Raw genomic sequence first — 68799 nt, forward strand, 5'->3', positions numbered from 1 at the left:
CCTAAGTGTGTGTGCGTGTCTACTTACCTACAGCCCTGCAAGTTTGGGATCTGCAACCAAGCTAACCTATTCTGATTTACTAAAAAATATATACAATACAGAGCAAATGTTTTGAGTCCCCCTTTATTTCTTGCTCTGTTATTTGGTGCTTTTGGTTTATTTAAGTAGTCTGGGCTTCTTGAAGGGCATTCAAAGCTCTTCTTTGGATGTTGGCTTACTTTTGTTGATCCCACACTGCTTCAATAATGTTAAAGTCTGAGCTGTTTCTGAGTGTTCGCTATCATTGGTATGATGAAAATTGAAATTTTTGACAATCAGATTGTATTACACAGGGGCTCAAACTCTGATGGCACTTTTATGCGTTCATATTTCCATCAATTTTAACAAGATCAACTAAACTACTGGCTGGAATGCAACCAGAAACCCACGATAAAGCCTCCACCGCATTCTGCAGAGGGTTGTTGACACTCACCGTATCTCTCTCCTGACCTTTAATTTATGGATGATGATTTGAGGCTTTGGTAAACAGTAGATGGATCAGCTAAAGGCCCAGGCCTTTAAGGGCATGACTTTTGGATGTCGATCATCAGTGTCCTTAAGATTTTTTAAGGACTACTGCACAGCAGATATGCCAAATCTTAAGTTAATAGGATTTGGGGAATCATCTTGTTGTTACACTTCAAGAATTATATATCTAGCTCTTTGAAAGCAAGAATATAACAAAATTAAGATTGGCTCCAGACTTTTTTTTTTTACACAACACCGTGTGATGTTGTGTAAAAAATTAATGTATAAAAGAAGAGACCATTCATTACATTTTTCATTTGCTATTGTGGCAAATATTTTAAAAAGGTAGCAGGCCTGCATTGCAGACAGGCCACATTTGCACCTAGACTCTTTTGCTATGGAAGAATTCTGATGAGTGTGCAGATTATAGTTTGGCATTCTCTGCACATGATTCTTCAAAAACATTCATATATAAAAATTTCATCTCTTGCCCACTGATGCCTTCTTGTTCCAGTAGCCCACTTCTCATCAGGGCATCCTGATTCCTCAACATCTGGACCTTGTTAATCCGGGTGACATCCAAGCTGACATGACTTCATATTTATTTTAAAACACACACACACACACACACACACACACACACACACACACACACACACACACACACACACACACACACACACACACACACACACACACACACACACACATATTTAATGTGGGTGTAGGTTCAGCTCTTAACAAGCTGGAAATTCTCTTGCCTCCTCAAACCACAGGCTTGGTGTACATTACTTGGATTGGTTGGACCAAGAGACAGTTCTTCACTTTGACTGAGACTATCTTTAATGAGCTCGGGCTCAATGAAAGTTGTGGCATTTTTGTATATTTTTTTTTTATTGCATGAGCTGCATTTGCTGAACTGATGATGAATGTTCACTGTCAGTGGTTTTTAGTGTTGTGATGTGCATTTTCTTTTTCTGGTGTTGCCCCTTGCAGTTAAAGGCTGCTTTAGATTCTCTGGATTATTTAATGATATGTGTTATTTACAGTATGAAGATACATCACCTACTATGCAGTATGAATAGAAAATAACCCCCAAATTCTTTGCATTTATATGTTGAAAAGCATCATTTTTAAATTGTTCAAGTATTTGCTCACATAGCCTGTCACTGAGTGGTAAACTCTTTCTGTAATTATGAGTGAAAGACAGGTTTTCCAGTGTTTTCCATATCGCAGCTTTATCAAAGCGGCATAGGGAGTGTTGTTAATATAAAATTCAAAGTAACATATTACAGATGATACATTTGCAAGTTTGATCAGTAGATGTTTAATTGATTTAGTCTTGTTTTGGCTTCCTTTTAGGGGTCATCTCGCCTCTGTCAGTGCGCCCCAGGGCAGCTGTGGCTACAATGTAGCTTTCCATCACCAGTGTGTGAATGTGTGTGTGAATGGGTGGATGACTGAATGTAGTGTAAAGCGCTTTGGGGTCCTTAGGGACTAAGTAAAGCGCTATACAAATACAGGCCATTTAACATTTACCATTTTCATCTAAAGTTTCACTGTCCTCCTTCTGTCCTCTTCTCTCCCTTTTCTTTTCATTCTTTAGCTCCTTAAATGACTCCATCCACCTTCTCATCACACTCTCTTCACACATTAGTACATTTGCGTCTCTGTCCTTAATTGCCCTAACTTGCTGCACATCCTTTCCAGCACACACTCTCTGCCTAGCCAATTGATGCAAGTCCTATAGGGCTTTGCCACCTCTCTCTTTAATATACAACTAGACTTTAAGTACTCCTTTACTACTTCTTCCCCTTTTTCTTTGCCAGCCTCTTCCTTCAAATACTTGCCTGTACTCCCTCTTTCCACCACCATGTGTCATTGCCTTCTTTCTTCCGTCCAGAGGATACACCAAATACCTTCTTTGTAGTTTTACTTAGTTCTTCACTCCTTTTTGAACTCAACAACATTTTTCCTCCCTCACCTTCCATTGCTTGGAAGTCTAATTCACTACTAAGTCAAAAATGATTTGCACATCTTTACACTCTTTTTTCACTAATAGATTTTATGCAATGTTCCAAGTCCAACACCTGCACAACGAACAACAAGCAGGGAAGATCTGAGCACTTATTTCTTCATAGCCTATGTAGGATTTGATTTTTTTTCTTCAGTGCCCCCCTGTGGAGGTTTTTTAAACAGTAAGTGAATGGCCTTGCATGCACAAATTAATTTGCTTTAAAACCTGGTTAAAAGGCAAGTTTCAAATGAAACAGTCCATGTGTGAGATTTCAGCCAAGGCAGAAAGGACGATCTGAAAAAAAGGTGCACATGATGTATAACTGCGTTCACTTATTTGCACAGCAGAATCTAACGTCAGCTAGAAATTCTAAGGAAAGGCTTGTTGGGCTTTGTTTATTCCAGACATCGGGTATCTCATGATCTCATGGGAGTCATTCCAGCTACCAGTAACTTATGTATACAGAGGTTGTTTTTTTTTTTTTGGGGGGGGGGGGGGGGGGGGGGGGGGGGGTTGGAGGAGGAGGAGGAGGAGGGGGGGGTCAACTTGCTTAGAAAATAACCTGCCTGCTTTCAGACTGTCACAGACTGTTACCAGGGCCTCTCATTTAACTCAAAGATAAACGCACTCTAACAAAAGCCTTGGATTACTTTTAAAGGTGAGATATGATTTTGCAAATGGGACTTTTCTATAATGAAGGTCTTGCCAATTAAACAGCATAGGGGATTGTGGGTGTAGGTTCAATTGCTTTGTAAAACGGACAGACTTCTGTTCATCTGGTATCAGTCTGTGAAATTACCAGTGGAAGGCCATGTGTCAGATCCCCCCTCGGAGTACGATAAGGAAATAAGTAAGCTGGCTCATAGTCCTCATTCTCCTTCTACTTTTCTGTGGACTGCATAGCACGGGCTGGCTGGCACCACCACAGAGACCCAGTGGCACCGTGCGGGAACCAACGTCAACTTGTGATGAAAGACGACGGCCGATTGTTTCCTGTTATTGAAAAAGGACGCATGGGTGGGGGTGGAGAGTTGGGGGCTGGCTCCAATAAAAAAGGAATGCCATTGAAGCAGAGGGCTACTGTCCTTTAGCTTCAGAGGGACTTAAATACCTGAAGCAAATGCAAAGTGTGATATACGCCTCAGTACGAGAGCACTGCAGTTGTTTGAGCATCAATGGACACAAGTAGCACGCAGTCGTCTCTGTTTCGTGTCACATCCCATGTGCACTTCTTTGTTCATTCCGCCTGAAGGAATGTGGTCATTTTACAGAGTCCATACACAAAATACTAACCAGACTTAGAGACATGTGCTGCCTTCATTAAACGTGTCCACTAAACTGTGTACACGGAGGTAAGTTCAGAGTGACTTAGGCAGTTAAGTATTTCTTTTACATTCCTATATTGCACATGTAAATCATTAGGGAGAGAGAAAATGAAAGAAAGCCACAAAACACTTGTGCAAGTGTTTGCTACTGGACTTTTGTGATTACTGTGAACGCTTTTGTTGCATTGTTGATTTGATACGATGATGACTCCTCCGAGTCTGTTCAGTGCAAAAAGGATGTTGTGTCTACTCTTCAGAACTCTCACTCTTTCTTTGTGAGGCTGATGTAGCCAAATATAAACACAGTTCAAAGAAAAATCAAACTTTTTTCCCCCCAGTTTTGGTTTTTAAAGTAAGCAGCTCGTAAAAATGTCACACTATTTTGTTTTTATTAAAAAAAAATTACAAGGTGTTCCTACACATAATTGCAAATAACAAAATATTTTTGAAATGTTAAATAAGTAATTAATTTATGTATGTACAATTAAAAAAAATGAACATTTTTTAAATGTTTCCTTGAGTTTTTGAGCCGTATTTTTTAGTCTCAATTCTGCATTGCTCAATCTTCGTATTTGCAGGTTATGAATGTAAGAATAACTTTAATGATGTCTCATATCCACTTTGCTGGCATTGAAAAGCCAGCCATGAAAAAAAATTGCATATTAGTTAATGTAAAATGTGACAAAATGTGGTGTGGGAACAAATTTAGTGAATAAATCATGATTTAAATGAGATTATAAGTATCACTTAAGTCTCTGCTTTGCTGAAGGGAGCAGAGGGAAGCTGGTGTGGCCCAGTGATGAACTTCAAATTAATACATAAATACCATTTTTCTGTTAAATTGTGAATATGGTTTCTCTCCTTTTTAAAATGTTTTGGTCTTTTACTTCTGTCTCCTTGTGCCATCCTCCCCTGTAGCACTTCACTTGTGAATTTGCTCCTAACTGTTAGATATAAAAGGCACTCAACTGACAACAGATTGCATTTTCCCCCTCATTGGTGAAAATGTATTCTGTATACTGAAACTTGACAACTGTCTTGTTGTAACTGCTTGCAGGTGACACTGACCTTGCTTACTATATAGCTGTCAAACTTAGTGTCTGACTTCTTGGATCCTAGTCCAAAACAATCCCATCTTAATACACTTTAAATAATCTATAGTGTCCATGTGCTACTTTACACCATCACCACCACAAACGGGAGTCATAAAATGCATGACCTTTGTGCGATATGGTAATTATTGGCATTTACTGCATTGTGGGGATATTAGTAGAAAATGGTGTACATAGGAAAAGCACCTTTAGTGACACCTGGTAAATAATTTTAACTAAAATGGACCTGCTAATATCTTTAAATTATGCATCGGTTTCCTAAGTATAGACCATTAAACACAGCACTGACCTTTACCTGATAATAGGTGTGTAATTTCCATAATAGCACTGTAATGACACCGATTATGCTTCCCCGAGGCATACAAAAACTTACTTCCATATTACACAATTCTGTGTCGGTCTGGGGACAACACTGTACATGAATAGGCGTGTGACTGGAAATAGAAATGAACGTGCATAACTCAAAATGAGCAACAATTTAGTGTGCCGTCAGCTCTGGGCAGCTTGGACTTTGTATATATGTGCATAAGATGAGCGGACATCTGGACCTTCTTGTCTCACTGAAAGATGAGAAACCAAATGTGACAGTAATTGTTGAAACACCTTCTTGTTGATATATATTTGGTAACACCTGTGCTCTGTTGTGTGGCATATGTGCCATTTGGTCTTCTCCAAACACATCACATTTCCTTCGGGATTAATAAAGTATTCTGATTCTGATTTGGACAAGTGTGGAACAGAAAGACATCTAGCCGTATCTCTGGGAATACTGCTTTAATCTGTTTCACCACTGACTGCAGGCACTAGTATTCTGCTTAAGTCACAGCTCAGTAAATTTGCTCGCAGCAGCAGTTTTGTAATTACGGTAAATGCTTTTGTTGCACTGGTTTTCATGACACCGCTGAGCCTGATCAATCTTGCTTTTCATCACAACAAACCTAATATATTAAGAAAAGGTCTAACAACGCACTGGTGACCAGAATCAGTGGATGCTTCTAATATACACTCACCAGACACTCCATTAGGTACAGTTTGCTAATATTGGGCTGGGCCCACTTTTACATTAAGAACTGTCTTAATTCTCCGTGCTAATGATTCTGCAAAGTGTTGGAATGATTACTCTGAGATTTTGCTCTATATTTACATGACAACATCACAGAGTTGCTGCAGATTTAATGGCTGCACATCCATAATGTGAATCTCCCACAGTAATCCAAAAATGCTGTATTAGATTTTGTTTTTCATCGGACCAGGCAATGACTTTCTTCTACACAGTTCTGTTTTGTTGGGCCCATATGAGCCTTGGAATCATGTTCTTCTCTTGCTGTTGCCCATCCGCTTCAAGGTTTAACGTACTGTGTTGACTAAGAGACAATCTTCTACACACTTTAGTTGTAGTGAGTGCTTATTTAAGGTGTTATTGCCTTCCTATCAGCTCGACGAAGGCTAGCTTCTCTCCTCTGACCTCTGGCAAAAACAAGGGATTTTTGTCCAGGCAACTAGATATTTTCTCTTCATCAGACATTTTTCTGTAAAGCTGAGATGGTTGTACATCTAAAGTTCTCAGACAGGTATTGCCATATTCACAGTCTCTTAAATCCTCTTTCTTCCCCAGTCTGACACTCACTTGGAACTCCAGCGGGTTAACTTGACCACACTGGGCACACTTAACTGGGCTGGGTTGTTGCCATGTGTTTGTTAGACTAGATGTTTGCTTTAACTGGCAGGTGAGTGTAGATGATCGTTGTTTGTGCCAGATAAAACAGCTAAGGCTTGTGGAGCTGATTCCAGAAGGTTCATATCCTTTGCTATAAAACTTGGCCTATGTTATTCATCCTTCTCCTGAAAGTCCAAGCCCATTTTTGGAAAGTACAGCTACTATGTGTCATAGGAGTTTTTCTTTTCTTTCAACAATATGATCATCATTCATCAACACATGTATAAGGCATGTTTTCCTTTCTTATCTAAGCATGCCCAGCACTAGATACGTTTTAAATACAATAATTTCGCCCCGTGCGTTGTCACAGTTGGTTTCAATAGTAAAGTCTTATTACTCAAAAACTCCACGGAATGACAATAGTATGACGGTGGGAGTGCTTATTAGACTGGGAGGGCTGCTGAAGTAAATTCGCTCCGCCCAGACAGCACAAAAAAGTTTGGAAAGTCCAGGCATCGTTACATTGCTCAAAGCACCACATCCCCACCCGTGGATTATAAACCTACTTTGTTCGAGATAGACACCTACATAAAAAGTAAGTTTTGCTGTTTATAACTTTCTCTACTTCATCTTTGTAACTCTCTGTGATCTGTGATTCATTTCCTGAAAGTTTGTTGGGAAATGTCTGTGTCTAGATTCTAAAGAAATCCGGCTTCATGTCCGTTTAAAAACAATTTAATGCGCATGTTTTGGTCAAATAACGCTGTGAAGATGCCAAATGTTAGAATTGCGAAAACACGGAATTATGGGAGGCAGAAATGGGAGGCGTGCGTGTGTTAAAGTCAAACTACTTTCTGTATTAACGCAGTGCCTGATAAAATCCGCGCTTATTACTTTACTAATATGCACATCTGTGGATTTCAAAAAGCACGTTAGTCCATGGGTAAGTCGTTTTCTCTCTTACGGCAAGATGTTGCGGGAAATAACGAATTAACGAGACATTTTGTTTTCCATTTGGAACTCCATAAACAGTTTACACAGGCTCTTCCTTTTACTCTATATGAATCATATAACAGGAGCAGTCTCCTTCTTATCTGATGCTGGCATTGTGGTATTATTTAAAGAAAACGGTGCCGTGGTGCTTCCTGAAACCGTCGGCCAGAAGCATAGTGACCACCAGATAACCTCTAGGTTCAGACCCTCATTGTGTGCCAGGAAGACGGGCAGAAACATGATGCGATGAGGAAGAAATGTAAGCAGCTGTCTCCACCAATAATAGCATTACAATAATCATGTTAATAATAAATAATAATCACCATAATCGTGGTTGCTCAAGAGCAGAGACCAAACTCGTGGCATAAGCTGTCCATTACACACATGTGGAGACTTGGTTTGACATCGCACGCTGACTCTCAGAGGGACATGCTGGAAATTGGCAGTTAGTCAGAGCCTTATCAGCCATCACGTCTCCTCCTCTCCTCACCATTTCCCCAGCTTCTTACTTTCTGACCTTTCCACCTTTTTAAGACTGGAATTGTTCTGCTCTTCCTCTGTCACAGTCTTTTGCTGCTCTGCCACCAGACAAGCACGCTTCAACCTCCGCCCGAGTGTCTTCACACCCCAGAGACTGAGATTCAGCTTTCTCCCAACACCTTAAACTTCAGCAGCAGAGATGGAGGATTGCGTGACACGGTTTGCCCTTTTTCTGTGCATCATCGCTACTACAGCCTTTGGTAAGTCTGCCTGCTGTTATTGAGCATTTTAGCAGTTCAGATCTGAAGTTAGTTTCCGTTCTTTCTTTTTTTCTTTCTTTCTGCAGCTTGATTTTATTAAATTGGGAAAAAGGAAAACATTATCATCCTAGTCAGCAGACACTAGCTTTAGAAAAAACCTCCAGGGACTGTTTCTGGCCTAAAGTTCAAGATCGTCTCCTGTCTCGTGCTCTGACAATAATGTATTTTTTTTTAGATGGAAATCAGTCTGAAGATGAAAAAATTACATGCAAAAAAGAACAAAACTCTTGAATTATGGTTGAATTTTACAAATCAAATGAAGAATTATACTGGTAACAAGGGAGCAAGTGTTGTTCCAAGTCAGCCAAAGCATTTGTTTGTCTAGTTTTTCATTTTTTTTTTTTAGTGCTAAAAAATATTTTCTTTAAAGATTGTCCAGATTCAGGTAACAAGACGGCATGCGGATGCTACATAGATTTTATGTGGTCTTCCTCTGTTGTCCGCTCTGCCATTCCCTGCCTTGGCTGCATGTGGCTGCTCATATCGAATTCAAACCTGTAATCCCTGCGAGGTAGCAAAAGGATCAGAAACCCCCCCTATCTCCATAGGCCTTAATCCAGCTTCGCTCTCTTACCTCCAGTGATGCTTCAGGGTGTTTGCGTCACACTTCCCCACAGAAGCATGGCATTTGAGGTGGCCACAGTTTAGGTGTTTTTTTAATAAGGTAAAAAAAATGTTATATATTTCATGTTAAAACATTAGCAGGTAAAAATGAATTAAAGTGCACATTTTTTTGTTACAGTCATCTTTCCCCCCCCTCCAAATAAGAGATATGCTAATCTGAATATGAAAATGTTTCACTTTTAAAAACAAGAAATTATCAGTCTTTTATTATTAGCTTTAGGGAAACCTTTTATCCCAGTCTGGTTGTTCTGAATTGTCAAGTGTTAAAAGCTACAAGCCTCAATTTAATAGCTGACTGTAAATGTAAAACACACATTTCCTCACTCGAAATGTCATAAAAGAACGCATAACACGCCCTGGTGTTATTTAATAAAGCTTTAAAATTAACTGTCAGTTAAATGGTGCTTGCATTTTTCAGTGCCATATACTTACATATGCAAAAAACAAAAAAACAAAAACGAAAACCTAACAAAACACTTAAGTGCCAAATAACCTTTTCCACACTCCAGCCCCATAAACATACAGTAGAAAAAATAAAGTGACATTTTCAGCTTGCTCTTTAAATAAAGCAAAGTAGCCGAGGCAAGCATACATCACTGTTAAAGTTATGCGCCAGAAAAACAAGCCTATTCACTGAATTTGGCTTCAGTGCTGACCTGCTGTATGACAAATCACAATATTGCCACAAGTGCTAAACACCCTCTCAGCAGGGGTGCTGGTGGCAGAAATACAGAGGTATTTTTTGGCCAACTGGCAGACCTATGGAGAGCTGACCTTATGTAGCATCCACCGCAGGGGATCAGTCTCGCTGTCTGCTGGTGTAGTCTGTGAGGAGCTGTTTTGCTCAGTCCTAATTGCCTCTGTGACACATAGTTCTGTATTTGCTATTATTTTTTTCTTTCTTGAATGAGGCTCTGCAAATTTTCCTTTTTTCCCTCCTTTTCTTTGCATCTGCTGCAGCAGCTTTAGAAGAAGACCTAGAGGGAGCTGTGCCACTATTTTCAGGCGACAAAGCACTCTGATTCTCTGTACATCGTTTCTGCTTTAAGTTTATTTCTTTATTATGTAGCCCAGTACTGTCATATTATTTAACCATTTTCTCTTATATAGTCTTCTGGGATTAATAATGCGTTCTTAAGTAAATCAAGCACAATCCTCAGGTGTGACATGCTGTACCCAGCGCCGTAAAATCATATTTCCAGACAGGTGATAGATACATAAATAGATATATGAGTATATATTCCGTACACATTTGGAAACATCCACTGTGATTCGATGTCTGCGTGTTTAATCGAATCCAAGTAAACTTCAAGTCACTGTTGGAGAAGACACGATGTGAAGGCAACTGAGAAGAAGAGGTAAACAGAAAAAAGTAAATCAAAAATAGCCCGCAGCCTGCCACAAATCCCATGAAGCCCTTACCCAACTGCAAGAAATGGCATATTGTGTTTTGCTTCAGGTCAGTCTTGCTTTAGCTTTATTTAAGCTTTCCATATGTTTGACCCCCTGTCAGCTCCTTGAAATCAGACTCATGAAATCCTCGTGTGACGTTTAAAGCAGGGTTTGAATTTCAAACAGTTGTTAAGCTCAAAGTTAAAGCAAGCCTTATACTTCATGTATAGATCTTATTGGTATATTACGCACTCTGAGCTACTACAGATGCACAATCTTGCAAAATGACCCAGTAAAACCCAGAGGATTATGTTTGTACCCTTAATTCTAAGAGTCATATACTTAACGTGTGCACCTAATTTCCTGAAATTGGAAACTTAATTGCTCCTTGGAGCTTCCCTTGGTCTTCTGTCATGTGTTCATTTACCTTTGGACAGATTATTAGCGTTAAAGCGTTAGCAGTAAAAAAAACTTGGAGGCTAGGGCTTTTTCCTTAATGTTCCTGCACGCTTATCAATTCACTGTTGGGTTGTCTGAGACCAAAGGACTTAAATATTCTTCCTATTACAATAGTACAGACAGTGTCTTTCATTAAAATGACACTATCTAACTAATCCGGCCAAATTTAGAGACTCTATAGATGATAATAAGGTGGATGCCTCGCAGCAGTCCCTGGGTAAATCAGTAAAACTGCAGTCATCTTGTTAAGCCCACCAGACTCCAGTTCCTTAGCTCTTACGCTGACTTGCTGGCTTCCTTTCTTAAAAACCCAGACATGACTTTTGTACTTACCCTGCAATTTGACAAACACGGATAAATTTGGTTCGGAGGCCGTGTTTTCTTTAGCTCTGGATTATCTGTAAAGTCACCCTCTGCCTATGTCTTCCAGTGAAACGATCATCCGTTCTTTCATGTTACTGCATGATTATTAAAATTCTCTCTGTGTTGGGATCAGTCAGGCCTCTCTCTTTCTTGTTTGCAGCTCATCCATATTCTCTGGACGAGCTTCTGTCAGGCTCCAGTGAAACAGACAACATCACGCTGGTCTTAGTTTCACTACACTGTCTCCCTGTGAGGTCAATTGTGTTCAAAATGTTGCTGTTTGTTTTGAAGGTCTTACATGGTCCAAGCTACAGGTTTATCTCTGAGCGCCTCTGAAGCCGCGATGTGTCTGAATCCGTTTTAACTGTGGCATTTGCTTGTGTCAAGCTCATATAGACACTGTGATACGTCTAATAAACATGCAGTTTCCCCTCAGTTGTCTAACTCTCTTTAGGTTTTCCTTTTGACTCTTTTTTTGTGTAGTTTTTGACTCTTTCGAGTGTGAAGTGCAGCTACTGTGTCAGGTTTTCTTGCAATTGCATTGTTTTGAGGCATTATGTGAAGGTAACGCGCCACCTTCTCCGTGTGGATGTGTAAGTAGGATGACTTTTACTGATGTAAGCCAGTGCTTATGTTGTGTCACGTTAAATTTGCACTGGCTCACTGTTCAAAAATAGTGTGACGGAGAGTTGAAACACTGAAGACCGAAGACGCCTTTGTTTCCCTGGCACCACAACTGGTGCCTCCCTGTCTTGTTAAGAAGTCTACTTTCGTAAACGCCCCCACTTTCTCTTATAACTCTCTCATTAATCTTAACTTTCTAAGCACAAACTGCGATAACCCTCATGATGTCATCGGGGTTAATTTGCCTGACTTGAAAAAAGCCCCTCCAGGATACAGAGGACATTATGCAACTAGCTTTCAGGCTGTTACAAATGAACGGATCTTTGTGTATACAATCAGCGGAGTGCCCCTGCTGGCCTTTTAGATCTAGACATTTTAGCATGTATGTAGTTTTGCTATCCAAGCGTCGCTGCAGATTGCGTCTGGCTAGCCGCTTATTATATGGGAGGTAGCTGCATGCCACCTCCTTTGAAGACAATTTTCAGATTATTATTATTATTACAATAAGCGTTACCACTTAAGCCGACCGTGGCAGTTGGACGCATAAACAGTTATCTTTGCGTCTGACTGAAGTCTTTGTATTTAGTGATTTTTATCCACTGTGAGTCCGGCATTTCCTGGCAGGAAAATCGTGTTGAATATGCCCCCTGCTGCAACAGCTTTCCCAGTGGGAGACAGACATCGTGATGTTAACTGCCAGACCTCCTGCTGCACTTTTGCTTACCCCCGAGCCTCCCGCCACGGGCTAAAGGAAAAGTACAAAAGTGATTAGCGAACCACTGGAGAAGGACGACTGTCTGAAAATTAATCTTAAAGAGGGAAAGAGAGAGACAGGCGGACAGACAGAAACACAAACAGAGATAACAGAATTCATAAAGGCTGATTCATGGAGACAGTGAGGGAGTGGGGATCAAATTTATGTGACTGTCAAAGAGAAGATAAGTGGTTCAGAAGAAAGATTTTGGGGGGAGAAGTAAATAGTGGATTAAAAAAAAGAAAGATAAGAAAAATGCAAAACGGATAAACATTAAGAGATATAGAGGAGGGGAATTTCAAGTAGTGATAAGTGAAAATGCAAAACTATTAATTACACAAAATAATGACATCAAAGAGAAAGACGAGGGAAGAAAACTTCTGAAACCAAAAGAGGAATGTGTTCGTTTACAGAAAGGGGATGTCAGGGACTTAAAAAGATTATAAGAAATTGAAAGAGATGACTGAGACTTCTCAGAAAGCATGCTGAAGTAGAAAAAAAAGAAAAAAGAAAAAAAACACGTCATGTTAAAAATGGCTTTGAGAGTCAAAACAGTCAACTTCCCCTGTTTTACTGCAGTGAGCCAGCTCTGCCTGCAGTCAGACTGGGTGGCAGGGAGACGCGACCGCTTGTCGCTGCCTGAGACTGATTTCAATCTCCTTCAGTGTTATGCCCCTCCCAAATAACAATCCATTTCTGACTGCCTCGCTTTTCCTCTGTTTGAATACAGAAAGCATTGTGGGGAAGCCTCACTAACACCATGTCCCGGCACTTGACTGGACGGCTTTGGCGTGCAGTGTGGCGTACACGCGATGGTATCTGTGCGATCTCAACAAGGGAGTCCACAGTTTTTTGTGTTATCTCCCCATTCTTACTTTGTCTTTGAGAAAACTAGTGTTAATTTCATCAAAGAAAAAGCAGGATGAAAAATATTGACAAGTAATTTTTTTCATGATCAAAGCGAAAAGGCTGCGTGTGAGGAAGCTGGATAAACTCAGTATGTCGAGATTAAAACTATAAAGATATGTTTTAGAGGTTTTTTTTTTCTTAAAAAAAAAAAACGATTTAACAAATAAAAACGTAATTAAAGTATTCACGATGAACCGAAGAACACTTTACGGTTTGGAGTCTTTGGAATTAAATAGTGCAACTTTTCATTAGCAAACATATCCACTGACCCCCCCCCCCCCCCCCCCCCCCAAAAAAAAATCTCTTTTATTAGTGTTTCTGTCGATAAAAGATAAAAGCTATATGAGGTCTCGGTTTAAATTCTGCTCAGTGTTTCCCAGTGTATGGTTGAATATGGGTATTTAGAAGGCAGGATACAAACACGGACACATTTCCAGGTGGGATCGGATTTATAAAAGGAACATGCGATCCAGGTGTGTGTTCACGTGTTTTATAAATCTCACTTTTTTTGTGTGCGGCCATTATTGGCTTTCGTGCTGATGTACTTGTAGTATTGATCTTTAGCGCTCTTTTATAGATGAGACCTCTAATATGGACTGAACACAGCTGTGATTGGCTAAAGCTTTTTTACTTCCATCTCAGACCACCTGAATTACAATATGTTGCCCCCAAGGTTATTATGGATTTTTTTTTTCATCAAATGATGCCCAAAACATGTTTCCTGTCCCAGGTTTAATCTGACACAGTTTATGAAACACAGGTGATGCAGTGTTAATGTTAATTTCAGAGAGGTTTTGTCTGTGCTTTCAAAAGATTTGGCTCTCTTTACCAGGCAAAGCCAGAAAGAGCTTTTTTTTTAAAGTAAAGAAGTGAATCAATGATCTTCTGAATAGCAGCAGCTCATCATTAAAGAGAACAAGTAGCTGCGGCAATAATGCTACAGCAGGATGAGCAGGATGGACAGAGAAGAGCGGCTCTGCTTAAACAGAATTTGTAAATGATAATGTTTACTGAGAAAAGTATTTTTGGAACACTGCAGAGGAGATGGACATGGAATCTCAGCCTCCTGCATTAACCTCGCCACAGATGAGAATGACTCTTGTAGCCATGGTAACCTTACACAAAGATCCTTAGGAGATATAAAAATGAAAAATTGAGAAATTAGATAAAAAAGAAATCAATAAGGTCTTCAATTTTTATTGACAGAAATTATACAAAAACCTAATGAAAATCCATCCGCCTTTTTCTGTTGATCCAATTTATGGTTGCAGCAGGGGCGGGGCCTGGAGCCTAAATGTATCACTGGACAAGAAAAAACTGCACACTGTTTCAAAACACAAACAAACCAAAAATGTGAAACACGGTTCATGCTGCAGCTGTGCTGTATCTCGCCCTTATATTATATAAATGAAACCATCTTCTTCTTAATGGCTCTGCAAGTTTCCTTCACTACTGAAACCTGAGTGCAGCATCATCATATAAATTTAAGATACCGGCACTTAGCCGTGTCCTGAACATCATTATTATGTGACTGCAAGGTCTCATGCCCTCTGGTCCAATGTTTTTCATTATGGAGCTGTATGAGCACTGAATGCCTCATTAGTGCTGGGCGAGATAAATGCCCAGTCAGCATGGCGACCACTTGTACCCATGTCAACATGCCTGCTGTCTGTGAAGATAAGGCATGGTGTTATGTATTCTTATCTTGTGGTCTGTCTGCCACAGTCACCCTTGGTCTGCACAAATGCGGGAAATGCACCTGCATAGTATTACTTGATTTAGTGGATGAACTACTGGCGGGTCATCTGACTCACCCTATGACTTCAAGCCAGAGGTGCCAACTCACAGTAGGGTTATGTGGTCTGTCCTTGCTTAGCAAAATCTTAGACGGGTATCTTTAATTAATGCTTTTGCAGGTCAGAGTTCAAAATTTCTTGACAGAACAGCTTGACAAAAATATGCTCAGTTGAAAAGCTTTCAAATATTTTGTGTCACGTTACAGCGCAAGTATAGAGCTGTTGCTCGGAAACCTTTTGGTTTGAATTAACTTTCAGCAAACATAAACTGTGGAATCTTTAGCTCACATGTATTTTAGATGTTAGCGTACAATTTACTTGTACACGGTGCTTTCCTAAACAGGAAATATGGGCTTTCTCAGTACACGATATACTGATTTCTAATGGTGCACAATGTGCAGTCGAGTGCTTTAAAATGGCAGGGCCTCTTGATTCAAGCACTGGGTGGGTAGTTTTCCTGTTGATTCAGGTGCCAAACCAGTCAATCTGTATTTAAAGAGCTGAAATTTCTCTGTGATGTCTGGCTGTGCGTGTGTTTTTTCCTAGCGTGTGTGTGTTTGATGTGATGAGAGAGCCCTCGCTGGATTTGGACGCTCGATATTTCATTTGCTTGTATTTCTGTGATATGTCAGAAAGCAGAATATGTGACTCGAAGAGAAAGCTTTGAGACATCTGACAGATTATTTTAATCTGCTCATACAGTGTTACTACAACAAATCCAACAGTCAAACTTGGGGTACTTAATAATCTTTTTCCTGCTGCAGGGAATAAAGTTACACTTGTCAAATAACAAGTGCCGGAGTCCAGACACTTCCATTAGTTAAACAGTGAAATGAAATCACAAAACTTGAAGCTGTCTCATAGATCTCTTTTTGAGATGATTCAAAACCCTTTGAGGCCCACTGAAGTCGTTTGTGTGACCACATATATTTAAATATCTCTTCATGGAAATAAAAAGACACTATTCATTTTGTGTTTGCAGAATATCACTTCCAGTTTGAGAGCCTCTCCGGTCCCGTATAGTGCACTATGGTGGCTCTCAATCCATAGATCATGAATCGTACCCTTGACCCTCCCTCACTTAGAATATCTTAAGAAAATATCAGAGCCTTCATTAATATGCAGTCTTCATGTTGGAAAGTATTAATATTTACTGGCAAAACTCAGTCAAGAAAAACAGGCTAATCTCTATTGGTTCTACACGAAGCATATGTTGTGCAAAGCTACATCAATCTTGAATGATTAGGAGCAGCTACTGTGCAATGAATCTCTCAACGCTTCAGCCTGTTTTGGTTGCACGCAGTTAGCATGAAACTTGCTAAATTAGTCTGTCTATCCACCAATTAACACTTAGATGATTAATTGTGTTTTGCCAGTGCTCTTTTGGTGTAGAGGAGAGAAATCTAACGAAACAAGTGGATAGAAAAGAAACACTTTACCCGTTAACCATCTGCAGTATAATACATTACCGAGAGAAAATGCGAGCATCGACATAAAAATTATGCTTTTTACGTGTGTCACTGAGCTAATCAGCAGTAGTGGCTAAATATTAGCAACAGACAGGGTATAAGGTTGCGTGTGTGTGTGTGGTGAACATCGCCACTGGTTTACGACAATGATGAGACGATGGACGAATGGCTCCCAGAGGTGTAAACAGAGCTAGTGTGAAGACAGGCTGTCTCCAGACCCGCTATCACATCCGTAATTCCTGCCCCAGCAAATAGTGGAAGCAGGACTTCGAGGACTTGCTATCCAGCTAACAAGACTAATCAGCATTTTTTTTTCTTTTTTGGATAAAATATCAGACTTAGAAGAGGGAGGTGAGATGGTCAGGAAGCTTGTGTGTTGCACGGAGTGTGTACTGTGTAGTATGCAGGGGTGAGAGGCCAGGGGACAGTGCAGGCCCCTGCAGAGCACTGATAAGAGCTTGTTTACCTTCCTGTGGATGGTCAGGCCTCAATCTGCAGTCGCGGAAGCGCCAGGACAATAGGTGTGTGTGTGTGTGTGTGTGTGTGTGTGTGTGTGTGTGTGTGTGTGTGTGTGTGTGTGTGTGTGTGTGTGTGGAATCAAGAGAGAAACTTGAGCTAGCCTTGAAGCTCCCCTTTCCCTCTCTGACTAACTAGGGTAGGACTGCTGACCCTCCCTCCACATTCCCCGTCACGACTCTGTCGCCCGACCCTGGACACAAACAGTTTACTTGACCCCAAGGGACCATGGGAGACAGCTGGTCTTGATGTTGTTTGCTGTCAGGGTTTCCCCCTCCTGTTTTTTTTCTCCCTTTCCTCTCTCCTTCCTCTCTTTCTCTTTCTTTCTCGCTTTTAAACCATCCTACTGCAAGTTTTGCAAGCCTTCGTTTTGCATACACTCCAGGCAAGTAGCTCCATTTTTCCACAGAGACTCACAATGAGGGTGTGCGTGAAAGATCGGGCATGAAATCAAGCCTGCCTGCTTGCTTTCCTGAGGTGAATGAAAAGGCAGCAAGTTATTGAACAGCAAGTACTCAGTGCTTTGAATCAAAATCAGCATTTAGTTAGGGTGTGATGGAACTTTTTAAATTCAAGGACTCGCTGGTGGCTGTCAGCATTCTGCACGGTGGGGTTGCTTCAAGTTAACGAAACGCACAAACAGTCCTGGGCTTTTGAGATCTTTAAGAACGCCTTAAAACATCACGTAAAACTACCCAAATCGCGCATGTTTGTGGCGAATAATGCAACTAAATAATTATTTGTGTGTGCTGACTATGTGCAACATCAGTCTCTGCAAAACCAAAACTGTTTGAATATACCAAGCACGATTTCTCTGGGGTTCATTACATCAAGGGTGCTTTCCCATAAAAGAGATGTTGTATTTGCTGTTCACAGGCTTCTAGTCTTCTTTAATGTTATTGCTCCCATTACCGGAGTCAGCTTTAGTCCTTTTTATTTTTGCTGACCAATGACATGCTGACACCCTAGAATATATTCAAAATGAGAAGCTGACTGAAAAGTGAACTTTACTTTTTGCATATATGTGCTTCTCCTGGCAGTTATAGACAGTCTGGAGCCATAGTGAATAATTTCTAGGATTTGTGATGTGAGCAAGAGAGTTATACTGAAATGCACTGTGTGCACATAAGTAATGATTACCTAACATATTCTTATAAAAAAAAGGTCAAATACATTATAGAGAGGTGTTACGTTATAGTACTGGTAGTACCGAAAGCACAGAATTCCACATATCCCCATTCAGCCTATCAAATGCTAGCGCCAGTGCACAGGTGCCCGTATTATACTATTTCCTAGCATTTGTAATAACTTGATAACCTTGGGAACACTCAGCTTGTTCTTTTGTGGATTCACAAACACTTACTTGACGCTGGTAGCATATTGTGTGTTGACTAGATAGTATATGTTTTAAATTTTTGTAGAGAAGATTTGCTTCCCATGAACGTGTTACAACAAATTTTACACAAATGTAAAAGGAACAGATTTGAGTTTGAACACAGATCAAGTTAGGATATCAGCAATGTGTAGGGTACCTTTGATCTTAATAATGATAAATCACCTCCAAGTCTCCAAGCACAGCCTCTGGCCTCAGTTCAGCTACACTGCACTCTTCATAATTATGTGGCTCCCTCCTGGACAGTGATACTTCATTTGAGAGGTTCAGGTTGGCATCTCGTATTAATTACATTTTTCCAAAGTGTTTTAATTTAAATCTGGAAACAATGTGGAAGAACACTTTGGTGCACACGTGGATAATGTGTTTAGTGGGGTGTTGCTGGTCAGTCAAGCTGCAGTCTAAAAATATTAAAATTAGCATAATGTAATTAATACATAAAAAAATAAGATGTCACACATTTCTCATCCTGAGGTCTAGACCAGACAAATCTGTGCTCTGTTTTGCGAGGCTTACTTTCTGACTCAGTCAGGTGATACTTTCGTAAAATGCTAGCATTAGCATGATAACATTTTTACATAAAGAACCCGACCTGACCTCACTGCTAACTGAAACTAAGTGTAAAACAAGCGTGACAAAATAAAATGTAGCTTGCTGAGCTAAGCATAATAAAGTATGGCCATTTATTGAATGAGCACTTGAGTACCAGTGTTGTTCACATTAATCAGATATTTTTATCCCTGTATTATCTCGTCTTGATATCTATGCAGTGTTTTACACTGCAGGGGTAGCCTGGGGATGGAATAGGGAACTATTTGTATATGTGTTTTATGGTGTGTATGTGTTTGTGGTGAGATGAGAAGGTGGGTTTTGTCAAAACATGTGCATTTGATATTGTTACCTGCTTAGGGATTAGCTAGTAGCTACAGCGCTGTGCAAAGGTCTTGAGCCACACTTCATTACTTTATATTTTTACAGGAACATGGGAAATAGGTGCAGCAATGTATTGAAACTTGTGCAGACTTAAATGGGAATACAGTATATAAGGCAAAAACATAGTTAGTACAATCCTAATAAGCTTGGAAATCTATATTTTCTAAGACAGCTTTTATTTTTCAAGAAAATCTGAACTGAATAAAGTCAAGCTTTATTGCCATTTCTTCTGTCTTCAGGGGTACTTCTGCAGGCTTCTTGAAGGACACTCAGAGGTCTTCTTTGAATGTTGGCTGCCTTTTATTCTGTTCTCCGTCAAGATGATCCCACACTGCTTAAATAATGTTGAGGTCAGGGCTCTGGGGAGATCAGTGCACGACTGATACTGTTCCATTGTGTGCTGTTCTATTCAGGTATCATTTTGCTGCATTGCTAGTGTGTTTTTCAGGCCATGATGAAAAATGCATACATTGTCAGTCGTGTGGTTTCCAGCTGGCATTGCATGGTCAATCTAGCGTCATTTTTCTGTGTTTGTAATTCAGTCAGTTTTAACAAGATGCCCAACACCACTGGCAGAATGAAGCGCCAAACAATGACAGCACCTTCACTGTGTTTCAGAGACACTCACTGTTGTACCTCTTTCCTGACCTCCTCCATACATATGGATGATGATTTGAACCAGAATTTTAAAATATCAATTCATCACTCTATAAGAACTGTTGCCACTGATTTTCAGTCCAGTTCTTGTGTAATTTGGCATTCATCAGCCTTTTCTGACCATTTCACTTCTTTAAGAATGGCTGCTTGACAGTCAGCCTTCCACTGACACCATTTCTGATGAGGCTCCAGTGAACAGTAAATGGATCAACTAAGGGCCCAGATGCAGGTCCTGTGTAAAGTTGTGTTGTCTCTGTCAATTTTTGTAACTAAAGAAGTGTTTTTGCAACACGCTGATACTAACAAAGGGCCTAAAAATACAATTTAAAGTTGGTTCTTTGATAAGTTGTCTGTTATGTGTGACCACAACGCTGGTTCATCCCTCAAGATTGTCCCTTTTTGAAGTTTGAACAATTCATAGATGGGTGTTAAGTAAATGAGGGGTGGGTCAGGACTTTCACACAGTACTTCAAATCTGATAGACTGCACTCTACTCATTGAGTTCAATATTTGTATGCATAATTGCTAACAAATAAATAAATAAAGTAGAGCTATGAAGCAGAACATAGTTGATGTCAAGCTGATCCTCAGATTTCCTAAAATGGGCACAGTGTTGATGCTGGATTAATGGTCCCATGCACAATTGAACATGTGGAAAACGGATGTCTGTCATTTTCTGAGTCCGTCTCCCATCCTCTGGTAGAATGCCCTGAAGGTTAAGAAAGCAAGAGCAGATAGAACCTGGACACGCAAAGGGACCAGATGGACCCCCCCCTCAGACAAGTGTGTCATGCAGTATGGTTTTCATCAGTCACAGATATCGGCTTAATCCGCAAATATGAACCTTGTCCAAAGTCTCTTTTACAAACAGCAAATTGACAATTATTGATTTTGACTACAGACTTGGTTTTATTTTATAAGCTTTCGATCGGTTTGCTACGATTGGGTTTCATCGGTCTCCCGTTGAATAAAACTGTCTTCACGTCTGTTTTCATAAGAGATGGATTTCTAAGTAGCCTGTTTAGGTCTATAAAATAACAGACATGACATATACAACTACTGAAAAGGAAAGGAATAAAGATTAAAGAAGGCTTTAAGATCAAATCTTATTTCATGAATCGGGGGTATTTTCTGTCTTCAATTATGTTTTCTATTTATATCTACCCCTGATACCTAACATCTAAATAGAAAATCAGCAGCATCCATAAACACGTCTTCTCATGGAATGGAAAATGGAGGCGACTGATATAAGTAGATAAAGAGGACAGCGAATGAAATAGTTCTTCTATACCTCATTTACCAGCAGACCGCTTAGCGAGGCCATTGGCATTTCCGGGGGCAAGAGGGCAAAATGAATGTTCTTCATATCCGATGGTGACTCGTAAAAAAAGGAGGCTGGTGACACAAGCATGCACAAGCACGCAAACATACACGCACATTCTTGTGTGGTCAGTGTGATTTATACCCAGAGCTCTTGGGCAACAGTCATGGGCCGTTGACTCTATGACAGCAGAACAAGAGAGAAATAACTTTAGGGTTGTGGTTATTGAGCAACAAACATTAACACAGAAGAGCAGAATAACAGGAAGCCAGCCTTGACCTCTGGGGTGAGAGGCAGAGGGGAAAAAAAGAGAACGCAAAGTATGGATGGTTCCCCATCTGGATTTTCAGGAAAACTTTTAGTTTGATGCTGAGCAGACTGAGGAACAGCGAAGATGACGATTTACAAATGATACAGGCCTTCCAAGTCCCTCAATTTGTGCCAAATATGTTCCTAACTTCATGGAATAATAAGACGACTTGTTCCACAATCTAAGAGGGAAAAAAACACCACGTGGAACATAAAAAGATGCATCACTTCCACAGTGCACAAAAGTGATGCGATAACAATGATGTAACTGAGTTTAAATTAAAAGCAGCCTATTTTCATCAGGGATATCTTAGGTCACAGGTAATGTGAGGAGAAAAAAAACATGTGAATTTACCAATTGAATACCCCCCCCCAAAAAAAAAGAAAAAACACAAAAAACCAGCCCATTAAAGGAGACAAAGAGCTGATTATGTAACATGCTCTTGCTCCCACTATCTTGCCGTTGTTTGTTGCATTCATCCATTTCTGTCCCATTTTTATCACAATCTCTGGCCACTCTCGCCCACCAGCAGTGATGACATTGCCTCAAACAAGGCCGCTGATTAGTGCCACTTCTAAATAAGGCACATCGGGTTAGCTTTCCAATCCTCGTAATGTATCCATTAACCCCTTCCACCCTATTCTCCTGTCTCTGTCTCGCTTGCCTCACTCCAGATCTCCTCTGTGATGAATTGTGGCCTGCTAGGTAAACAGACCAAATGCATCATAAAAGCCAGTGGAGCGCAGTGTTATGCAGCATTTGCTTAGTAAATTCGTCGCTTCTGTCATGATACCACGCTCGCTTACTTATGTGCTTCGGTGCCAGCTGCTTTGAGGGTGATTGAGGCATGAATAGTGGATGTTTCGGCATATGTTGCGTATATTCATCACACAATGGATATGCTTATCTTATTTTTGAGTGTAGATCAGTTCTGACTGATTTAATGAAAGCTCATTCCATGTGCAGGTGGGCTAAGGAAGACTCTGTAAGGAGTAAATCCAAACTAGTGACTGTGTCAGCCATGATGTGGCTGTGACTAGTGCCAGAAAACTTCTAGAATAACCCACTTAAACTCTGTCATCTATAGTCAGCGAACGGTGAGCGATGGGCAAGGAAAGCGATCTCTAATTGAGCTGGAAAAAGCCTCTGACCTTTTTTCTTGAGGAAAGAGGAAGTTTGTTGGAGAATATTTTGTCCCTGGCAACTTTATACAGGTTAGAATAAGCATGCGTGCACACATATTCATTCTAGTCTAGCACAATAGATCTCTGGCACACAGACACGCATACACAGTCCAGGTCAAATACCAGGCATTTATACCCACCCTCACCAGTGATCATACACCCTTGGCTGGATTAATTCAGCCTCCCAAGACTTGGATCCTCAGGTTAAACAGCAGTCTTCTAGCAGGGAGCAAAGTGAGCACGGTGATGAATGACTGCAGCCCCGTGTCCTGACACGTCTGATAAACGTGAACCAGCGGATCTGTTTTTAAACAATGTAGTCCTACCCACACATTTAACATCCATTCTCTGCGACCAGGGGAAAGCTTTCAAAATGATTAATAACAAATTTAGCCCTGTTCTGACAAGAAATCTGTAACATTGCTGGGTTTATCTTTCTTTTAAATAATAGCGTTTTGGCTTTCACACATGAAGGTTTTCTTTTGGTTTTTCTCCTGTTATGTCAAAATATGACAGGATTGTTACAGATGGATTCAAATTCTTGCAATAAGATATGAGACTAGAGAATACAGGGAGTTTCATATTAAGGTTGTGAGCAGTGTTGGTCAAGTTACTTGAAAAAAGTAATCAGTAACTAATTACTGATTACTTCCCCCAAAAAGTAATCCCGTTACTTTACTGATTACTTATTTTCAAAAGTAATTAATTACTTAGTTACTTAGTTACTTTTTAAAAACACGATTTACAACCTGAATAGGTGATAAAGCGATAGATCTTTCAGCCCAATTCTACTTTTTCTACATAATCCATCATACAAAATGTAATCAAATGGAAAAATCTCTTTTTAAAACTGGTTTTATTAGTTTTAATCTTTTAACTTCATGCATCAAGCAAAATTTTTTTGTGTTTACACTCACTCTTTCAAATAGATGCAAGTAAAACACAGCAGAAAATAAATAAAATCAAAGACTAGCGGTCCTTTTGCTCTATTTTGACCTGTAAAGCAGGAGTGGGGTAGGCGGAGGTTTACCCTGGTGCAGGTGTGCCGCGGTCAGTTGAAGAATCCGCGAGTTTCTCTGTGAATTTCCCGTTATGTCGTAGCGCACTCGGTGCTTGCTTGGAAGTTTAGGGGGGTTTCGCTGTAACAAGAAGTTTTCTTCCCACGCACAATGGACGCTAATGTTTTTGTCACTTTTTATGGAATCAAACTTAAAGTAACCCATATGGAAAAGAAATAGTAAAAACTTATATGTGATTACTCATGAAAGTGGCCACTTTCATGAGTAAATCATATAAGGCTTACATGATTTACTCATGAAAGTGGCCACTTTCTCATTACTTTCATACATTGTTTTAGTAAGTATCCAAAACATACAAGTTTCATTATATAATTTTTCAAGGGATCTTATATCTGTTTTCACTCTTATATGCTTTTCATACAAGTTTCACACAAGACAGATACAAACTTTATAAGATTTATATATATCTTTTCCATATGGGAAGGTCAGTACTTCCACGCTTTAAACGCTGCACACTCATACTCTCTCCCCTCGATATATGATCCATTGTTGATCTGCACACAGCTGTTGTCACAAACGTCGCACTTGCTTATGTCACTGTCATGAGACATTCTCGCAAAAAATCACGGTTTTAGTAACGCAGCGGTCCTACGGGAAGTAACGGTAATCTAATTACCGTTTTTGCAATAGTTACAAGTAACGCGTTGCTGCCCATCTCTGGTTGTAAGCAATAAATTATTTACTGCAACTTAAAAACATGCTGCTGTTCATATTTAACTATTCTTACTTCATTTCTTTCAGCCACAAGTCAGACATGCACCCCGGTGACTTCAAAAGGTGAGAAAGGCAGTCCGTGGATCGTGAATGAGATTGGCTGTTGGACCAGTTTTGTCGGAGAGGACAAGGCAGAGGTCCACATCTTTAAACTGAACTTTAATAACCCGGTAAGCATGTCAAAGTTATTTGAGTCTATCTAAGTTAGATATAATAATCTGTAAAAATTGTCATCAAGTTAAAAAAAATCCAGTTTGACTGAGAGTGTTGTACACCGAGCTCGTCTGAACTTTATTATTTTTATGGAAAGAAGTAATAACCTGAAAAGTAGTGGTAAAATTCAAATAAAACTTTAGGTAAACATCACAATGTAGAAAGTTCAAATGTTTCACAATTAAACTGCTGCCATCTGTCAAGCACGGTTTAGTTGTCATTTAATCCCAAATTCCCCTGTGCGACAGGGATACGTTATCGTCTGCTCATTCATCATACTTCTTAGCTGATGGAACAGTATGTCAGGTGCTGTCATGCTGAAAAGGAGAAAGCTCTGCACCTATGTTCACCTCACAGTTCACAGCATTCCTAAAATGAAATGTTTCATTCCACTGAACTATCATTACACTGAGTTTAATGATGCTCATTTACTTATTTATAGAGTTATCAGATGTTATGCAATGTGGGACAGTATTAAAGCTGAGTCAGTTTTAAAAACTGACCATACCCAGTAAAAAGAAGCATGCACTGTGATTATGCACATTTAACTTTAAATATATCATTTTTTTTTTTTGCATGATATTTTCTATGACGTATGATTTCAGCTGTATTAGAGCTAACAGCTAAATTCAATCGTAGATAGAAACAAAACACCACAAGAACTTTTGCAATCAACAGTCCAAAATTCAAAATAAATACTTCAACTAAAACTTGCACAAAATCAAAACCCCTTTTATACAGTATGTGAGTAATCACCAGTTCAACCAATCTCCACAATATGCAGAACTACACTCATCAAAAGCACCAGCAAACACCCTCCTTTCCCTTTCTTGCGCCATCTCTAAACCTTGGTGTAACTGGCAAAATATCAGACAGCTTGTTGCAATTTTTGGCCTTGAAGTAAATGGAAGATTGTGTAACGGCAGAGCTTGTTTTAGGGACGAAGCCCTCATTGTTAGCAGTTGACCTTTAGTTTCTAATCAATAGGCTTCAGCAAGATTTACAAAGCTTATAATGATGGCAGTGCAGTTATTTCTCAGTACCTTGACAAAAATTAATTCTCAGAGTTCAGCACTTTACTGATTATGTCACAGTAATTATGCAGTTTTTACTTCTTGTCTATAACTTTTTGGGCTTTTCGATGTTGTGACGGGGGCTTTCAGAGACCAGCGCGAACGATGAATGTTCCTTATTCATTTCTAAAAATATCAATGCTACATTTGAGCATGTTCTTCTAACCAAGTGAAGCATCCAAAAAAACACCTCAGTGTTCGAACACATCGTTTGACACCGTCCCACACAGAGTGAGGTCATTAATTTCGCAAGAAATAAAACTGGCATAGGATGGAGCATATAATTTACACACTTGATATAGTTTGACAGATATGATTTTATTCAGTTTAATGTGTTCAAATTAATGAATAACAGTGTTAAAAGCACTGCATAGACTATTAAACACTCCTCTTCTTTATGTAAATTAATGACCTGTGAATAAAAAGAAAATACATAATGACTTAATTATGAAGGAAATATGTTAAAGTATTCCTTTTTAAAAAAAATGTAAAACAGTGTGTGCTTTACTGTATCAGACATTATGCTGTGGTGAGGTAAATAAGTGCAGCTTCAAAAGAGTTTTATTCCTTTTAAAGGCACATTTTCAGCTGGATGGGAAAGGATATATTTTAGTATTCAAATTAGAAAAAGAACAGGTGTAATTGTATGAATTAATGATGGCTGAGCTCCTTTAGAACTTGGGTAATGTGCATATGTGTTCACAGTGCCTTGCCTTAAAATGGATGGATGTTATTGTTTAGTTGTCAAACCTGCGGCTTTCCTTCTGTGACAACTCATAATGTCGTTGTAACGCAGAGATGTAAAGACCTTGTATTACCGCGGAAGCACTAGCTGGTAGTCGGGCCGTATGCGTGTCTTAGTGCAGTTGAACATAATCCACAAAGTCCGCTTGTAGTCGAAAAACAAACAGGCAAACGTTTATTTCCACAGTTTGAAATACAGTGATCCATTTCTGAGTAAACTAAGAGATGATTAGACCTTTATCCTATACACCTTGAGTTAGCAAAGATGCACTGCTACCTGTCTTATGTAAAGTCTTGATAAGGAACAGCTTTTGTAGGTTGGAAAATCTGTCATGTGATCTGGGATCTTACTGCTGATGTGTGTCAGGCATGAAAACAAAACTGTAGGCTAAAAAGGTCCTATGGGGGATCAATGTGTGGAACCTGGCATTTTATGAGAGACACTTAAGGCTAAAGATAATAGTGTATCTGGTATGTTTTTAAAAAAATGCACATTTTACCGTATTTGGTCATCATTGTGCGCAGACTTTCCCTGACTCTGAATAAATAAGCTTTTAAACATCTTCCCAGATTACAAAACATAAACACACTCCTTTCCCAACTTTATCAGCCTGATAACTAGCTAACCATTAACAGATGCCAGATGTGACAGAAACGCAGCTTTTTTCAACCCCTTTTAAAAGCCACTGTAGTGTTTTCAACGAGGATGTTGGTGACACCGAGTTAAACCACAAATGAAGACCCTGGAGTTTAGTTGCAGCTTGTTTAATTGTCTCCATGAACATGTGGTGAAAACTGAAATGACAGAAAATAAACTCCATCTCAACAGGCAGAAGCATGTTTACATCAATAAAGTGCATTACTCTCACTAAAACATTCATGTTAGCAAATACACATTAATATCCAAAGTTATCTGTACAAACTGTCATATAAAGTAACTTACGGCGTTCCGGCCTGATAATTCGGAGTAGATGGCATTAGATTACATCTCCATACTGCCTTTAGCATGAGCCTGTTTCTCAGCAAAACCGAGCGCTTGACCCAAACCGGAAGTGCTCGACCGGAACCGGAAGTGCCCCGCCAGAACGGGAAATACATTTTAGCGATATTTTCCTTTTAACTAAAACGTATGTAAAGCATGAATTATTCATTTTAACAACACATTAATTTTTTAATGGCAAATCTTTTTAGAATTATTTATTTCAAATTTATGAACCTATTTATTCAGAGAAACGCCTTAAGGGCAACACACTCCCCGCCTGGCCTCTCGAGGCCACTATGCTAAACGAACATTATGCATTCAGTCCTTTGGCATGAGGAGGATAACTTCTGTAACTGGTCGCATAAATGTCTTTATGCACCCTTCAGTACATATCTTTACCTCAATTTTCCTTACTCGATCGTCCTTGCTTGGGAATGTGGCAGTGACCCTGGCCATGGGCCAGCTGTTTCGTGCAACCTGCTTGTCCTTGAGCAGAACCAGGTCACCAACTTGGAGGTTTCTGCGCGACCCGGTCCATTTCTGCCTTTGCTGCAATGTGGGTAGATACTCTCGCCTCCAGCGTGTCCAGAACTGGTTGGAAAGGGCTTGGACCCGTCTCCATTGTTTGTTGTAGAGGTCTTTATCCGAAAAGTCTCCAGGTGGGGATAGGAGGCAAGATTTCTGCGTAAGGAGCATTGAAGGGGATAGGACGAAGGGGTTCTCTGGATCAGAGGATACTGGGACGAGCGGCCTTGCATTTATTATGGCTGTAACCTCAGCCATGAGTGTGCATAACACGTCGTGAGTCAGTTGAACCTTATTTTGTAGTAGCATGGAGTCCAGGATTCTGCGGGCGACTCCGATCATGCGCTCCCAAGAGCCTCCCATGTGGGATGCGTGTGGTGGATTAAACTCCCAACTGCAGCCTTGGACAGTTAGGCACTGTTGGAGTGATTTATCCATTCCAAGTTCCTTTGAAGTGCTAATAAAATTGGTGCCACGGTCAGATAGCAGCTGTTTGGCGGGGCCTCTCAGGGCGAAGAAGCGGCGGAGGGCGTTTATGCAGCTGGATGTGTCCAGAGATTCGATTACCTCAATATGCACAGCTCTCGAACTCATGCAGGTAAACATGATGGCCCACCGCTTACTTTCAGCTACTCCGCCCCTGGTACGCCTGGTTGTTATGGACCACGGTCCAAAGACATCAAGGCCGACGTAGGTGAAAGGAGGACAAGTTTTTAGGCGTTCAGGTGGTAGGTCCGCCATGAGTTGTTGTTCTTGTTTTCCACGTAGTTTGCGGCAGGTTAAACATTTGTGGATTACTGAATTGACTAGTTTTTTGCCGCCTAAAACCCACAGCCCAGCAGCTCTGATTGCTCCTTCCGTCAGATGACGACCTTGGTGCCTTGTTAGCTCGTGATAATGGCGAGTGAGCAGAAGGGAGATGTGACTGTTTTTTGGAAGAATTACTGGGCTCTTTTCAACACTCTCAATTTCTGCGTGTTTGAGTCGGCCTCCAACAGAAATGAGACTGTCCTGTAACATTGGGCTGAGCTTCTTGAGGGGGCTCTGTTTTGAGATTGGCTTGCCAGCATCAAGGGCAGAAAGTTCCTTCTCAAAGTATGCCTTCTGTGTCTCTTTGAAGATGACAGTTTTTGCTTGAGCAATCTCCTCTGGAGTTTGAGGCAGATGACATTTGTGCCAGCCTTTGCATTTTTTGTTTGGATTAGTCCCATTGAAGGACTTTGCAATGTGGATAAGATTTGCTATGGCTCTGACTAAAGACTGAAAAGTAGAAAAGTGCTCAAAACGCTTACAGATGAGTACTTGGAGGTGAGTGACGTAAGTTTTTACTTCTGGTCTAATTTCTGAGTCTTTATCTGGTTCAATCAGGTCAAACCTTCCACTCAGTTGTGTTGTCTCTGCGGCAGGACGGTGGATGAAGGGTGGTCCGGTGAACCAGGTGGACTTTTTTAGTTGGAATGCCGACAGTGACCTAGACGCATGGTCTGCTGGATTTTCCTCTGTGCGCACATAATGCCACTGTTCTGGCTTTGATGACTGGCGAATGCGCTGTACTCTGTTGTGAACGTATGTGTAAAACCTTTTTGACTCATTACAGATGTAGCCAAGCACTACTTTACTGTCCGTATAGAAATGCACTGCATCAAAGTCTAAGTCTAACTCATCTTGGATGAGGTCAGCCATTTCTGCTGCCAAGACGGCTGCACATAGTTCAAGTCTTGGTATTGTAGGTTCTGACAGGGGGGCTAGTTTTGCTTTGCCCATTATGAACCCAACCTCGACCTTCCCATCTGTTTGAACTGCCTTTAAGTAGGCCACAGCTCCTATGGCCTTAGTAGATGCATCTGAGAACAAACACAGTTCCTTTCGCTTTGCTCGACTTAGTGAGGTGGATGTGTAGGTTCTGGGAACATGTAGTTCTCTTAGATCCTGAAGGGAATTTCTCCATGTTTCCCATCTGCTTCGTTTGTCCTCTGGAAGGGGTACGTCCCAATCTGAACATTCTGAAGTAAGCTCTCTGAGTAGGGCCCTTCCTTGGATTGTAATGGGTGCCAATAGGCCCAGGGGATCGAAGACGCTATTGACAGAGGACAATACGCCACGGCGAGTGAATGGCTTGCTTGAGGTGGCCACTGAGTAAGTGAATGTGTCTCTTGTTATTTCCCAAATGAGTCCAAGGCTTCGCTGGGATTGTGTCTCTTCACCACTTAAATCTAAGTTTTTAATGACAGGAGCACAATCTTCTGGGCAGAAGGCCTGCATAACTGCCTGAGAGTTGGAAACGAACTTATGCAGGTGTAGGTTGGATTCAGCGAGTGAGGCTTGTGTTCTTTGAAGCAAGTCTATAGCCTCAGCAGGAGAGGGGACAGAGATCAAGCCGTCATCTACGTAAAAGTGCCTCTCCACGAACTTTACTGTATCTGCACCATAGTCTTTCGAACCTGCTCTGATGGCCTTGCGTAGTCCATAAATGGCAACAGCGGGGGATGTTGAGTTGCCAAACACGTGGACTTTCATCCGGTACTCGACAACTTCGTTGTTTGGGTTGTTGTCCCTATGCCACAGAAAACGGAGGAAGTTGCGGTGGTCTTCGCGTACCATAAAACAGTGAAACATTTGCTGTATATCTGCCATGATTGCAACACTTTCTGTCCGGAAGCGGAGAAGAACTCCGACAAGTGTGTTGTTTAAATCAGGGCCAGTAAGGAGGACACTGTTAAGAGAGACACCCAAGTACTGGGCGCTAGAATCGAAGACAACCCTGATCTGATTGGGTTTTTGGGGGTGGTAGACTCCAAATGTTGGAAGATACCAACACTCTTCTCCCTTTTCCAGTGGGGGGGCCACCTCAGCGTGACCATTGGAGAGGATTTTTTCCATGAAGGCCACATAATGCTCCCGCATTTCAGGTTTCCTATTAAGGGTGCGTTTTAAGGAGGAGAACCTCGTGGCTGCCTGCTGTCTGTTGTTTGGTAATTGCTGGCGGGGTTCCTTAAATGGAAGTGGGGCGACCCAACTGTTGTCCACGTCTCTGTACATAGTATTGTCCATCATTTTTAGAAAGAGAGTGTCCTGTATTGAGTGAGCTGGTTTGTTGTCGTTATCTGTCCGGTTAAAAACTGTTTGACCCAGAGTTTGTTCGGGCGCTTTACCTGGCCTGTTTGTGTGTGGCATTTCTTTGAGTTGCAGGAGGCTACTGCATGGTTTGAAAACTGTAGGGCGGCCATTTTCCAGAACGACTGTCTTCAGGGTGCTGACTGTAGGCCTATGGACATTACCCAGACAGACCTCCCCAACTACAACCCACCCTAGGTCTAGGCGCTGGGCGAAGGGGGCATTATGGGGGCCGTTAATTCTCTGCCTGACCTTGTGTGCCTGTAAAATGTCTCTCCCTAGTAGCAGGAGTATTTCGGCTTCAGGGTCTAGCTCTGGGATGTACTTTCCTATGGTACGGAGGTGCGGCTGGTGTAGCACTGCGCTGGGAGTTGGGATTTCATTCCTATTGTTAGGGATGTCCTGACACTCTATGAGCGATGGTAGAGGGATCACCACTGACCTATCCAGTGACTCGATATGGAAGCCTTCAGCTATTTTACCCCATGTTTCTACAACACCAGAGCATGTTCTAAGATTGTAGGAGAAAGGTTCACTTTTAATGTCAAAAAGTTCGAAGAACTCAGGCTTGGCTAAAGAACGATTGCTCTGATCGTCTAGTATTACATATGCCTTAACAGCTCTGTCTTTGTCACCTTTAGGGTACACCCATGTGAGACATATCTTGGAACATGAACGTCCCCACTGACCTGGACCGCACACGTCTGTGCAGCTTGTTGTGACATCAACCATGTCATGACTGTTTTCTCTCTCCCCGCCATTCTCTTGTGCCGGAGGTGGAGCCTTGTTGGTCTGTGGTGGAGGACCGGGATGCATGGCTGCATCGTGACTTGTGCTGTCACATTCAGAACACTTTACCGAAGATTTGCATTCCTTCGCAAGATGAGTATCTGAAGAACAGCATCTGAAGCACAATCCTTTCTCTTTGAGGAAGGCCTTCCTTTCGTCCAGTGCTTTATTCCTAAATGTTCTGCATCTTTTGAGTGGGTGTGGCTTGTTATGTAGTGGGCAGTTCCGGTTAAAGTCCTTGTTAGGGGGAGAAATATAGGTTTTGTGTACAGTAATTGGCTTGCTGGAATTTAAGTTTTTTGCAAAAGGTTTTTCTGGTTTTAAGTTTTGCTGTTGGAAACTTGGATCATTGCGTTTCTTTGCCTCTTTACATATGAATTCACAGAAGTACTCAAAAGGTGGGAAACAGCCTTGGTTGTTCTCTTTATATTGAGAGCCGTGTGACATCCACCTCTCCTGAAGTCCATATGGGAGTTTGTCTACGATTGGGCTGATTCCACGAGAAGTGTCCAGATAGAGTAGACCGGGCAGATGGCCGTCTTCCTTAGCGCCTTGAATCTCTTGCAGTAAATCTCCTAGTTCACGAAGCTTGACATGATCTTTGACTGTTATTTTGGGGAAACTGTCCAACCGTTGGAAAAGTGACCTTTCGATTATTTCTGATGCTGCATAACATTCATTCAGTCTTTCCCATGCTTTGCATAGAGCTAATGTGGGGTTGTTGACATATACTGAACGTATGCGTTTCACCTGATCACTTGACTCTCTCCCTAACCACTTTGTCATGAGATCTAGCTCTTGAATGGGGGTGAGTTGGACTTCAGCTGTTGCACTGGTAAATGAAGAGCACCATGCTCTGTAGTTCTCTGGCCTATCGTCGAACTGGTAAAGGCCTGAGATTATTAAATCTCGACGTGCCATGTATTGGGCAAAGGGCTCTGCTGGATTTAAAATGCTGGCCGTGGTGTTATAGTTATGCTGAGGTACGAATGGTGAGCCGCATGGGTTGAGAGAGGTATTTTGTTTCTCCACTTTAGGTTTTGTTTCACCTTTCAGCTGGCTGGGCTTATTTAGAGCAGCAATATTATCTTTGGTAAGTCTTGTTTCAAAGTTGATGGGTTGTGGCTCTAAATTGCCTTCTTCAGAGGGATGCCACGTTACAAATGTGTTGGGTGAACTTGCTTGGGGGCAAGAAGTGGTTGGTAATTTTTGTGGACTGGGAGATAGCTTGGTCTCCATTTGAGATCGTACATATTCATTTGTACGTTCTAATTTTACGCTTTCTGATGGAGATTTTCTACTCTCAGGTTCTTCTTGTATAGCTTCAGCTTCCTCTAGCACTTCTGCTTCAGCTACAGCAGCATCAGCTTCCCTCTGTAATGTTAACACTTCTAATTCTGCATCTATTTTTGCCTTTTCCAGTTCGCTTTGAGCTTTTTCAACCTTCAACTGTGCTTCTTTTGTTGCATAGCATGCTCTCACCTTGGCAGCTTCTGCTTTAGCTCGAGCATGGGCAGCGCTTACTGCTGATCCAGATGAGCGGCTGGTCCTTAAACTGCGTGCAGACTTGTTACTGGATGCCATTTTGACCGTGATGAATCACCAGTAGCCGCCTTTTCACTGTAGTGTTTTCAACGAGGATGTTGGTGACACCGAGTTAAACCACAAATGAAGACCCTGGAGTTTAGTTGCAGCTTGTTTAATTGTCTCCATGAACATGTGGTGAAAACTGAAATGACAGAAAATAAACTCCATCTCAACAGGCAGAAGCATGTTTACATCAATAAAGTGCATTACTCTCACTAAAACATTCATGTTAGCAAATACACATTAATATCCAAAGTTATCTGTACAAACTGTCATATAAAGTAACTTACGGCGTTCCGGCCTGATAATTCGGAGTAGATGGCATTAGATTACATCTCCATACTGCCTTTAGCATGAGCCTGTTTCTCAGCAAAACCGAGCGCTTGACCCAAACCGGAAGTGCTCGACCGGAACCGGAAGTGCCCCGCCAGAACGGGAAATACATTTTAGCGATATTTTCCTTTTAACTAAAACGTATGTAAAGCATGAATTATTCATTTTAACAACACATTAATTTTTTAATGGCAAATCTTTTTAGAATTATTTATTTCAAATTTATGAACCTATTTATTCAGAGAAACGCCTTAAGGGCAACACAGCCACATTGTTCAATTTTGGTCTGTGTTTAAAGAATTCATTTTCCAGCTAAACAAACATATGCAGTAATTGCTGATAGGGTATTGGGATGTTTTGATTTTCAAACTTTTTGCTTCAGGGAATGTCAGTGAAAAGTAATTCTAGAAAAGTTCTAATCTATATGTTGTTATTGTTCGGCCAGACTCCATTTTTCACTGTCCAACATTGTCGGTCAGCTCGCATTAGTCATTTCTTTATCAGTGTCCTTTGTTTGTTTGCTTGCTTCTGCTGTTTGTTTTCACTTAGACTATGTAGTATTTTTGCACAACTTCTGTTAAGCAAATGCTATTTATTGATCATCCCGTTTTATTTTTCACTGTATTGGTTTTTCGCCGTCATCTGGCAGAGAGTATGAGAATGGAAAAGCAGATGTGTGCAGCCTCGCTAAGACATTGTCACAGGATGGTGAAATACAATCCCTGCCTGCCCATCCATCAGCTCCAGAATTAATAAAAGCCTCAAGGTCCTTTCCTTTAACCTCTCCCAGGAAAGCCATTGAGAATCCTGTCATCCTTTAGCAGAAACGTTTACCAGCAAGCTAAACTGATTCAATTTGATTTCCACTGGAAAATGTTATGATATACAAAGAATCATTAACACAAGCGTCCTTAAGAATGAAGCTTGGTTACCTCACATATGGTTTTGTGCCTTTCTTTGCTTCGAGTAATGCTGCTAACATTGTGCAAGCACATCATTGTCTTTGTCTCAAAGACACAGTTACTGCTGCAAATGTCGTCAGGTCTTTAGTCTCATTTAATGGACTGTAAATCAGAAGAAAATGCAGTTTGATGACAAAACAGATTTAAAGCATATTAGAAAGGAAATGGTTCTCGGTCTTTTTATTAGGCCCGAAGAGTAAAATTAGGCACATTATGTTCTGTGGGAGAGGAAGAAAAGTTAATTGCGAAAAGTTCTAAGTGTAGTTTGTGGAAAGAATGGCGCAAGCTCTCTGATTTTAAAAAAAGGTGAACTCTGTTTGAGACTGGTGAGAGTTCACAAAAGGAATTTGGTCTGCGATCTGTGTGATCCACTCAACACTGTGCATAATTGGCATATCCTGGTCTCTTGATGGGACCACGAGTGGACGTTTTATCATATCAAAAAGCCAGAAAAAAGTGGACATGTGACCTCTTAACACATACCCCTTATCTGCTTTTGGCTGTCTGTTTATATAAAAAAAACTGTTCTTGTAAACAAAAAGAAAGGGGAACATATTCATCTTATGCCAGACTGTCCAGTCAAAAGGGAGGTTTGCTCTTGGATCCTCTTTTCTTTGTCCTCCAAATTGTCTTATCACCTTCTTCCCCATTCCTTTATTTTCATACTGATTTACAACCTGCCAGGAACAGTTGACTGTCACAGTTTGACCCCACAGAGAATTATAGAGGGAGCATCAAGGGGGTACACAGTCAGAGAGAATTCACTGGGAGGAGCCGCTTGTACAGGACTCATTGATGTCACACAGAGGCTTGGATAGTCAGGCTCTTGGCACAAGGCCGAGACGAGACCAAGAGAGCCAATTCAAGCCAAGGGAGAGAGTCAAAAGAATAACTGGAAACTGCATCAGCAAAGGCCCTTCAAAAAATGCTCTGAAGAAAAGAAAAAAAACCTGAAAAGGAAAACAATTGTATCTTGAAAGCACAGGAACAAAAGCAGCAAAGGTGAGTGATCAGGGTCAGAGTTCAAAAGGAAAGAAAGAAAGTCACAAAAGGATGAAGGGAAGTTAGACAGAAAGCTCATTAGAAAGGGGTATTTAAGGAAAACACCGCCGAGAGTTATCTCTGTATGAAGCACAATGAAGTCAGGAGGAAATGCCGTTCATTCATTTGCTCTACGCACATGCAACACAACAAGTGAGGCACAAACTAAATGTTACAAAAGAACCTCAGACCTCTCTAAGGTTAGTCTGTCTTCAGGGCAATCTAGCTGTATTCTTTTTCTTTTTTTTTTAAATTTAATAATATATACCGTGCACAGAAGATGGAATCAAAAATGTGATTTCCTGTGGCTCACCTTGCCACATTCACACAGTATTGCACATGTTATGCATTTATAGAGACTGACACATGGAAATCATATACAGCAGTAGCTCATATTTTATGGCCACCTTCTGCACTGTTGCAGACAACTAGCATTATACGGTATGCTAATATGTTAGCCAATTATTTTTCAACACCCTTTGCAGGATTTTTTTTCGGCCTGTGATTTGATCTTATAGCCCCTGTCTTATTCACTGATATCTGAGTTTCCTGTGGGCTATCACAGGAATTTTAAATTCCCCAACTTGTAGAACTGGGTCTATCTTTACATTCAAAGTGAGTGTGATGCTATTATGATGGGCAGAGCAGCATTTGAGTACTTGGATATCTAACAGCTTTAGACACTGTGTTCCAGGTTCTTGTGGTAAGTTATTATTTTCATGCCAAACCCTCTGCCTGTAGCGAACATGTTTCTTTTATAAGTAGTCCTAACCACTAGAGATGGCACGATACCACTTTTTTATGTCCGATACCGATACCGATATCATAAATTTGGATATCTGCCGATACCGATATGAATCCGATATAGTGTTATATATATATTAGACTTAATAGTTACTATATACAGTAATTGACTTCTATTCATTTTACATCAAATTAAAAGTTTGGGTGTCAGATAATTATTTATTAAAAGCTAGACATTTTAAATGAGAGTAAGAAAGAAAAGTATGTCTTTGTGCCCCCTTTTCCCTGTTAATGCCCTATCGGCCCCCCTGGCTAAACTTTGCTAGATCCGCCCCTGCACAGTTACCAGCGTCAGCTAGGTAGAAAAAGATCCTGGTGTAGAAAGTAATATTAAATAAATTCTAACAACAGCTTATCAAGCTTAAATGTGCTGCTGTTGTTCAGCCGCTGGTTTCCTCTTTCTGGTGCAAAGTGGGCCAAAAGCAAACTAGAGACACGGACTCGACAGAAAAGCCGATCAGCTGATCGTTAAGCAGTTTCACCATTGAAGTAGCAGCCGGAGAGCGAGAGGCAGTCGCTTGTTAAGCTTAACGCAGGAATGCTTTACAAACATTCAGAGATGGACTTACACACTTGCTTTACTTCTCTCGGGATAACTTTGTCGGAGATGAAATGCCGGGTTGCTAGCGAAGCTCCAAATGCTATCCAGACCACTGACAGGTCCTGCATGCCACAGCCGCTCTATCACGTGATGCATACTGCTCCGACGTGCTAACGTTCTGAGGTGAGTTACGGCATGTTGCAAGTTTTGTGAGGTGCTTTCGTGATATTTAATGGATCGGATTACATTTTTTATTTTTCTCCGATATCCGATCCAGTAATTTAGGTCAGTATCGGACCGATACCGATACGTAATATCGGATCGGTCCATCTCTACTAACCACTGATCTATTCAGATAAATTCCACTGTATCTTCACCTGGGACTGCAGTCACCCCTTTTAGACATTTTTCCTTTCAAACTGGGGACTGAAACCATTTATAAGATGCAGAAGTCATTAAGCACAAGCCTGCATGTACTAGACACCGGTTAAAGCTTGTGTCTCACTGTGTGTGTATATCAGTGATCCTTCTGTCCATAGCACTCAGCGTGCAAGGCTGTCTTTGAAATTCATCTGTGTTTGGTTTATAGGCAATTTGTCCATGGTCTCCTTAGACTTAATTTGCTCTGCTCTGTATGCGCCTGAAAATTTCCATAGCTTCAACCTGAGCTCATCACAATTCTCTTGGATCACACTCTGGCAACATCAGGTATCAAGTAAATGAATTTGATATGAGGGCGTCTTACTGTTTCCCCAGCAAGCTCATTGTCTCACTAACAGGTTCTGTCTGAAAACAATCTGCCTTCAAATACACACAATATAACAGAATAAAGCATTTGGTGTCAAGAAAAAGTTGTGAATGTTAACCTCCCATAAAAGCCTCACATTGGAGCAATACTTCCAAGTTTCCCCCCCCCTTCTTCTTCTTCTTTTTTAAAGCTGTTGTTCATTTCTAATGCACTGAGTCATAAAATTGAGCTGATTACAAATCCATGACTCTTTCACTTTTCTAAACCTAATTATCTTGGGTCTCTTGCGGAAGTAAAAAGACCTGGGATTCATTGGAATTAAGTCTGTCGAAAAAATAAAAAGTCTTTAAACCCAGACTTATTATTCCACATTCAAAAGGTTTACTCACCACCACTTACATCCATAAATCTCTGCAGCACCAGCTTTGCCAAACGCATATGCGAAGCATAGTAATTAAGGCTGATTCATAGTGTGACTGGGGTGGTGATTAGCAAATCACATCACCATTATGTTACTGTGGTTAAAATATAGTTAATTGGATATTACATTATGTGTTGAATTATGTTAATGGTGTTTTATATGTAATATGCCTCATAACAACCACCAAGGTTAGCCATTGTTAAGGCAGCAGGTTGTGAATGAAACGAAGTAGATAAATTAATAATAAGACTGTACATAAGTAATTCTGACTACACCTTTAGGGATAGTTTTAATGCAACCAAGACACAGAGTATACATTACACAAATGCATCTAATTGCACATCTGGTAAATAATTAATTTTATAGCTTTACATGTTTTTTATGTCTCCTCCCTTGCATTGCATAGAAATGTAATAATAGAACCAAGCTACATTACCTCATAAATATCAGCGTCAGCTCAAAAGCAGGCATTTGAAGACTGTTTTCTTCTTGCCTGTTTTTGACTCTCTTCAAATGAGTGGTTGCACGTGTGTCTGGAGCGATCCACGTGTTGACATCTCATGGTTGCGAAAATAAGGAATAGTCACGTCCCCCCTGCTGAGATTTCCTCCAGCATGGAAATTAAATCAAAGTTGTGCGGTATTAAATTGGGGTTGGAACTATTTTTGTGTGCTGCAAGTAAAATATCTCCCTCCTCTGTCAACTTGAGGCCTATTAATTTAATGACAGATAGGGAAGGTTGCAAATTGGTGAGCAGCTCTACCCAAGACCTTCAAAGTTTGAGCAGTGTTGAATTGTGATTCAGTGCAAAATGACCATAATAATGTTGGTCTTTTTATTTGCTCTCTGAAGTTTCAGAACTTTTCATTCTTCATGTCACAGGTTAGAAAATGCTTAAATCGCATTTGTGATGTTTTTCATCTTAAGCCAGTGTAATAATGTTTGAATTTCAGGAAAATGCTACGTTTCAATTTTGCCTGTGCTAAAGGTTAATTCTTGTCATTTCATTACAGGATATTTTTCATTGTCTACATTAATTCATCCCCCCAAAAATGATGTAGCATAGCTGCTATGTATTCTGTTTTCCTTTCTTTTTTCATTCTGCTTTATGATAACACAATCAAAAATTATACAATGCGAGCCAGAAGCATTGCTTGAAGTGCTTCTCAAACATTTTAATGTTTTGATTTTATTTCTGTATTACGTGGCACATACACAACGTGGAAGGCTTTCCAGAAAACTTCTAATAGACAGTGCAGTAGTTCCCATATGGCTAAACATTGGGACTGAATATTTATAACACTTGATTGCTTTGTCTTTCGTATCAGTCCCAATCTTCCACCTGGAGATGTATACCACCTTCAGACATCATTTGCCTGCAACACTTTCTGAACCTGCAAACTATTTGGAAAGTTGTTAGCTTTCATATGTAAAGCAGACTTTCCACTGTAAAAATAGACGCTGCGTTTAAAACTTCAGTCTGAACTTATATGAGTAGATATAACAGCTGCATTGTGTGATTTTCTATTTTTATTCTTGTAATAATTTGTGTTTTTTTTCCTTTCAGGAAAATGTCATATTTCAAATTAACTTGACTGATGCAAAGCCAATGCACCTTATCCTCACATCTGCAGAAACAGCTTATGGTTTATGCTATCTCAACAGCGAGGTTCACTTGTATGTAAGTAATGCATCTTTGTTTTTCTGTACTACCGTGCGCACGTGCAGTTTTTTGCTTTTCTTTTGAATGCACATTTGGGACTGAACCTGGAAATAAAATGCCACCTTTGGCCCACTTTTATTTAACCCTGATTACACATACTGCCTCAGCTGTAACATAAGGTTGTTAAAGAGTCACTAACTAATCATAAAAAAAGATCAGGTTGTGGGGATGCCACTACAAGTAGTTAGTTTTATCCGTAATGCATGATTTTCACATGTCTCCAGATGTGCTTGTCTATCGCCAGCTGTTTTCACACACAGTCAAGCTGACACAGCTGTGCAGCTCTGTGAGTCTGTTTGGAGAGACAGTAAACTATGTTGATTTTGCAGTGTTGATTCCCCAGTGGCCCCTCTGTAGTGAAATGTTACAAAAGAGCAAGCAGTTTTGTATTTTGTGTCTTTTACCCTCCACACTATAAAATCGTAAGAGAAGTTTTAGAGAGTATCGAGGAAGGCTGATGCTGATGGCACTGGCCATAAAATTAATGTTCCAATGAAACCGGAGATTCTGACTTTTATACACTGTTCTTAGATTATGTTTGTGGACTGAACCCAGGAAGAACTTGAAACTTTTATTCCATTGTGTGCTTAAGTGATAATGTCAGGGCAAAATGCTACAGTGGTAATTAAAAACATAAACCAGGATTTAAATAGCACTGAGATGGGCAAATAAATGAGATTGCCTCTAACTAGGCTATTATTTCTAAATATGTTATTGATGAAGCTCCTCATTGCTAAATGAAAAATGTTGCAGTATCTGTACATAAGGACCCTTATCCTCATGAGAAATTGTAATAACTGTGATTAAATCAATATTAAAACCATTAGGCATCTGATGCTGTTGAGGGCTATAGAAAGTATTTGGTTTTTAAAGTCACAGTGCAGCACTGTACAACTACACAATGATTGTAACACTTTGTGCTCCCAAAGGAAGGATGGAGGTGTTTTTCCTACCTTAGAGTAAACTGAATTTAGATTTGAAACATCCTCGGGAGATAGAATTACACTGAACATTTAATCGTCTTTATTTCTTTCCACAAACTTTGCCAATCTAGTTTAAAACATTTTTTCGCCTGGATTGTGTCACTGTTTTTGTCTTGAGAACAATTAACATTGGATTTTAAAAACAAACAAAAAAAAGGAAGAAAGAAAAAAGCTAAATCTCACTGTCCTTTTCGTGAAGTTAGTGTTTTGTATTTGTCGGATTTAAGAAGCCATGATACGCTTGAAAAACAATGAAATGTTTGGAGGAATGTCACCAATTACTGATATGCTGACAGCAGTGTGATAGCACATCCTGTATCATGTCCTGTCGAGAGCCTAGACAACATTGCCTGTGACTGCAGGATGTTTTTGTGGGATGAGCCATATCACTGGGGGATAATAGCGCTTTACTGCAGATTGCATTGTAAGAGAATCAGCATCTGGTCAGCATCTGAGAAAGTACGTCACCAGCTTGACAGCTTGGCTCAGTGTCACAGCTCTTGTTGACCTCCCATAGCTGACCCGAAAACATGTGGCGACAGCAGCGTTTTATCTGTAACGTCTTGCAGCATTTTTTAACGATCTTACGTGACAGCTTGTTAGTTGAAAAAGCTTCTTTTTTTCTCTCTCCACCAGATTTCAAACAATTTGTAACAAACTTAACATAATTAAAATACTTATACAAACTGATAACATTTTATGGAGGAATGCCCAGCTTCTGACATGACACTATACAATTATTGCATGGAGTAACTGATGGGTAGTAGAAGAAGAAATTCCTGTAATCCTCAGCAAACAGAAAGGCTCATTTATTTCAAAAGGAAGGTTCCTTGATCATTACTGGAAGAATTCGCAATAACAAACTGATATTACTGATACTAATGTGAGTTAAATTCCGCTGTGGTCATTAAAATTATTGCCATTGTTATTTCCTTTTTTCTTTCCATCCTGCCTTTGAGGCCTTCCCTGTCTGTCGTGACTAACTTGCCTCCTTTTATTTCTGTCGTTTCCCTTCACGCTATTTTTGATCGCACGTCAATCAAATATTTATGTAGAAAGACTGATGACTCCCTCAGGCTTCCTCGGCTTTCACCAACCACCCCCCCCCCTTTCCTTGTGACGCAAAAGCTTATTTTGGTCAGATGCTATGTTATGCCAAACATCTGTTGAATGTGTTCACCTCTAGTTGAAGGACCAATTGGCATGGTAGTTGTAGTAATGTGCTGAACAGTTAAAGAAACACTGATGACCGCCCAAAACGCATAAGAGCTGTTAATTTTAGAGTGTTCATTTAAAACTTCAATGTAAAACTTCAGATACAGCTAACTGAAATATTCAGAGCAAGGCAAAAAGTTAATCTGAAATTGAAATTAGGGGTGGGCGGTATAAACGGTATACGGTAGAAATGATATAAATTTGGCCAAAGGTAGAGATTTTGACTACACCGCTCTACCGCGATAGCGCATATTGATGGTGTCATCAAGCTGTGCCTGTTTTGGTCGAAAACATTGCAGCGGCTGCAAACAACATCATCTGCAAATTATGCCGTGCCACAGTAATAGCAAAGAGATTAAGCACTTTTGGAATATGGGGAAAGCCAAAAACTGCGCTTCCTCCACATCTGTACCATTAATTCATTAATGCCGAATTCTCTCACAGATGCTCTATTACCATGTTGTTGCAGTATATTAATGACTAACCTCGTATTGTGGATGGATTATCTCAGTTGTTCTCCTGACTGAAGTTTGGTCCGTTTACAACACCCTTCCATGCAATTGCATTTGTCCCTAACCACCAGAAACCCTCACCTTAACTTTTATCGAGTGGAAAAAAGTTCGTCGTTCAGCTTCACTGTGCTAATGTTATGCTAATATAGCTGTGTCACTAGCGATCACGTAGGACATCATTATATACCACCTAGTCCAACTTCAGTAACCCTACAAAAGTCACTGCTGTCTTCATTTATGTTGGAAGCGATAGCAGAGCTGTACATTAAAATTTTGTCAGAAATCTCTCAGTCAGAACATGCTATACCATGTTTAGGTAGAAACTAGTGAGCTAACTTCCTGCTAACTTTTAACTCTGTTGAATTTAATAAATTCTGTTTTCATGGATCCCTGGATGTTAAACTTAATTGTTACACCTGGTAAAGCAGCAACGCTGATCATTTTATTAAAGATGAAAGAATTTAGACAGTTTTTAACTCTCAGTGATGCCATAGTGTTCGTTTGACTTTGGGACCTGAAGCTGACGTTTTAGACCCAGATTACTCCGCGAGGCTCCTGACTACATTAGCCGTAATGCTCCAACAATCCATCAAGCAGTGCGCCTTCATAGCTTACCAAAGTCGTACTAAAACATTTTTTGACAGATTACTGCGCGCTGTGTGCTACGTAAAATTGGTTCGAGGTCAATAAGCACAACCAGAATTCATAGATAAGGGACACTGTCGATTTTTGAGAAAATTAAAGGATTTTAAGTGTGCCTTATATTGTGTAAAATACGTTATACAGAAGAAAATAATATATCGTGGTATATATCGTTACTGCACATGTATGGCGTTATTTTTGTGCCACTATTCTGAGCGCATGTAAAAAAAAGTTTTATAACCTTGATATGTAAAAATGTGCTCAATAAATAACAATTAAAAAAAGAAACCATGGGCTCCAGGTTTATTTTGGGCTCAATCTTTAATGAATTTCTATCTAGGCTGAGTTGTTCTTCTCTACTTGAGTGCTCCAAGAGCTAAAGAAGAAAAAAAGCACTGCACCTCTTCAGTGCATTCAGTGCCACACAATGAATGGAGAACAGCTAATTTTGAAGAAATAGGTTATACCAATCCAATGACATCACTGACCAAATAAAAGAAAATGTTATTTCAATTAGGGCTGGGCGATATGGCCTAAAATCCATATCACGGTATAATGTGAATCATGTGTATGGCGTTATTTTTGTGCCACTATTCTGAGCGCAAGTAAAAACAATTTGAGCGCACGTAAAAAAAAGTTTGCAGGTGCAAGTGTTGCATTTTGAGGAGAAATTTATTTCGAGCAAAGAAAAGCTAAATTTGAGTGAACAAAATTCATTGCTGCGTGCAAAAATGTATTTCAGTGTTTGCTATTATCCACACACACACACAATAGCAGCCCCTGTCGCTCAGTTTTTGCATTAGCCCTTGCTTGCAATGTGCTGCTTGCGCTCTCGAAATTTCTGCCCGTGCGCGTTCAACTCTTTCTGTGCACCGTTATATTTGTGCCACAAAGCCAGCCAATCACAGACTTGGATGCAAAAAAATCTGATTATAACCTATTTCTTCAAAATGAGCTGTTCTCCATTCATTGTGTGGCACTGAATGCACTGAAGAGGTGCAGTGCTTTTTTTCTTCTTCAGCTCTTGGAGCTCTCAAGTAGAGAAGAACAATTCAGCCTAGATAGAAATTCATTAAAGATTGAGCCCAAAATAAACCTGGAGCCCATGGTTTCTTTTTTTAATTGTTATTTATTGAGCACATTTTTACATATCAAGGTTATGAAAGCCTACTCTTAACAATCTTAGCAATCCCTATTCCTAAAGCCTTCCCCTACTTTCTTATTCATGCAAAACATAATATAAACTCCATTATTTCCCATTGGCCCAGACGAGGAAACAGCAGTGTCTAGTCGTTGGGATGGATGTATATATTTATACCTTGTATGGAGCCAGATTCCAGCCGACCGTGGTGACGCACAAAGCTAAAAAAGGTCCCATTTCCTGGCCCCACACAGGAAGCAAAGGAAAGACCTTGGCTCCAACAGGGTTGTGCAACTGGCCTCGTGGACACTTAACCATAATAAACATTTCTTTTTAACAGGGCCCTGCTAGGAGAATAGGGGGAAAGTTGGGTGTGGAGGGTAAGAAAAAGTATAATGAGATTGATGGCCAAATATGTTTGATCTAACTAATTCTAAGCAGACAAGAGGTAAATAAAAATACAGGCAAAGCTGACTCATACAGTTCTGTGTAATCATAGCAACGGGTAGTGGACATGCCTTTTAGGACCTGATTTTGCTCTGTGCTTTCTGAAAATTGCATTAAATGAAGGTAATGAATTTGTTTTTTGCCTTTTCTCTCCAGACAAACCAAAACTCCACAATTACACTACACAATGCCAAGGAACCAAGTTTTCAGAGAAATTTCCATTTGATACAAGGTTTACCCTCCGAAGAGGAGGAGCTGATCAAATGGGCAACAGAGACGTTTGGGGGTGTGACTTCATTCACTACTCTTAGTAATGTGGATCATATCACATCAACAGGAACACAAGGTGAGAGACATTTGTGTAAAGGTGATTTTGGGTTAATTTTTATTACAATCATCTTCTAAACCATCCATTTACTTGTAAGGCATGGAAATGTGCCATACACACATTATGAAATAAAGATCTCTCTCTCTCTCCCATATATATATATATATATATATATATATATATATATATATATATATATATATATATATATATATATATATATATATATATATATATATATATATATATATATACATCAGATCACAGAAGAACAGCAAAAAGGTTTCTTATCTGTCTCTAAAATTGTGTTTTGAATGAACTTTGAAACTGTGTGGGTTTTTTGTATTTAGGATATGCTATCTGCATCTGTGTTTGGTCTAAAACAGCATGTTTGGATGCTGAAGAGAACAAAGTAATTACAGTCAGCACATCATGCAGCTCCAGCTTACATAACTCAGGAGAGAGTCTGCATTATAGTAATCAAGGCTGGATGCGGTGCTGTTTCTGGTGCTCTATAGAGAGCATTCATCACTAACCTTCTTTTATCTGAAGTATGCATAAAAACACTTTCTGATGAAATAACTGCAAAAAGCAATGTGTGCACCAAAAAGCTGTTTTGAGTCGAACATTTTCATAGGCAAGTTTTCTATTACTGAATGTCATCTGTGCACTGATTTCCAATGCTTTTCATACACATTTGTAGGTGGACAAGCCAGAGGAATTAAAAGCAAAACAAACAGCTGCGACAGATTTTTAAAAAACATTTTATTTTGTTTTTTTTCTATAAAGCTGTATGCAACAAGCACAACATGTTAAAATCTTAAGTAGTCTGAGAAAATCTTGAGCTTGGCTAAAGTGTTGAGGACTAATCAACATATTTTTTTAGTGCTGACAAGATGTCATTACATATGGCAGAACATTTGGAAAGAGAAGCAATTGAGAAGTGACCATTGATGCTGAAGATGGAAGCACAAAACAACACAGATTCAAAGTGAACATTCACGGATGACTAAAAGCTGGACATTAGGAATATTATGGGATGTTACTGCCATCAGCAGTAGCAGCAGGATGCTCAGTGCAAGCACAATTATTTCCTAGCAAAGCCTCCTTAAGGCAGTCTGAGCCAACACAGAGCTCTTAGATGGATTTAAAAAGAAGTGAACAGTGGTGGGGCTGAAATAGCGACAGCTGCTTGTGCTCCATTCCTATTATAATTTTGAGTATTTTTAAGGATTTATGTTTGAATCTGTCTTCATGATTCAATGTCCTTCTCTGTGATTTCCAACATGTAATGTGTTACAGTACGAGGGAGCTCAGCTTCCCTTTCAAGCAGTGCTTTCTCTCATTGAAAATGCCGTATTTAAATTGTAAGCAAAAGGATGTTTTCAGCCTGCTTAGTTTTAGCTAATGTTGTAACTGAGTCATGCTTCACAAGGGCATGATAATTACTCAAGCAGTGGAACATTTTACATTTCTATTTTGTTGTATCATTTGGCCTTGCCTGCATTGGGGTGTTAGGTGCATTTGCGTAGGCCTTGTTGTAGGTGTTTGAAAAGTCTGTGCAATGACACACAACAATATGTTGCTGAGACGCGGGCTCGCCGAGTAGCAAGAGTAGAAAATGTGTGCATGTCCTTCGGGATTCGTCAATGTCAAATTTGAAATGTGATTTCAAATTCATGTCATGCTATTGCTTTTGCAGAAGACAAGTGTTAAGCAATGATAATGAAGCTACTTTTGAATTATAGTTAGAAGAGCTACAGACAAGATTTTAAGTAATTAGAAGAAGACTGCTCCAATCCTCTGTGCAAATGGAGCAATGGCAGCCAGCTTGAATTTGACTTGGTCACAGATTGCAATAATTTGTAGCATTTAATAAAAGTGTGGGGAAAAGCAACCCTGTCCTATAGAATGAGCCATTTTTCCCCATGTGTTTTGGTTCCAAACACACATTAAGTATTCTTGGCACACACCGCTTGCCCATTAGTGTGATGATGCGGTGTCAGGAGCTGTGGGAAACGTGAAACGTATTTCAACCCACAATTCAGCCATAGTGTTCTAAAACTTTTGGAGCACTGTAGCAAGTTACACCTTTGAACCACCTGTGTGTATCTTCAAAACTGCTGCTGGAGTATGTTTAACAGCAGTAAATGATAGGTGTTAATGTTCCTCCCAAAGCAGGTTAGTCCTTGGTTAGAGATTAGCTCATCAGTGTCTTTCTTGAACCATTGGACGACCGATGATAGAAAGTAATTGTTTTATGGTTTTACAGGAACCAAGCCAGGCTCTCCAATCTGTACACTTGAAATTGAAGATCTCCTGGAGAAGCATTTCATGAAGATTCAATCAAATCCAATCACATTTTGCTTCCCACAGCAGCAGGCCTCAAGTCCTGAAACTGAGCTTCATATTATAAACATCGCAGAGAATTCCAGCATTCGGTAAACCTTAATATAAAATGCTTTTTTTTAGCTATATTTACTGGCAAAATCTTTCTTGTGACATTTCATTTTTTATTGCAGCAATGTATCCCTGCACGTGCGTGCAAAGAAGCAGACCCGCGTGTTCATGAGGGGTCCTCAGGGCACCATGTGGACCTTCATCAATCCACAACACACTTCGTTTGCTGTAAGCATACATATTAAAGTCTCAAACTTCAAGAAGTATTTATGGCATGCACCATGTGTGAGATATTATTTATTAAGATCAAAAAGACTTCAGGTATTTAAGTTATCATGTCTACCTCTACATTGTTACTGATTTATCTTAACCTGTCCTCATTTTCTTCAGTCTAACAATGAAATAACGCTGAATCATGCCTCAGCCTCGCACAAAATACCCCCTGCGTTGACACTGACTAGTGATACTGCATCAGATGTGCAAAGGATGGCTTTGTACCATTTTAAAGTCCCTACTTTTGCCAGCTATACTGAATTGAAATTAAAAGAATCGAGGATTTCACTGGTTCTAAAGAAAAACGAGAGCCCAACAGGTAAGACAATAAAATGAAAGCATTCTTCTTGTTTTATGTTGGAAGCTTTAGCAAAAATAGAATAGACTGAGTATTGCAAAATACAATAACCTCCCCAAAAAATACATGTTACCAAACCCAGAGACTGTACTGTATCAGTAGGATAATGACAGCAATAACAAATTAAATATTAACATTCTTGCATTTGGTATATATATATATATATATATATATATATATATATATATATATATATATATATATATATATATATATATATATATATATATATATATATATATTTTACTATGCTGTAATTTGAATGGTCATTTAAGTTCTCAGTAACAGAGCTACTCTTGTTTTTCAGAAAGAATCCAAGAACATCAACAGTGATACAGTTGTTTCATGCAAAAAAAATTTGTTGACCTATTTTAATTTAATTTCTCGCTCAGTTGCACCAAGCGTTCCGGCACCAGGCAATCCTGTTGCGACAAATTCCCCCACTCAAATCCCCATGGTGATAATGCTGTACACCTCTGCAGACTATCAGACGCCCATAGACTTTAACACCAAAATCCAGACCGACAAGAGAATTTTTGCAGAGGTAAAACTCTCTTTACCTTTTTAACTGCATTTATTCACTGCTTAAATAAGTGATAGGCAATGTTTTTGTCTTTGTGGTCTTTTTTTAATTATTACAGGGATGACACCCATCACACAGTTACTGCTTTTAGTTAACTGCAGTCCGCAAACTGAATTAAATAGGATTTTTTTCTATCTAAATATAAATATTTTACAATGCAACAAAAAGGCTTACTGTTTAACATATCAGATTGTCCTTCATCCTCTAATGCACATTGAACTTATCATCTTTGTTTTGAATTCTTTTCTGTTCTCTGCAGATTTCTGGAAACACTTTAGGGAGTCTAGTCTTGACTTGGAAGGTGACCAAATGTATTTTGCGATCCAAAGGCTCGTGCCTTGCAGAGAAAAACTTGCCCTTCTTTCCAGTGGACTGCCCCTCAAATTCTTGTCCTAACAGAGCTCGATTCGCCTTCTCCATAGAGCAGCTTCAGGAGCTTTCATCCACCACATGGGACATGGAATGTGATGTCAGCTTTTGTTATACTGAGGTAAGGATTTATCAACCACTTTTAATGTTTCACATCAACACAACACTTTACAGTTTTAATGTGTTTAACTCAGTCGCTCTGAATTCAGAAAATCTGCCTGTATGACAAACCTATGGACACTTTTGGGTGAGCTGTGTTTCTGCTTCTTCCCTAGCAATGTGCATATGGAGGAAAAGCCAGCAGGAATTTGGAATTTACCCAACCATGCCCAGAAACCCCAAGTGAGTTCAGTTTAAACTCCAACATGTGGATGAATTATTTTTTTTTATTTCATTAAATTAATAAAAAATAAAGTTGCAAAAAAAGTCCCAATGTCCCCTTGAGTTTAAAATTAATTTTTGACAGATGAATGTTTTATATTTAACTCTCTAAGAATAAACTCTCCAAACTCTAAGCAGAAATACCAAAACTTTTAAATTACCTTTTATGCCTTCAGGACTTAATTGCTAGTCTGGTGCTTGGTCAGAGTGTTGTTGCTTGCTGCAATAATTTTCATTCCTATTATTGCTTTCAGTGCAAAACAAATGCTGCACAGGCTGTTGTCATAACAGTGGATATGCAGTGAGGCACGTAAGGGGTTGTGGGGCAGGCCCTCGTCCTTTAGGAAGGTCTGCAGACTGACCTTGTGGCCACAATCAAAAATAATGACCCTCGGGGGAGGGGGGTGAAGTCCTTTGTGTTTCCAAGGGGTTTGACTGCGCTGCTGTCCTAACATAGGCACTGAGCTTTGTGCTATTGTCAGATCAACACAGTTGACTCAAACAAGAAAAGATGTCTTTCTTGAAAGAAAGTACCGTCACCACACGTTATGATTAATTTCTAGGAAATTTCAGATGAATCAATTTCTAAACAAGAAGACACAAGGAAGCAGAAGCTGATTAAATGGAAGGACACATGAAGTGTCTTTGTAAAACTTGTAATTTGTTTGTTCATGCCTTAAGCTGCCTTTATGCTTCCTGTCCTTTTAGAGAAGAAAGATAAAGGTTTTTATGTCAGTATTGCAGGGGAAGCTGCCTAAACTACTCATCCATGCTTCCCTGTGTCCTGGTTGTCCTCTTCCTTGATTCTCTCTGCATTTCTTTGACTTATATGGTTTAAAGAAATGTCTATTTTTTTTGGAGACCAGGGTAAATTGAGAGATTTAACTTGAAAGTAACACACTTGTTTGGTACGTCTGTTCACTTCATTAGCCAGTGTCAGACATACAAGGGTTATTGTATACTAGCTGCACTAGCAGACTGCAGTCTGCTGCAAGCCTTCACTGGGCAGGACTATGAACTCCATTCAGCAATCTTTCCTGTTTGGTAGTTTTCATACAGAGGGCTACAGGGAGTCTGAGCGCAGGCATGCTGTCTCTCTCCTCCTCTCCACCTGCGCTGAAGCTTCTGCTTCCTCCTCTTGTTTATTCAGCTTTGCTGTCAAAGTCTCACTTATACAAACTAGCACACCAATTGATAATAGAAAAAAACGTCTCCAGGGAAAACCTACTTAGGTTGCTGTGATGTTTTTCACTCATTTAGGAATGTCCTTCGCTGTGAAATCAACAAACTGGGTTGACTGCCTGGAATGCAGTCAGCCCAAATGCCCACAAGATGTCACTGTGTCAGTGCTCTGGTTCACATTATATGTGAAATGACACACATAAACACACACACACCCACTGAGAATTTCTGCATTAATTTAGAGTTAAATGTGTCTTGGCCTTATGACGACTTTATGCAGACACGATTCAGCTTCACACAGATATTAGTCAAATGACCATACTGTGTTAAGTAGGATTACGTTTTTGCAAAGCAAGCTCCTGCTTTCTGGTTATGTTCTGATGAGGTTTTATGTTTTGTGCATTAGTGCTTAGCATGTTCAACCCAGAGGCAGAAGGCAGCAGAAGGCAGGTGAGAAACTCATGGAAAGGTGATGATTAGTTTCCTCCTACTGCTCTGGATACTTGTGGGAAAATCTCTACAGGCAGCAGTAGAGGGGAAGGAGGGAAAGCCGGTATTTACGCAGTGGTTTTCTTGATAGATAACACATAACATACTGCCTCTGCTCTTGTGGGGACTTCTAACAGCTCACATGGTTTGGGACAAGGTTGTTTATTTGCAGCCTTGAAAAGCTTCACTACATTCCCAGATATTGATTTTGGTGCAAATTCTGTAAACAATTTGACAGTTAATTCAGGCCAGTCAGATGGATACTGAACAAATCAAAGTTTAGATCTAAGCAATAAGTTTTTAACATTGTTTGTCATTGGAAATTTTAATACATTTAAGAACATCTGTTTATTTTCCCATCTTCAAATGAGAGTTAGAGTTTACTGTGATGTTTGAGAGAAGGGAAGAACTGTCAGTGATCTGCTGTGCAGCCTTTTTGAAAAGATGTCTTTCTCAAGGCTGTTAATTTCTAGCTTTGCCAGCCCACTAAAACTAGAGAAAAAAATTGCTAGGCTGTTACAATATGTACAGTCTGGTTGATTTGTGGGTAATGATATTTTTTGTCATTTTGCCTCTATAAACTACCACAGTGGATTTTAAATCAAACACTCAAGATATTTCCACCCTTGAGATGATCCATTAGGCTTTACTGCAGCCACCTTCAGTTGCTCCGTGTTTGTCGGTCTGCCTTCAGTTTGGTATTTAACCCTCCTGCCATCCTTTAAAAAACTCACACCCATCACCCTAGGGACCATTCTCAGCCACGCCATAAAAAGACCATATATCCATATTTTATTCCACTTTAAATTAGCCAACCTTGTAAAACTACTTCTCCCTGAAATATTCATGTAAAGTTTTAATTATATTTTCGTTGTTTTAACCCTTCAAATCCCAGTGTTATTACATGAGCGCCCTGTGTTATAAGCCCCAAAAACCAAAAAACGAAACTAAATATTTCCACAAAAAACCAGTTGAAGTAATATGTGATTGTCATTATAAGTAGGCCTTTAGATGGACCAAAGATTGGCACCAACATACATTTTGACCTGCCATTATTTTTTTTGCATTTTTTTTGCAATTTAAAAATTAAAACTTCAAGGCCTTGAGTCTTCATTGACATCCAAGAAAAGAAGAAAAAATAAAATCATATGATGATAATTTGGGGTTGAAAAATAGCGTTTATAATGGAAGTCAATGGGCAGAAAATGGTCCCCAGGGTGATGGGTGTGGGGATTTCTGCTGCTCAGCCATTTTAGGCTGATTTAAGGAATTCACACTGGAATATTAACATTGACAGGTAAAAACTATCCTGTGGCAAGTTTGGTTATATTCCACTGAACACAGTGGAAATGGCAGCCATTTAACACATAGCAGTGGCACAAAAAGGTCCCAAGAAGGCAGGAAGGTTAATAACTAAAGACCACGCTCTGCTGGGTTGAAGAATATTCCGTTTCTTTGCTCGGAGAAACTCTTGCTTTCACTTTGTGTTTTAGGTCATCATCCATTTGCACTGTGAAGTGCCATCTGATCAGTTTTGCGGGGCTTGAGTGAATCTGAGTACAGCACGACACAATTCAGAATTTAGAACTGCTATCAGCAGACCCAGTTTCACTGACGGCTGTAGATGCAATAGCACGGCCTCCACAGTTTTTGACAGAAGATGCGGTTCAGATCGTGAGCTCTCTCTCTCGCCTTCTCCATAAATTTCTCTTCCCATCAGTTTTGTACAAGTTAATCTTAGCTTCATCTGTCCAACGAATCCCCCCCCCCCCCCCAGAACTCTGCAGGGTCTTTTTGATGTTTTCTGGCAAAGTCTAACCTTGAGTGCAACCAGTACTTTGCACCTTATTGTAAACCGTCTGTATTGTAATTCATTCATTTTTAATTCATTGGACAATTAACTGACAAGCAGGCCAGGTGAGACCAGAGAGTGAGCAAAAATGTACAGAATGGCTTTAATACGAGGTTAGCACTTTTTGCCTCACCACAAGAATGTCCCGAGCTGGACTTCACCATCTGGCTGGGGTCTTTCTGTGTGCCTTTCGCCTTCTGGTTGCAGGGATAGGCTTGTGCAACCCTGATAAGCATAAGAGAATGGATGGATTCACACAGTCAATGCAATACTTTTGTTAAACCCCTTTGAATTAAAGCAGAAAATCTTCTCTTCAATCACATTTAAATTTAATTGATTTTTTTTTAAGTTTAAAAATCCATTGTGGTAGTGTACAGAAAGATTTTCATTTTCCAAGTATGCTGGACGTCTGATGTGCCCCGGTACATATTCATTCAGAGCTGCTTTGAGGGAAAGTATTTTATTTTTATAACTACTGGTTCAAGGTTATAGGTTATTTAATATATTTTGTTAGCCAAAAAGTCTCTTGTGCAGTGGAAGCCAGCTCATGGCATGCTCAGAAAACTTTAGAAATTGCAAAGTTGGTTATTAATCAAAGTTCGTATGGCTACATTGGAACAGGACAAATTCAATTTTCTTTAAAAAAAATTCTGACTCACCCAAAACATTGGCTGTAGTTTTGGGAGGTGATAAACAGCACTGTATGTAAGCTCTATTGATTTCCAGAAGGTGTTTTAGTAGATGCATAGATAGTCTGCCAGCTTCAGGAGTGGATGGAAAGAATTATGGCAATTATCATTAAGTCCAATGTGGAGCGACTCTGGCGTGCATTAAGGTTAAGTAGCACTTAATTTTGAAACACAGAGGCTGTTTTGGATATAGATGGCACGATTATTATTGTTAATATAGTACTTTATGTTGAGGCATGAACTATTGGCAAGTCATGGAAAAATGTCCAGTGTATTGAATGTCTGTCAGATTATGGGTTTGAAATTTGATGGTTTCATAGAGATGTAAATTATAACTGTGTACTTTACAGAACTAGCCTCTCATTTCAGGGAGTTCATAAACTTTAACTAGTTTTTTTCTATTACAGAGGATATGGAATAGTAACTTTTAAGCATCACACATAAATGTACGAACAGCAGCTCACTAGAACATATAATAGAGATGCTCTCTAAGGACACACATGGGTTAGTTGGGGTGAATTCTTTATTGAACTAAGAAGATTACATTGTAGTCATCGTGATTCACAGTGCAGATTTAGGACAAACCCAAATTAAGAACATATTTTCAGATGGAAAATCAGTTAAAGTGGTCAAAAAATCTCTGTGTGCAGAGTTAAGTTCAGTTACATAAAAAATACCAAGTACATTGGTCTTCCTGAAAAGAAAACACTTGCTATGTGGCTATGTGATTTTGGTTTTGGTTAGAGTGAATAGATAGAATCTGTGTTTGTGTTGTAATAGAGATAATCTAATCTACATATTCTACTTGTGTGCATTATATAATGAACCTATTGCATGACTGATTTTATTTGGTATAGAGGAAACAATTCTGTCTGTGTACTACCAAACCTTTACAATGTGAAGATGCAATGTTATTAAAAGGACACACCATAGCTTGTAAGAAGAACATGTATTTTATGCCACCATATAAATTGTTGTATATCACATGCTTTTGATTGATTGTCCAGTGTAATCCTGCTGGAGCACAACAAATAGGACTTTTCAGTGGTTCTTTGGAGAAATTATTATATTTTATTATTATATTATATATTATATTCAAGCTGCATTACAATATAAAAGGAGGATTTTGGGTTTCCAAAATTTTTTTAAATCGTGTTCGATTGAACGTAATTGTAGTTGTAGCAGTTGTAGTAAATCTTTTTCTTTCTTTTTTTTTTTTAAATTTAAGCTTGCATACATTGTTTTTGCATGTCTGCTTTTCAGCCCGACCATGCATTAACGGCCTGTCTGGAGTTCTGGGTATTGCCTTTGGAGGGTTCCTGATTGGGGTATTACTTGTTGGAGCGCTGTGGTTTATCAAAATCAAAACAGGTAAATTGATGAGTGAGGACAGAATGTTTGGACTCCAGAATAGATCTGAATTGACGTATGTCTGAATTTGAAATTGTCCAATTCTCCTTAATTCAGGGTACCCAACTGGACTGGAGATGAATTCAACTGTAGTCAATATTCCTGGTAAGGACTCTTATTTTTTAATAATTCTTTTTTATTTTTAGCAGGTTCTTATTGGCTTGTTTTTCCTTTCCACAGGATGTCCTTGCTCAGGAGCAAAGCGACAACCTGTTTCTACCAACCCATCCCCCTCTGAGAACAGCAGTGCCAATGCTAGCATTGGAAGCACCCAGAGCACACCTACCAGCAGCATGGCTTGAGAATGTGGTATTTTCACCCAGCAGGGCCACCATCCTCCTTCAAATTTACCTATACGGGTTTTGTGCTTCTTCTTCTTCTTCTTCTTTTTTTAAATCGGTGCCTCAAAAGCATTTGTTACATTCCTACTTCTTTAGATTCTCCTTTAAAAAGCACAACACATATCTTTGGCATAACACCTCTGAAACGGATGTGATCTGGGAGCTTGTAATTGGCGGTGGGGAGGGCTAAGCGATGGTAACCAAAGTTTAATCAATGGCTTCTGACGTTCACCTCTGCTACTTCTCTGTAAAGTCAAGCTCTAAGACAGGAAGTTAAAGAGGGCAAAAGAAAAAAAATAAATTGGCTTGCAGCAACAGGAAAAACAAACCATATCCCCACAAGAGCTAACAGGAAATTCACTGCATTCCTTCCAATGAATATGTGCTTGTGTGATGGCAGCACAATAATAGTCAGACAGGAGACAAAACCAGTCAAAAGACATACTTTAAACAGATGAAAAGCTGTTGTGCGCTCACATCAAGCTACAAAAATATGAGGGGCTGTTTGCTAGGTCAGTCTAGTCAGCAGCATTTTGCGGACTGAAAAGATCAACGTGTTTGGATCTCAGACAAGTCAACAAAATGCTTATTTCAGTGGCTATTTTTCTTAAATAAAGTTTAAGGTTAATGATTAACAGCTACCTCTTATTATTTAGTCTAGACCTAAGTTTAAACTTAGATATCTGTAGTGAATTTCATTTTCTTTCTTTCTTTCTTTTTTTTATAAATTCTGTGTCACTTTAGGTGAATCTTAAAATGACTGTTTCGGTCATATGTAGCCTATGAAACAAAGTTATGGTGCCATTTTCCTGCTATTAATAGATGAATCAAAGCTGCTGTACTAATGTGTTTTGGAAGATATATTTACTAATTGCTCAAGAAGTACAATCAAAGTTATCATTTATGGCTCACAGGTTGCAATTAATACTGAATCATTAAGACGTCAGTACCTTTAGTTGTCCAAAGTGTCACATGTAGAGACGTATGGCTGTATTCAGAACTGAATAGTATGGCTGTAATTAGGCGTTAGTTCTAAAACACTACAATATCCGTTCTAATGAGAGTCATCAATCACCACGTCTATCACCACGGCCTGACAATTTGCTGTACTTTTTTCACAACAACATTTTTAAATTACATTTTGGTGTTTTCAGGGTGGTGTAATCATCACCCAGTAGAATTAAGCGCACTGTTTATAGTGTTAACAGTATATTGTACTTACATTTGAATACTTGACATGAAGACCAGCTGACCTTCTTATATTCAGTGTCATTTGATTCAAAATGTAGGCAGTAATTTTCTGCACTATTTTTTGATTGGAGATGAGTGCACAGGGTGTGAAAGGGCTTTTGTCATTAAACTGATGCTGTGGATCACGAATGCATCAGAGATTTTGCATTAAAGAAAAAAAACAGCTATTGTTACCCATGCCATGACCTTGCTTTAGGTGGGAAGTACAGGCTCAATGAAAAGGTGATCATTTTTTAAAATAATAAATATAAGTGCTAATGTAATACATTAAATGTTTTGTTTTTTTAATGTGAAAAAAAAAAGAATCCAGTCTAAGGCAAATGTTTGCTTTAAATGAGATGGCTGTGCTCGAATGTGCCTACGTGTATGTAAATTTGCCCCTGAAAACAGCTCCCCCCACTTATCCTTTGACCTTTAACTTTTTAACTTTAACGGCCTACTTAAATCAGCTCTGAACACAGCCCATTGTGACTCTGCAGTTGCAATTGCAACTGTACTGTACGACCATATTCTGAATGTATGTTTATGTATCAAAATTTGAATTCAGCTCCATGCATACTATTATAAAAATTCAAATCTTTATTTTTTTTTTCATTTGTCACATGACCTGTGTGAAGATATGGAAGCTGTCATTTGCAAGAAATTAGTTTGTGGTTATCAATATTAACTTCTGCTTTCCACATTTAATAGGCTGCATCAGCCACTGCCTGGCTAATGTTAGACTTATGCTGCATATTTGCATGATGAGGATGTTAAGGGGGGGGGGGTGTCTACAACTGTAAAGTGACGGTTGATCCGTGAACCCACTTTTTTATTTTAATGTACAAATGTAAATGAGTTTAGTATTTTATTGCCACTCTTTTACCTCTAAAATATTGCCATCGCACATCAACTCTGGGGTAGGTAAGCAAATAAATACCGGTAATTTAGCATTTACAGTACATTGCATCAACACAAGTAGTAAAACTGTGATATGTCAAACTTTATGATGACAAACACTCTCTCACACACACATATATATGATGTATATATAAAAAGTACACCCTTACTGTTTACTCAGGAATTAAGAGCGGAAGTAGCAGCCAGATTGCCGCTAGTCAAATGCACTTGATTAACTGACCATCAGTAAGTGTGACCACCTCTGTAAAAGCAGTAGTTCTGGCGATTTGGTCAGCAATCAGCTTTGTTTTAAAATGCCACTGTTTTCCAGTAAATTCACAGCAAAGTGAGAGATCGCACAAAAACTAAACATCTGTAACTCTTCAGGCCTCACTTAGCATGTTACAATTCATGAAGATACAACTAGAAAAAGACTGAACTAAAATAGCATGTCACGAGAAAGCCTCTTTACTAAAAAGAACTGGGCGGGAGGTATAACGTTTGCTTTTCTTACATCTGAGCAAACCACAAGACTTTGGAAAAACTAAACTGATTATATCAGCAGAAATACCTCCTAACAACTGTCAAGCATGGTGGTGGAGGGGTTATGATTTGGGCTTGTTTTTTAATCACAGGACCTGTGCACCTTGCAGTCATTAGATCAAGCATGATCTCCTCTTTTTACCAAAGCATTTTATTTAGTTTAGAAGTTGGGTTATGTTATGCAGCAGTACAAGCTCATTAGCAAATCTACAGCAGTGCAGCTGAAAAGAGAAGATTACTACATGTTATAGTGCTAAGGGTTGTTCTTCAAGCTTTGAAACATGAAGTGTGCCTAGTTTTTCAGAGGATACACAGTATATATATATATATATATATATATATACATATATATATATATATATATATATATATATATATATATATATATATATATATATATATATATATATATATATATATATATCTGTGTGTGTGTGTGTGTAGACCTAGGAATTATTTAAATTCAAATGAGAAATGCTTATCCTCCTTCTCCTTCTGGTTTGCTATGAGAATTTGTTCACCTTTAATTATGATCTTAAAAATGTTCCAAACCACCAACATTGTAAAATGTCTTTTCTTTGTATGTGAGCAATGTAGCAGAACCACATTTTCTCTCTTACTCAGTGTGTCTGCATGTACATTTTCCAGTGCATGCCTGATTTTCTTTGTATATTTTTTGTAGACAAAGAGGGCCAGTACAAGCTGTCACTTGAGTATTTGTGCAATATAATGAGGTAAACCTGTATGTAATGTCTATATGTCATTTTTATCCTTTTTTTGTAAGTTTTGTATGATAATCTTACATTGAATGATTTTTTAACCTGACTTGTTCTTTTATGTATTTAATTTACTGGGACAATTCATAATCATGGCACGTATAAAATGCACATTGATTCTGTATAGCAATTGTTTTTGAATCTCATATAGGTTTTTATTCTGTAATCACAGACAGTGCGTGTCACATCACGTCACAGTACATATGGTTTATTGGTTTTAGCCCTGTTACACTTTTGCCCTCACCCTAAGGGTCCCGTGCTGTCCAAAACCACAAGATATCTCTGCAAACTTGACATCCTGACATTGTGTTGTATTCATTGTACTATCTTCACTGGGTGTGAGGGGGAAGTGCATTCTGGATTCTGAAGACAGGATGTCTCACTAAACAGTAGCATCACAGTTAAATATTCAGCACTGACAGTTACCAGGATACATTCGCACCAAAAATAGTCAAAACGCAGCTATTATTACAAACTTTTTTTCATTAGATTTGTGGAAGCGTTTGCAGCATGAGACTTTTTTTCTATAATAACTATCCTGCACCTGCGTTAAACCAGCCCCAGTAACTGTCTAAGCACTGACAGTAGAATCAGACAGGTTGTCAGTTAATTCAGTGTTAACCCTGCAGATCCCTTCGTTACCTCTCACAAAAGCTCTCACTTCCACAGATGCTCTACACAGTTAATGAAATATGTGCGCATATACACAGTATGCGTGCTCTGTGTGTGTGCGCGGGTGTGTCGTTACAATAGGAACTACAGCTACATTTATGCGATTGGATTCTTACCTGTATTCCTACCAAACAGTCGGAAATTGTAACAATGTGTCAAAACGTCTGCTTTTATTTTATCAAGTATAAGATGCAGTGTTATTTTTGTTCTGGAGTTGGCAGCCTTTTACTGTTTAAAATGAGTCCATTTGTTGAGACAGTATTCAACTGATGCCGTGTACTTCTGTGTTGTCTCAGAGAAATATGTTTTGTCAAAATTATCTTAATAAACTCCATTTGAAAAAATTTCCCTGTGTTTTCTGCTGTGTTTCTTAGGCCTTTATGTTACGCTAGCTGGTAGACCTTGGAAACAGCAAACTCCCAGGACACGACAGATCTCCCAGGATAAGCAATATCAGAGAGCAGTAATATAGCACACTTTGTAGAGCGTTGATGTGGAATAAAGAACCAGATTTACCGCACCGTCTCAAATGTATTCATAGCACAAATGAAAAATGCAAAGGAACAACAAAGAGTACAGTGTTTTTTAGCCATATTTGCCCACCATAAAAATGAAGATTTATTTGACTGATTTTTTTTTCTGTGACAACTACTTTGGTATTCTCTTGCTTGCGGTCAAGTGAGAGCTTCTCTTGACTGCTGTGTTTTTGATTAGACAGCAAATCCATATGAGTATGGTGCAGAGAGTTTATACTAATAGATACATTAGATACACACTTGCGGTTACTTATCAACCCATATGGACATACTCTATTTGGTTTTGGCATATTACAGAAACGTTAAACCTTGTATGATATTAGTTTTTCACTTAACTTACAAACGTCTCCATTACTTGAAATGAATACATCCACCAAGGAGGTTGTCTTTTTGGTAGCGTTTGTGTGAGTGTCTGTAAACACGATGCATCCACCAAGGCCTTAAAGGTGAACTTAATGATTTATTGGTTGAAATAAAAAAAAAAGCCATATAACTGTGATTGCTACAAGTTTAGTGTGTATTGTCAACATATAGAAAGTACTGTGTAAGATATCATCGTACATTTGAAATGTAATCTTTCGTTCAAGGTCAATAGATTGATCTGAAGTGATAATAATGAAGCTATTTATTAAAACTATGTTTACTGCCATTGCATGTATTGACATGAAAGATATTTAGGCCATATAGGGAAAGCTATATAGGGATTCTAAATATCACGCCACTTTAAACCGCTGACATCTTCTTCAACATGTCAGCTGTTCAAGGTCAAATAAGGTCAAACTTTCATGTGTTTTATCTTTAAAACTATGATTGAAATTCTACTGCCTCTGTTTGTACTGGCAACACGTAGGAAATGATACTGGTACATGGGAATATTAAATATTACATTGTAATTTGCACCCAAATGTCATGTCATATTTGACCTCTGATCTCACTTTTACATTTTACATCTGCATTTCTTGTAAGCTGACCCCAAAATGTGTATTGCCAAATTTATTCACCTGTACTGTCAAGGGACAGCAAATGAATCCATATTTAAAAACAAAATTGTAGTCAAAAGTTTGTCAAGTATATCAAAATTTCAACTGGGCAAATATTAAAAACCTGGACTTTGCACTTGTTTTTACTGCACTCCAAACTTCATAAAGTACGTTTAAAAACAAAGAAAATAAAATGAATTTATGCAAAATACAATAGTATTCCATTAAAAGTAGATACTGGCCAGAGATTAAGGTTTGCACTCTCTTCTTGTTTCGTATGTGTTCAACAGTATCCCTGTTAGAATTTAGCTTTATGGCTAAACAAAAAAAGTGTAGTAGTACAGCTAAGTTTGTCACTTACAAAGTATTTGCAGCTGTAACATACTGTAAATAAAAGTTCAATGTTTAGCTCTAAAGTGCAATGAGATACATTCATAAAGTTGTGTAAGACATGCCTGGGTTAATGCATTTTCACCACCAGTATCGAGTAGTCAGTTTTACAGATTTTATTATTCTGTCTCAGAAAAAAGTTTGACTCATGAATGACTGAATTCAAAACACACTCTAATGACCTTGTGAGTCATATATAACCCTTTTTGTTGGGGAATATAAATGAAAAAAATGTTTTTCTGCTGTAGTCATTCTTTAGGCTCCAACTCTTCCTTTTAATACACAAGTTCAATCAGTATTTTCAGGACTGCAGCCAAGGCACACAATCCATGTTTATGGACAGCATTCATCTCCAAATGTGACCATGAAACCATTTGGCCTTGCACAGGATACATTTCGTGATGTATCCGTCTGTGTGCGTGCCTGTTCTTTCTGCAAAATGGTGCCTGGTGAAATGTGTTATCCATGCATAAAGCTCGCAACAATAGCCTCGGGGTAAAAACAGTTGTCAGCTCTTTTCTATAGAATTAAGGTGTGAATGTGTAAGAGAGAAAGATTTTTCTTTTCTCTTGACAACATCATGCACTCCGTGTGTTTATATGTAAATAAAGAGACAGATGTCAGTCTTGTATGGAGCTGTAGGCTCTGAGGATATATTTCAAGAAGTAGAAGGAAAGAAAAGCCATTGTTGCCAAGGAGTTGCTTCCCAACGATATACATCATAGCGTGTTGCTAGGCTCTCAAGGGCAGCAGAGTCGGTAACACATTAGTGTTCAGCAATAGACCATTAGAAAAACAATTTCTTGTTCAGTCAGCTCAGATGAGTATAATAAGTAATGTACTGCAGACAGGAGTTGTTAAATATATTGGTTTTAGCCTTAACTTTTAGCCTTTCCTATTGTTAAATAAAAGTTAATTAAGATCACCGTGCAAGCTGAAATATAGAAAATTAGCACACAGTATGGGAGCACATTACTTTTAGGATTATTAACTACCGTAGTATATCGTGTTTAGACCACATTCTCTGTATATTAATAGAACCTTTACATTTATATTTAAAAGAAAAAGTAAAATATATTAATGACACAAATGTGCTAAGCAGTAGACAAACAGAAAACATTACCTCTGATCCGCTGCCATCTGTTTTGTAAGAACTGCTTAGAGTGCATTTAATAGATGGTAAAAGCACAGGGAGAGAAAGGAAAAGACTGGAAATAGAAAGGTAATCATGGGAGCTGTGCCAGTGTGTATTTGCTGCGAGGAAAACGGACGCAAAGGAATGATATCATTAAATTAGAAAACAAAATCAACCTCATACACAGAAGAAAGAAGGAAACAACATTAATAATAAATATGCAATATATATAATACGGCATTATGAATAATAATCCATATTGTAATGTAATGTAAATGTATGTTTGGATCTCCATTATGTTTTTGGGCTTCATTTACATTTACATTATTAATATATAAAGCATTTAATAAGCTGAAAAATGTAACATTCACAAACTACTCAAAAAAGTAAGTAAGAATGGGAGAAACTGGTGCAGTAGGAGTTTACCGGTGACTCTAATTTCGTGGTCTTGTTCAGTCGTATGTCCCCGAGCACCACCTTAGTACTCAATAAACCCAATTGTGTAGAGGTGACCATCGACTATGATGAAATTAAAAAGATAAACTATCCCAGTATAGATGTCATTATACTGTTAAATATTCCTTTAACACCACATAATGAGTGGCTGCGGGGAAACATACCATTCCATTTAATTACCCTGATGAATGGACTACTGCTGGCCACCACCAGATGGTGCAACAATTTGTATTTTTCTCTGAATGCACAGATTGCATGGCCTGTCAACAGAAGAAGACAATGAGCCTTCACTGGAATCAAAGTACCAAACAAATTTTCAGAGAAACACTTAAATGAAATCAATAACAAAGCAAAAGAGAAATTCAGTGTAAAAGGCTGACATGAAGCCTTATAGCCATGTTGAATTCAGGAAGCTAAAACAGAGGCAACTGGAGCTGCCCAGAGTATGGCGGCTCTCCGTCAGACTTTCACACCCTGAGGCGCTGTGCTGCACACAAGGTTGTTTACACTTTTCAAGCCTGTGTACAGGCTCAGCCTCTCACCTCATCTCTCACCCACACATCACTCTCTCGCAGGCGCCCGTGTACTTGCCCACACCTCACTGAGTATCTACTGCCTGGTCCGGGGTAATCCTCTAACTTAAAGGCAGTACAGTCTGCTAGAAGCAAATTGTATTCCTTCAAAATGCAGACACCTCTGAGCTGATGTTTGGATAAAACACCTCAGAGGTGTACAGCAACACTTTCCCTTCCTTCAGTCTTTGCTCATCTTGCTCACCTACATGCAAACAGTTATTGGAAATGTGACATTTAATACAAATATCCCGGCTAGTATCATATTACTCCTGTAATTAAAAAGAAAATGATTTTTTTCAAGGCATACATTCTCTTAAAACATAGTATTTAACAGGTGAGGTGCTTCTAACAATAAGCAGCGTAACATACATTTGTAATTTGTTGCATTTACACACAAACAGGTCGACATATAAGAAAAGTGAATGTTGTGAGCATTATTATTTTCTTCTAACAGTGCTCGGATTGAAATAGTGCAAAATAAAAGCCAATATAGATGCAGACCCTGTAAGCGCATACATTTCTCTAAATTTTAAAAGACATACTGTTCTACTTCCTAACATACAGCACATCTCAGTCCAGGTGCCGCTAGTGTGTGAATGTATTTTCCTGATAGGTGAAGGGAAACCTAGTCTGCAGATGGTAGGTCATGTCAATCCAGCCATTCATCCAACTTGTTATTTTTCAGACCTGCTAGGAGAAGTAACCCACAGCCTCTCCATACCAGTGTGTCCTCAAAGTTCCACAGTTGTATCCTCAGATGTGCTAAGAACAGCTGCAAAGTGCTGCCCCTGGAGATCATCAAGGTTCAACAGTTTTAACAGGATGGTCCACAACAGTTCCCTCTGCTGGAGAAAACTTTTACCCCGACAAACCCTTAGTGGTCTCCTCATCTAAAATTGCCTGGTTGTCGCCAGCTGAATTCTTCTTGAAATTACATACCCAGAAGTAATGCCTGGAGCAATGGATTTTAAACTGCTGCAAAAGTAGCTCTGACAGACGTCCTCATGTGACAGAGCAAAGCCAGGACTGTTGCGTTTACTTATTGATTGAACACTGAGTCTTGAAACATATCGTTAGCTTCATAGCATAAGTGCCTAAGTCATTGACTTAGTCAAATGACTTAGGCAATTATGCTATGAAGCTAACGATATGTGTATTTTCTTCATTATTACGTATATTCAGCCACAGTTAACCTGTAGCCTAATGTAATGTTACTTTTACTAGAAACCAATCTTTCCTTTTGCAACAGCTCTTTGAAAAGGAATAAAGAACAGAATGGTGTCTTTTCTATCGACTCTACCTTTGTTTTCCATGATTCACAAAAAAGGCTCTTGCAGTAACATTTTAGGTGCTGAACATTTTCTGCTCTTGCCTGGTGATCCAGCTGATGTGTAATTGGTTTTGCCTAAATCCTCTACAGGTATTGGGTTTTGTTTCTCTTTTAGTTTGTCTCTCTGCTGACTGCCACAACAGATTAAAATTTTCATCAGGTTGCTCGCTTCTGCTAATGCTGGTCTATCACAGAACATTTTGTTTACCACTTTCAAATGGGCTGAACTAGGTAAGCGTTACAGAGTTCACAGTTACAGGTTTGTTTTATATATCTAGTGGATCTCGATATAACCAAACACGCCTGAGTTGTTTTGACTCGGGAATGATGGACGAGTGTTTGCACATAAAACGGTAAAGTCACAAAGGCAAAATATAAAAAAATAAGCATCTAAATATATAGCGGTACAAGAACAGATTACATAGTGTAGTCTAGTGAGTCTTGCAGATGGCTTGACACGAGTGGTTCTGATCGAGCATGCAGTGGTAAAGATCTTTCTGTGTGGAATTTGGATGTTCAGTCCAAACAGATCAATGTTAGAGATTAATGTTAGTTAGTGGGTGATTATAAATGATCTATAATGCAGGTGTGAAACTGGATAGGTAGCTGTCAGTAACGAGACGATTGGTTAGACTCTGCTTTACAAAACGTTGCTTATTAATGCTAATTAAAGATGTTCAGTGGGATGTATGGAAAAACATCTTCCATGCTTCTTACATGAAGCTCCCTGATGTTTCTTACATGTCTGCAAATTTGTGATCATAAAGCATGTGTGTTAATATCCTTGTAGCTCATATGCTGGTGTTTCTGTACCAGGCACTTGCCTAATTGGTTATGTAGCCCTAAAGATAGATAGATCAATAGATACATAGATAGAAAGATAGACATATATGTATATAGATAGATTTGACTGACAGGTGCAATTGAGCTTTGGCAAAATTGAACTCTTAAGGTTTCTCACATTAAATTCGGAGATACAATTAGATAAAATAAGATTTTGAACACTGAAATATTCTATGTTTTCACAATCCATAAGCATCCTTCTACTTGATCAAAGTGGTGTGCATTTCCATGGTGTTGGGTATTTTACCCTTCATCAGCTATTTAAGGTCCTCAAGGATATTTTCAGGATGTTTTCTTTGAAGTTGTCAAATGCTTTTCTTTTTCTTTCACCCACAATGTTGTTTTGCTTATTTTTTTAAGACCAAAATTATTATTTGACCTCATCCAGCATTGCTGTTTTCCTTGATGGTGATGATGTTATTGCATCACCATTCAATTTCTTAAAAGAAACTGAGTGTAAGCTCATGTTTTTGTAGTGCTGAAGCAGCCTGTGTTAGTTATAGCTTAAATGTGACTGATAAATTTCCTCTGTGAAGGCAACCTAGCCCCACCGTGGCAGATATGGAAATAAGTGGAAAGGAAAACACAAATGTAAATTAGTGTAAGCAGTAAGTGTAGCTCTAGATAAACCTCTGGCTGGCTGTAAGGACAAGTGCCTCCGTGCACAGAATGCTGAGTGCAGCTATCCCCTTGTAAACAAAGCTTCTGCTATTTAGTTTCAGTTGGCTTAATTAGAATGAATGAGGGGGCCTTGTGCAAAAAAAAAGAAAAAAAAGACAGTTTTTGTGGGTGGGGGGGAGAGAGGACTTGGCTACAGTGGATGGAAAGCTGGACTGAGAGATAAAGTTAGTAGCGGGTGGCACGGACCAATTGGACAATGACTAACAGTGCCCTGAGCCAAAATCACAGCCGTAATGAATTTTGGGGAACAACATACATGTTAATGTGGTTTCAAATCGAATTATTATGATTATATCTGCACACCAAGGAGAGATGAAGTGTGTGTGTTTATGTGTGTGCTACACAGAAGTGAAAGAGAACATAGTTTTATGTGTAACTGCTCGAGTGCATTTCCGTCCTTCTTTTTACAGACTGATATTTAGCATTTAAGTCCTGCAGAGGCCCTTCACCATATGTTGCTTGGAACAAATTGTATTGCCAGTGTTATGGAGATTACTTTATAAAATGAAAATGACCTCTCACAGTGAAGGCTCCATGCAATGAACAAAAGCCAGGAGGATAAAAATCTGTGAAAGTAATCTTGCAGTGATTTCATTGATACATTTTTTCTTTTCTTTTCTTTGTTTTTTAATTGAAAGATACTGGATGACCTTGTTATGGTACAAATGTTGTTTTTTTTTTTTGCTGTAATGTAACCATGAATGCAATACAGAAATACAGCATTCAGTGTATGCTATTGACTCCTGTTGATGTCACTTGATATCAAGTGATAATTCTTAGTAAATGTGTCTATATTTTATATAATATACTTTGTATTATACTTTTTTTTTTTTACCATCCCTCTGTATCTCCTGACAATTATTTATGCACAAGGGCAAACCTAAAAGCCATCATATGCATGAATATGCTACATCCCACTCTCTGTCCGCTATATGGTTGTGTAATGAACTCAGTCAAGCACGTTTTTCTTTTTTTTTTTTTTTTGCATAAGACTACAAGATATAATCAGCACAGCTCCAAATCTGTGAAGCTCCACTAAGATTTAAACCAACTGAATGGAAGCATTTCGTATTAATTTTAAAACAAAGCGGGCATATGTTTTTGAACACTGAATTAATCCTGGAAGTACTCTGTGTTCTGATTCAGCTTACTTCTCTGTGCCACAGGGCTAAAATAAACTATTAAAAAGGCATTATTGAGCCACACCGCCGAAGTGACATCTTTCTTCATTCTAAAAAGCTAGACGGCGCACTTTATTTAGTCACAGCTCCGCACACTAATAACAACGATCAACGTGAAAGTGTCCACTGTTATTCTGTGGCAGCATTAAGCTACTATACCTCTCTAACATGTTTGTCATAGGTAAGCTGTGAGATTTCATGAGAGTTGTAGTTACACAAAAATACATCAAAATGTGTGATTGAAGAAACCATCAAATCCATGTTCATGCACAGTCATGACATATTGAAGGTGAGCTGTCACACCCACATGAAGAAGGTGATAATAAGGATGGTGATAATGATGATTGGAGCAAAGCAGGAAACTAATTCGGTATATGTTTCAATAATAGCACACTGGATTATAAAACAATAATGTTGCATGATATCCATCCAACCAAGAATTAAACGACTACCGTAATTGTCGGGCTA

At 39.2% G+C, this 68799-nt stretch overlaps 2 protein-coding genes across 5 annotated transcripts; one reads left to right on the forward strand and one right to left on the reverse strand.

Annotated features, from left to right (window-relative positions):
- Window positions 1-7103: 7103 nt before the first annotated feature.
- eng (endoglin) lies at window positions 7104-59131 on the forward strand. Of its 2 annotated transcripts, none has more exons than XM_080872903.1 (14): window positions 7104-7213; window positions 8200-8351; window positions 24936-25078; window positions 40353-40466; window positions 45605-45794; window positions 48049-48217; window positions 48299-48404; window positions 48567-48768; window positions 49200-49351; window positions 49650-49880; window positions 50035-50101; window positions 55616-55723; window positions 55820-55867; window positions 55943-59131. In XM_080872903.1, the coding sequence occupies exons 2-14, from the start codon at window positions 8291-8293 to the stop codon at window positions 56062-56064; spliced, it is 1713 nt and encodes a 570-aa protein (XP_080729029.1). In that variant the 5' UTR covers window positions 7104-7213; window positions 8200-8290; the 3' UTR covers window positions 56065-59131. The 2 variants fall into 2 exon arrangements, with proteins under 2 accessions (XP_080729029.1, XP_080729028.1); XM_080872902.1 differs by having other exon boundaries at window positions 7109-7213; window positions 8178-8351.
- LOC308390654 (uncharacterized protein) lies at window positions 27148-35320 on the reverse strand. 3 transcript variants are annotated; one of them, XM_080872874.1, is made up of 3 exons: window positions 34226-35320; window positions 28320-34077; window positions 27148-27733 (listed from the first exon to the last, which is right to left on the reverse strand). In XM_080872874.1, the coding sequence occupies exons 2-3, from the start codon at window positions 33930-33932 to the stop codon at window positions 27704-27706; spliced, it is 5643 nt and encodes a 1880-aa protein (XP_080729000.1). In that variant the 5' UTR covers window positions 33933-34077; window positions 34226-35320; the 3' UTR covers window positions 27148-27703. The 3 variants fall into 3 exon arrangements, with proteins under 3 accessions (XP_080729000.1, XP_080729001.1, XP_080728999.1); XM_080872875.1 differs by having other exon boundaries at window positions 27148-28058; XM_080872873.1 differs by lacking the exon at window positions 27148-27733 and having other exon boundaries at window positions 28085-34077.
- Window positions 59132-68799: the final 9668 nt, after the last annotated feature.

Source organism: Rhamphochromis sp. 'chilingali', assembly GCF_963969265.1.
Source record: "Rhamphochromis sp. 'chilingali' genome assembly, chromosome: 2".
Classification (NCBI taxonomy): domain Eukaryota; kingdom Metazoa; phylum Chordata; class Actinopteri; order Cichliformes; family Cichlidae; genus Rhamphochromis; species Rhamphochromis sp. 'chilingali'.

What these genes read in the sequence shown, in the direction of transcription:
- eng (XM_080872903.1), top strand. Translation starts at nt 8,291, where the DNA reads ATGGAGGATTGCGTGACACGGTTTGCCCTTTTTCTGTGCATCATCGCT. An exon ending in ACAGCGAGGTTCACTTGTAT is followed by an intron (nt 40,467 to 45,604) that starts GTAAGTAATGCA and finishes TTTTCTCTCCAG; the next exon opens with ACAAACCAAAACTCCACAAT. An exon ending in GCAGAGAATTCCAGCATTCG is followed by an intron (nt 48,218 to 48,298) that starts GTAAACCTTAAT and finishes TTTTTATTGCAG; the next exon opens with CAATGTATCCCTGCACGTGC.
- LOC308390654 (XM_080872873.1), bottom strand. Translation starts at nt 33,932, where the DNA reads ATGGCATCCAGTAACAAGTCTGCACGCAGTTTAAGGACCAGCCGCTCA.